Source organism: Chlorocebus sabaeus, chromosome 7, assembly GCF_047675955.1.
Source record: "Chlorocebus sabaeus isolate Y175 chromosome 7, mChlSab1.0.hap1, whole genome shotgun sequence".
In the NCBI taxonomy this organism is placed as follows: Eukaryota; Metazoa; Chordata; class Mammalia; order Primates; family Cercopithecidae; genus Chlorocebus; species Chlorocebus sabaeus.
This window is the reverse complement of record NC_132910.1, coordinates 25,256,213-25,328,301: the sequence shown is the minus strand read 5'-3', so window position 1 is coordinate 25,328,301 and position 72,089 is coordinate 25,256,213. Positions and strand designations below refer to the sequence as shown.

Sequence of the window (72,089 nt, the reverse complement as noted above, 5' to 3'; positions counted from 1 at the left end):
AACTATGAGTTGGTGTTTTGAGAAGGTAAACTAAATTGACAAATTTTTAGCTAGACTAAAAATGAGAGAGGACTCAAATAAACAAAATTATAGAGACATTACAACTGATATCACAAAAAATATACAGAATCATAACGGACTACTATGAACAATTATACACCAAAAATTGAATAACCTAGAAAAAAAATGGATGAATTCTAAGAAACATACAAACTATAAAGACTAAATTATAAGGAAATAGAGAATCTGAATAGATCAATAACAAGTAAAATGTTTGAATCACTAATCATAAATCTCTCAACAAAGAGAAGCCCCTGAACCAGATGCCTTCACTGGTGAATTCTACCAAAGTTTAAAAAAGGGTAATACCAATCCTTCTCAAAACTCTGCAAAAAAATTAAAGAGGATAACATAATTCCCAACTCATTTTATGAGGTCAGCATTAGTCGGATACCAAAGCAAAAAAGAACACTATAAGAAAAAAAAAAATTCAGGCCAATATTTCTAATAAACATAAATGCAAAAAATCTCAAGAAAATATTAGCAAACTCAACTCAACAACACAGTAAAATAATCATATATTATAATCAAGTGGGATTTTCCCCTAAAATACAAGCATAGTTTTACACATGAAAATCAGTAAATGCGATTCTCCACATTAATAGAAGGAAAGATGAAAATTATATGACCATCTTAATGGATGCAGAAAAATCATTTTGGAAAATTCAATATTCTTTCATTACAAAAACTCTCAAATTTGCCAGGTGCGATGGCTCATGCGTGTAATCCCAGCACTTTGGGACGCCGAGGTGGGCAGATCACAAGGTCAGGAGTTCGAGATCAGCCTGACCAATATCGTGAAACCGTGTCTCTATTAAAGAAAAATTAGCTAGGTGTGGTGGCACACGCCTGTAATCCCAGCTACTCAGGAGACTTAGGGAGGAGAATTGCTTGAACCCGGGAGGTGGAGGCTGCAGTGAGCCGAGATCAAGCCACTGCACTCCAGCCTGGGTGACAGAGTGAGACTCTAAACAAACATTTGTTTGTCTAAAACAAACAAACAAACAAAAATTTTCAAATTATGTATAGAAGAAATGCTCCACAACATAAAAGCTAGGTATGACAAGCCCACAGGCAACATATTCCCAGTCGTAAAAAGCTGAAAGCTTTTGCTCTAACGTGAGGAAGAAAACAAGAATGCCCACTCTTGCTACTACTGTTCAACATAGTTACTTAAAACCCTGGTCAGAGCAAGTAGACAAGAAAAGGAAATAAAATGCATCTAAATCAGAAAAAATGTTATTTATCTCTGTTTGCAGATTCTGTGATCTTATGTACAGACACCCCTAAATACTCCACCAAAAACTGTTAGAACTAGTAAATGAATTTAATGTAGTTGCAAGTTACAAAATCAATATGCAAAAGCAGTTGCATTTCAATACACTAACAACAAAATATGGAAAGAATAGTGTCAAAAATAATAATATACTTAGTAATAAACCCATGGAGGTGAAAGATCTGTACCATAAATATTATAAAACAATGATAAAAGAAATTGAAGAAGACATTAATAAATGAAAATGTATCTCCATAGATTAGAAGAATTAATGTTAAAATATCTATACCACTTAAAATGATCTACAGACTCAATGAAATCTCTACCAAAATTCCAACAGCATTTGTCAAAGAAGTGGGAAAAACAATCCTAAAATTCATGTATCACAGTCAATTTGAGCTGTTTTAACAAACCATAAGATGGACAGCTTATAAACAATAGAAGTCTATTTCTCACAGTTCTGGAGGCTGGGAAGTCCATGATCAATGCACTGATAGATTCAGTGGCTTCTGAGGGTGGGCTCTGTGGCTTAGATGGTGTCTTTTCACTGAGTTCTCACATGGAGGATGGGGCAAGGCAGCTTTCTAGGGGCTCTTTTATGAGAACATTAATCCAATTCATGAGGGCTCCAACACTTACTACCTAATCACATTACAAAGGCCCTATTTCCCAAAACCATGACACTGGTGATTAGGGTTCAATATTTAGGGAGAAACAAATATTCAACTTATAGCAATATGAAACCACGAAAGACCTCAAATAGCCAAAACAGTCTTGAACAGGAACAAAACTGGAGGCATCACACTTCCTGATTTGAAACTACACTACAAAGTTATAGTAACTAAAACAATATGATACTGACATTAAAATAGAGACAGAGATTAATGGAACAGAATAAAGAGCCCAGAAATAAAGTCAAACATATAAAGTTAACTAATTTTTGACCAGGGGGCCATGAACACAAAATAGGGAATGAATGACCTCTTCAATAGATTGTATTGGAAAAACTGGATATCCAAATGCAAAAGAAGGAAATAAGACACTTCTCTTACACCATATACGAAAATCAACTCAAAATGGATTAAAGGCTTAAATGTAAGACCATAAAGTCAAAAAAACCCTAAAAGAAACCAGGGACAAAGTTATTTTCATTGGCCTTGATAACAAATTTTTGGATATATCAAAAGACATACAAATGACCACAAGGTATATGGAAAGTTCAACATCACTAATCACCAGGGAAATGAAAATCAAAACCACAATGGGAGACCAGCTCACGCCTGTTAGGATGGCTACAATTTAAAATATGAAAGAAAATAAGTGTTGGTGAGGATTTGGAGAAAAGAGAACCCTGGCAAATAGTTGAAATGAATGAAAATCGGTACAGCCATTATGGAAAACAGTATAGAGTTTCCTCAAAATACTAAAAATTGAACTACCGTATGACTTATTCCAGGAAATTTAAAATTGCATCCTGAAGAAATATTTGCACTCCTATGTTCATCACAGCATTATTCACAATAGCCAAGATATTGAAACAACCTAAATATTCATCAATAGATCAATAAAGAAAACATGCAATATGTATATACACACCCTTACCCCCTACACATACATATATATACATATCTATATACATATCTATATGCATATCTATATATACATATCTCTATACATATCTGTATATATACATGTCTATATAAAATTGAACGTTATTCAGCCCTTAAAAAAGAGGAAATCCTGCTATTTGTGACAATGTAGACAGACATACAGGATATCATATAAATGAAGTAAGTCATACACAGAAAGACAAATCTTGTATGGTCACACTTACATGTGGAACCCAAAATAGTCAAAATCTAGAAGCAGAGAGTAGAATTTTGGTTGCCAGGTCCTTGGAGGACAGGTAAAGGAGGAGATGATCAAAGCATACAAAGTTTTAAGTTCTGGAGATCTACTATGTAACCTAGTGCCTCTGGCTAATAATACTGTGTTTCATGCTTAAAATTTCCTAAGAGCATAGATCTTACGTTAAGTAATGTTACTCCCACCCTCTACCCCCCTCCCTCAAAATGAAAACAATAAAAAGGGGCTGGAGGAAACTTTGGGAGATGATGATGATGTTCATGGTCCTGGTGGTATGTTGGTTTTACATATCTATACTTATCCCCAAACTCGCTGAGTTGTATACCTAAATATGTATAGCTGTTTGCATGTCAATAATATCTCAGTAAAGAGGTTTAAATAAAAAAAAATTGGTCACAAAGTGATGCAATATAATTTTATTAATAATAACAATAATACTGATATATCTGAGAACAAGGCTGAAAAATGGTTAAGACACAAGGCAGTGCAATTTAAGTTTCAAAACACTCTACACCAGCAGCCTAGGGACGCTCATAGCATAGGCAATGTTAATTTTCTATTAGCAAATTGATGCAAATTCAGATCTTTTCGCCCTGACATTCCTCATTTAAGGAATGAGGAATCTCATTGTGCCTAAAATTCTTCTGTGGAGATAACTATCCTTGATTCTTTATTACACGCTTGGATTAAAATGCTAAATACAGTGGCTCGACCACCCAGACAGACAAGAATTTTGCAGTAAGGTATTCATGACTGAGGTCAGGTCTTTTTCTGAGAAAAAATAAAATTTGGTATGAGGAAATGCTAGAAGGAAAATGGAGACATTTGGAAAAGTTAGGTGGGTGAAGAGGAAAAGGCCCCTCGACACAGATTAATCATGGACCAGCCCTGCCTATTGACTTCTGGGGCCACTGCTCTTGGTTTCACTATAATACCCAGGGTTTCACCCCAAAAAGCACATGGCCAGTTAGCTATGACCTATCCAGTATTGGAATAAAAATGATCAGCATTTCAAAGGCAAACAGACTTCACACATTTCTTGGCCTGGGTGGAGCAAGAAATTAGGTAGGTAGAATAAACAGGTGTGGCTTTGCATTAGGTTTTATATTAACTGAACCTACAGGAAATAAATACCTTAAGGAATAATGCCTTTCTTTACAGTAATTCTCAGAATAGTGTTCTGGAAAATATTACTCCTGGAGAAGCTATTTCATTTTCTCTTTATGAGCTCAATAGAAGTATACAATTATTATTTCTAAGAGTTCATCTCTGGTGCTTTTGACTATTTCACCTCTTCCACACATTCACCTGCCATTAAAACAGATAATTTTGTGCTTATAGGAACATCGAAAGAAGAGGAGATCTGGGGTAATCCCTAGAAAATTTTATGTACTGTTTATTCATCTGTGCTTTTAAAGGGAACACCCAACAGTATATTTTCTTTCAGGTTAATACTGTGTTGTTACATGAATAAGATGGCAAAATGATCATGAGAAACCAAGGTAAATCACAAGGAGTGAGACGGATAATGTGAAAAGATCTTCATGTTCCGGGATGTCAGACTTTCTGTAGAAATTCCCATTTTTGTGTGTTCCCTCACTTATTTTTCACTTTATAACACTCTATTGCTTAAAAACACAGGATTTAGTTTTTTTAATTTTACTTCAATTTCCAGGATATATATGTAGAATGTGTAGGTTTTTTACATAGGTATACATGTACCATGGTGATTTGCTGCACCTATCAACTCGCCATCTAGGTTTTAAGCCCCGCATGCATTATGTATTTGTCCTGATGTTCTTCCTCCCCTTGCCCCCGACCCTCTGACAGGCCCCAGTGTATGTCGTTCCCCTCCCCAAACACAGAGTTTTTAAACAAAATTAACAAAAATCATATATTTCCGCAATTTGAGAGCCAAATTTATTTCTGTGAAGACTATTAATATTGATAAACAGAAGGGCCAGCTGTGCATTTACCATATTTTCAAAGAGACAGTGAACATCATTCTTAGAATTTCCCCACCCAAAGTCAATTTAATCTAACATCAGATATGGCTGTGGCCCTCATAGATCTTTTAAGCCTTTAAGAATGTATTGTGGCTGGGCACGGTGGCTCACGTCTGTAATACCAGCACTTTGGGAGGCCGAGACAGGTGGATCATAAGGTCCAGAGTTTGAGACCATCCTGGCCAACATAGTGAAACCCCATCTCTTCTAAAAAAATAAAAAAATAAAAAAATAAAAAAATAAAAATTAGCTGGGCATGGTGGCACGTGGCTGTAATCAAAGCTACTCAGGAGGCTGAGTCAGGAAAATCACTTGAACCAAGGAGTTGGAAGTTGCAGTGAGCCGAGATTGTGCCACTGCACTCTAGCCTGGCCACAGAGCGAGACTATCTCAAAAAAAAAAAAAAAAAAAAAAAAAAAAAAATGTATTGTGAGGATGGATGTGTGAAAGTAATTTTTCAACGGAAGTGTGCTGATGGTTATCATAACTGCCAGCCATAACACAAAGAGTTAGGTATCTGCTCTTGAATCCTTAGAAGTCCTGGGGGAAATTCCCAGCCTCACAAGGAAGTTAGCCAAGGCTTCAACAGGAATGGAAAACGTAGAAAGTACCAAGACAAGATACGGATACCGCCACACATAGCGTGAGAACATAACTCCTTTTTCAACTAGAAGGAAACAGGTGTCGGTTTCTAGGCTATTAAATTATGACACACAAGGAATAGATTGATGTTATCTCTGGATACAATAATAGGTGTCCTGGTCACAGAACTTAAAAATTACTGGGACTTCCATCTCTCTCCCTGGCCTTGAATATTTTCTTCCATTCACCTATGATTAGTTCATCCCACTTTTATTTTGGAAGCCCCTGGGAAGTAGATGGCAAAGATGACAAAGTAAGGGGTATATGTCATGAACATAAACTTGAAGCCTTTGCAAGCACCTCCACCCTGGCTCCCAGTAATAGGCCAGCTCAAGTGGCTAGGCATACAGTTTTGGAGTCAACCTCCTAAGAGGACTCTGCTCCCAGTCCTCCAGCAGCTTGCCCATTGCTAAGTTGTATTTTCAATTCGGTTAGGTCAAATACATGGTCATTGAGAACTGATTACTTCCTCCTCAACTTACCCTGCCCTGTGGCACACAAGTGTCTTCATTCCTGGAATATTTCTACTGTGCTGAAATAGTCCTTCCTTATCTTCCTTATTTCGACAAGGCATTTAGATGTCATTGTTAATTTACAGTGTTAGAAAAAGAATTCTTAAATTTGGAAATAAGCTACTGCATAACTTTTTAGAGCCATACTAAAGTGTTATCTAACATGACAACATAAATTGAATCTCTCTCTCTAGGGGATACACTTCTGTTTGATTTTCTATTTATTGGTGATCATGTTCGGCGTCTGTAAAGTTAGATGTTAAGTTATAGAGAACAGATAATTACAAACTGTTTTTATCCACTAGTGGTTCAAATTACTTCTGTGCCATAGAAACGATAACTTCAACTGTTACAATTTTATTATCCCGTAGGATGTGACTCAGTTTTTAGGTAGCTTTGCAATTTTCTTCCAGTATTCTTTTATCCACTGATTATTATCTCTATATATCTTATATCTACATGCTCACACATACACACAGACACATCTCCTCTCTTCCTTTGAACCAATTTTCATCATTCTTCTAGTCTCCTCATTAGTGGGTTGATTAAATCTTTGACACTTTCTCACTATATATCAGAATCATGATTTTAACTTTAAAAAAACAGTATATTTGATAATAACAAGAATCTATAACTTAAGTTACTTATCCTTTCTGGGGATTTAACATCTCTCTCCTCTTCTATTCTTAGGACTTTCTCTGTACTCTCTGAGACTAAATTCCATCCCTTTTCCCAGAAATAGCATTTGATTCCATGTTCAAGGCAACTACATTTTATTTATAATGAAATCTAAAATAGTATACAATTCCCAAGAAAACAGGTATAAGTTAGGGACTGAATGAGAGATCCTGCTTTAATACTGAAGAAATCAATATCTCATCACAGTTAAAAGTATCACCCAATATATAGCCTAATGTCCACTTACAAAGAAATTATACTATACTTGGAGTATCAAGATACACACAAAACTTTCAGTAAAATTAGATAATAAAAATATAGAATGTGAAGCAGCATTTACACAGCTAAAGCAATATCCTAAATGGATGCAGAAGCATAATTTAAGACACATAACATAAGAGAAGGTACCGTTACTATTGTCTTTGATACACTTTCCTTCTGGTGGACATACCTTGATATCCCTCTGAGGAACTACCTTGTCTTCCACTCTCAGTCTACGTGCTTTCAGAAACGTTGAATTTACTCCAGGCACGTGACTTGGGTCTAGCCAATCAGGCAATCACATTCCCCTGGTCACAGTGATTGACTCAGGGACAGATTGGGAGCTTACTGGAAAAAAAGAAGCATTTTACCAGTAAATTCACTAGAGTAAATTCAAGACAATATGGGACCTGAGGTCACATCCTGCAGCTACATGGAACCTGAGAATGGAGCCAGCACTAGAGGTAGAACCAAGAAAACAGTGTTTGGTGACTGACAATGCTTGGGTCCTTGTTAAATAGTTAATAAGCTAATAATAAGCTAATTAGCTATTTAACTGACTTTTAGGGTTTTATAATTTGTCTTAGTTTCATATGAGACAAATTGTAAAACTGAAATAGTCAATTAAATAGCTAATTAATTACCTTTTCTCATGAGACAAGTATTAGGTTAGGGTTCTGACCCTTGAAACAGAAAACTAATAACTGATGGAGTGAAAAAGGCTGGAAACAGTGATTAAAAGAGCTTCACAGGGGAAAAATGTATCCTGAAGCAGAGATAAGATGCCAATCTGTTAGTTCTGACTTCATTTCTAAATTCCCCATACATTTTCAGAAGAAAAAATAATAAGGTTCTTTCTACCATGGTTCTCAGGAAGGCTTGGACTTCTAAAGCTCTTTTCAAAAAGTAATGCAATTTATAATAATATCAGATGTCCTGAGCTTAGCATTTCACTTAAAACTTATAAACAAAAGCATTAGTTTATTTAAAAGAATTATTAAAAGTAAATAAACGTCGTGGAAAACCTCACTGTGTTGAACTATAATGTTGGCAAGTCTACAGAATTTGCATGGGCCCAGTTAGGTGCGGTCATGCTACAAAATGTAACAGTGCAAAATTTCCATGCTCCAAATGTTAATTCCCATACCTGTCTTCTTTCTTCCCTCCTTTCCTCAAAAAATGCTTTGAGTGCTTAAATGAGAGTCAGCAATTTAATGAGAAATTATGGATTAAATGAAAAGCAAGCAGACACACTCCTTTGACCTCATGGGGCTTCCAGTCTAATGAGAGAGTCAGAAAATAATAATCTCTCTCTCTCTGTCTCTCTCTCTGTCTCTCTCTCTCTCTCTCTCTCTCTGTCTCTCTCATATCTCCCATCTCTCTGTAAAAGTATTACAAGTTGGGTATGTTGTCCTGCTAGCACACAGAGAAACAATAATTAATGAGATAATAGTTATCCTTCATAGCTGTAACCCACTCACACTTTCTAGATCATAACTCTCTAAATCTATTTCATAATCTACTTCCATGGTGGTATTTGACTTACTCAGAAAAGTCAGAGAAGACTTCTCTAAAGAAGTGATGATTGAGTTGAGGTAAAAAAATGAGTAGGAGTTAATTAAGTGAAAGAAGGAACAGCTAAACAGGATATAGCAAGTGTAAAACTTGGGCACAGGAGGAAGTAGATGTGTACTTGAGACTGAAGAAAGGCCAGTTTGTGGCAGCAGTGCAGACAGCAAAGAGGAGCCTAGAGCCTAATGAGAATGAGGGACAGGATGGCCAAAGCCAGACAGGGTCTGGCAAGACATGTTAAGAATAGTTGTCTGAAAACAATGAGATAATATTGAAGATTACATGTGTTAATTGTGCCAAAAAATAGGTGTAAAAATAGTAGCAGACAGAAAAGTTAGAGGGCTACCGAATTAATCCAGGAAAGGATTAATTCAATCGTCAATCGTCAGCCCCAATAAAATAATTACTCTAGAGAAAATCTTTGATTGGCTTATTGCTATATCTTCAGTGCCATCATCATTGCTTGGTATTAGTAGAAACTCAAAAAAAAAAAAATTTGAGGAATGAATGAATGGTATATAGAGAAAGGAGATGGTGGAAGAGCTTGGCACAGAGAACCAGGTGGGTGGCAGGATGGTGTAAAGTGCACAATGATTTCTCTGACGTGACCACTTGCCATTGGAAAAAGATCAAATTCCCATCCCTCTTCCTGGTAGGTGAAGCTGTGGACATACAAAGTAGACCTTAGGAGAAGCAATGAAGAATAGCAGGCAGTGATTACCTATGTGGGCTCTGCTGTCAGATGGCCTGGTTTTGAACTCCAGCTCCATCAATTTCCTGTGTGACTTCAGCCAAGTCACTCAAACTCTCTTAAACTCTGTAATCTTAGGCAGAAAAATTGGCAAAAATAGTTGTTGGGAGGATTAGATAGAGATAATTCATAAAACACACTTGGAACAAAGTAGTTCTCATGAAATATTAGTTGTTGTTTATTATATATGATAAGGTGTAGCAGGCGAGTGTGGGATTATGAAAGAAAAAGAAAAAAAAAAAAAGAGATTTAGAAATCCCAAGACATTGAACTTATTCTGCCACAAATGTTTAGAGAAGGAAGTTCTTTCTTGTCTGTTAAAATACTTATTTAGAGTAAGGGGTAAGTAGAATAATAATCAGAATCTTTCTAGTGTTGACCTAGCTAGACCTTTATATTACATGAACAGAGGTAAGATTAATCAGATGAAATGCCAAATGAAAAGAGGAAGACAGTTGAGTAAAACAAAAAGCGTGATTTAGCAGAGGATTTAGTGCGTCAAGTTATACCACATCCTGTTAGTCTTTTATGCCATTATCCAGTGTCGTGCGTCCCAGCAGCATAACAATGGTTCAGAACAAGTTTACTCCACATCAGCAATGATTGCCAGAGGGAAGCAACTCACTTTAGTCAACATGACCATCAAATGATGAAGAAAGGCACAAGTGAGAAATCTCTTTACAACCCTGGCATTTGGTGAGACACAACAGATGAATTATAGCATTTTGTAGATATCAAATGATATTTTTACATTCACTCACAATACTTGGAGTGAAGAGATCAAAAACTCTGTTGGAACAAATTGTAATGCATTTTCTATCTTGTTTCTATTTTTTCCCCACCTCTCTAATGTACTTACATACTTTTAATAGGTTGATAAGTCTCCTAAATATTACCTCACATCCAATCATACTATTTAGAGAGCTTCTATGATTCATAAACATGCCTGAATGGATTTGGAGCCAATTCACAATTTCAGTATTTACCCAAACGTTAAATACTACGATTTGTATCATAGGTATCAACAGAGCTAAAGTCGCCAGATTAGTAAAACTTCTTTGAGAAATGGCCGATCCCAGTCCTGGAAATGCGTAATTGGGCATTAATATTGTTTTTATTGGAGATCTCTTATTTGGCACTCTAACACCTCATACTGCTAAATCAACAGGCAGCTCATTTTTATCTCTGTCATTAAGTATCAGGGCTTTTCCATGAGCCTCAATGTTAGATGCATTGACCAGTAACAAATGAATCTTTAAGTCAGACACTGAAGCAGATCAGTGTCTTGGTTAAACATGAAGCAAACATTTCACTGTAAAATTCAAGGTTTACATCATATCTGATATGGGACTCTAGGGAAAGATTCTGCTCAGAAAGAGAAAAGAAGGGTGGAGCAAATATCTTGGAAAGGCTCCCTCTATGTTCATCCACAGAGAAAAAGGCCTAACCCAACTTCCTGTTATGGATGGCAACTGTGGTCAACACAAGGCAGTGTTGACCTAGACACTGAAGTAAGGAATGGTGATGAAAGGGCAATACAGATGCAAGGACAGAACGCACTACTGCAGCGGGTGATCTCCAGGTTGTGCGGTCCCATGTTCTGATGAGTCAGACATAACTGGGGTAACTTGCTTTCAACCACCAGGAAACTAAGGCATTAGGAAGCGGTGAGAATATAAATTCACATGTCATTTCTAGGAAATAACTGACTTTTTAACTTAATAACATCTTGCATACCAAAAGTCCACCTAGCTTCTTATAGTCTTAAAAATATGCTAGGTTTAAGATTTTGTGTATTTTGGGCTCATATGATGTTTTAGGCATAGAGGAGGAGAGAAGAGCCAAACATATCCCAATCTCAGACGTCACTGTTCCTAGATAGAATCAGTGGTAGCAATCCTTCCCATGACTGTCAAACTGTGAACTAAGGGGTTTTACAAACTAAGAAGACTAAAGGGTCCATATTGGTCCCTCCTGCATCAACTTGCCTTGACAATAGCTCTTAGAGATTGGAACAACTGTTACGCCACCTTTCTTCCTGCACAGAGCACTCAGATGAATACTTACTTTTTGAAAGACAGTGAGGCCTAGAAGGTTTTGTGAGAACTGTCCAAGGTGGCAAAGGAGGAAGATACCTTGAAATTAATCTGCAAGACAGCACCTACTGTCACCAATTTTAAAAACAAACCAAAAAGAGGAACTTTTATCTAAAAAGTTCTAGCCTCTTCTTAGCATTCCAGGAAGACTTCTCTGAAGGTTGGCCTGTAGCTGTGGAACTGGTGATTGGATAGGTCTCAATGTTCACGATAAAATCCTCGATGTATGAAAAACCAAGCTGTCAGTGAAGGACTACATCCTTCTGGGAGGAGGATAAATCATCCTGGAGAAACGGAGCAGAAATGGTTGAAAGAAAAGGAGATTGATGAAAATCTGTTGATGAAATCTTACTAGGTCATTCACTGCTGTGTAAAGCCTTTTATTTGGCCTTGGTTAGCTCTTTCTTCTGTTCCCTCCAGCAATAACTTGAACCTTTCCTAGTATGATCTCTTCTGGTATTGCCTTTTCCCATCCCTCTCCCTCTCTTTCTCTATCTCCATTTTTCTCTCTCTTTCTCTCTCTCTGGTAGAAACTTTCTCAATTCATGTTTTCCTGTCTTCAGATTCTTCATTTGCACCTGGCTTTCTCTATTTTCATTTTATTCATTCAAATACTCAATTACTGTTTACTGAGTATCTTCATTGTGCTAAATGATCAAGACACATGATGAACAGGGCAGTATAAGACCTTCTCCTCCTGTGAGTCTCCTCATATTTCAGTGAGAGAGGTAAAAATAAGAGAAGCAAAGATATAACGGATATTTCTCCCCTGCCACTTTGGTGGAGACTCTAGTAGATGCTAAGAAAGAGGCAGAGTAGGCCGAGCACGGTGGCTCATGCCTATAACCCCAGGACTTTTGGAGGCTGAGGTGGGCAGATGACGAAGTCAGGATATTGAGTCCATCCTGGCTAACACGGTGAAACCCTGTCTCTACTAAAAATCAAAACAATTAACCTGGTATGGTGGCAGGCACCAGTAGTCCCAGTTCCTCAGGAGGCTGAGGCAGGGGAATGGCGTGAACCCGGGAGGCGGAGCTTGCAGTGAGCCGAGATTGCACCACTGCACTCCAGCCTGGGTGACAGAGCCAGACTCTGTCTCAAGAAAAAAAAGAAAGAAAGAAAGAGGCAGAGTAACTTCATGACTTGGTCAAAACAGAACTTGGTTGGGAATGCTTACCTTAGAACAATGGTCACTGAGAAGGTGACATTGTCAGCTGACACTGGAAGGATAAAAATGACACAAGCCTGAAGAGACTAGAGAGGTGGGTTCCAGGCAGAACACACAGGAGGGTAAAGTCAGAAGCAGGAAAGAGTGTGCTGTGTTTTCATAACTAAGAGTAGCTGCTGATGGCTGGATCTTAGAAAAGGGAATATGGCATGAGTGAGGTCAGAGAGGTTGGTAGACACCAGGTCATACAGAAATTTCTGGGCCAACAAGAAGTATTTATGACTTATTGGTTTTCAATAGAAAGCCATTTTAATCATTCCCCAAACTCACACCTGTTAGCAGTCACTCCCTATTTTTCTCTTGCCAAGGTCCTGGAAACAACTAATGTTTCAGTCCTATTGCTTGCCTATTGTGAATATTTTATATAAAAGAAATCATTCAAGGCATAGTTTTTTTTTTTTTACTTAGCATAATGTCTAGCTTCTTTTACTTAGCATAATGTTTTCCCTATGCATAAGAAAATTAGTATAGGCTCATCCATGTTGTAGCATAAACCAGTACTTTTTATGCTAGATAATATTCCATTACATGAATAAAACACAGTTTGTTTACCCATTCATCAGTTGATGAACATTTGGGTTGTTTCTACTTTTGGGTTATTACAAATAATGCTACTATGAGCATTCGTTAACAAGTTTTTGTGTGGGCATGTATTTGCAGTTCTCTTGGTTATATATCAAAGAGTGAGATTGTGGGATCATATAGAAACTCTACGTTTAACATTTTAAAGGACTGTTAACTGTTTTCCAAAACTATTGCATTATTTATATTTTCACCAGCAATGTATGAGGGTTCCAATTTCTCCACATCCTTGAAACACTTCATTTTATCTGGCCTTTTGATTATAGCCATCCTTGTAGGTATATATTTCACTGTGGTTTTGATTTGGATTTGCCTAAGCACAATCAATAATACATTAGTTAATATTGATGTAACAAATTCATAATCCAGGAAGGGAATTTAAAACTAGTATGAGCCCAAGTTTGATTGACTGGTTGATTCATTGATATGCCCCAAAGAGCAGAAGACAGCAAATGCGAATGTTAGATTGCCCATTGAATATAAAAAGAAAATATTTAATCACAACTGTAAAATATGTTGTTAACACTGAAATCAAAGTTGATGGATGCTTAGAGTCAGCTATTATAATTTGGGGGCAGACTTATGTAACAGGATAATATTTTGTAATACTAGCTAATGTGTTTTCCTCCTGGGCATCCACAGCACCAGAGTCAGCATATTCTACTCAACTCGTCACTCCTGCACTGCCACATGGCACCTCACCTAAAACGTATTAATCATCCTTATTCATTTAAATGAGCTCTATGTGTCACCTTTGCTGAGAAATTATATGCTTTCTTCTTGTTGTCACCATTAATGATTATTTTTATAATTATTTTTATAATTTCCTATGCCTGTCTTTACTTTAATCTCTTATCCCGTCATCTTCTTCATAAGCTGAGGATGATGATCAGGACCCTGTGATAATTGTGTTAACTTCACAAATCGTTTGTAGAGCATGTGTGTTTGAACAATATGAAATCTGGGCACCTTGAAAAAAGAACAGGATTACAGCAATCCTCAGGGAACAAGGGAGATAAGACTTGGAGCCTGAATGCGCTGGTAAGCCAGGTGGAACAGAGCCATATTTCTCTTCTTTCAATTGCCAATAGGAGAAATATTACTGAATTCTTTTTCTCATCAAGGAACATCCCTGAGAAAGAGAATGTGCCCTGAGGATAGGTCTATGAATGGCTCCCTGAGGGTGGCCGCGTTTTATGGTGGATGCCCAAGGGATGATATAAGCCCTGGTCTCCTGTAGTACTCCCAGGCTTCTTAGGATGAGGAAATTCCCACCCAATAAATATTGGTCAGACAGGTTGTCTGCTCTCAAACCCTGTCTCCTGATAAGATGTTATCAATGACAATGCGTGCCCGAAACTTCATTAGCAATTTTAATTTCACCCCATCCTGTGGTCCTGTGATCTTGCCCTGCCTCCACTTGCTTTGTGATATTTTATTACCTTGTAAAGTATGTGATCTCTGTGACCCACAGGCTATTACTGCACTCCCTCCCCTTTTGAAAATCGCTAATAAAAACTTGCTGGTTTTATGGCTCGGAGAACATCAAGGATCCTGCCAACATGTGATGTTTCCCCCGGACATCCAGCTTTAAATTTCTCTCTCTTGTACTCTTTCCCTTTATTTCTCAAACCAGCTGAGAAACCTGGGAAATAGAAAAGAACTCATGTAACCATCGGGAGTGGGTTCTCTTGGTATGCCACAAACTTTCCATGAGTACAAAATGCAATGTCTGTGGAGTGTAATAAGGCTAAGCACAATAAAACAAGGTGTGCCTGTACAATTTCCTCAATATAAAAAGTATAATCTTAAGGGGACAATAGTAGTTATAAAAGGAAATGCTGAACATGTGGTGGTACTAAACAGAAACTAACTGGAGTTCTCCCTGACCATTTTAAACTACAAGAGTGGTAACACCTCATTTCTACAAGCACATATACGTTAATCTATTACACTTGCAATACCTGTAATAATGCTATAATGCTGTGATTGGCTTGGCTTTGATATTTCCTTTTTTTTTTTTTTTTAAAGATTTGTTTAGGGGCTATGGCTGCCTACAGACATATGCTTCAAAACAGAGATTCTAGATGCTCCATTCAATATGATATGATGTTAAAGGAAGGAAGCCATTTTAAAAGCTAAAGATAGAAAGAAAGCATTCAGACTGACCAATGCTACAGCCGTTAGCTGATGCACCATCTGATTTCAAGACTTACTAAAAGCTAGATTAATAAGGATATTTGGCATAAGAAGGGACAAATAGACCAACAAAATCATATAAAGTCTAGAAATAGACACACATGTATGCCATCATTGAATTTTGGTAATGGTTCTGACTAAATTTAAGGAGAAAAGTTTTCAAAAATCTTGTTATAATAATTGGGTAGTTATACTATAAAGTGAAACAATGTATCACAATTAATATTTTGGACCATTCATAAAACATGACTTCAATATGGCCTATATATATATGAATATAAAAGCTAAACAAAAACTTTAAAAAAACTTATAAGAGAATGTTTTTCAACCTTGGAGGTAGACAATCATTTATCAGAGAGGACAAACATAAAATATGATGAATCATTTAAAAAACTGGTAAGTTTGACTTCATCAGAATTCAAACTTTCTCCTCCTCAAAGACATTCTTAAGAAAATAAAAAGTCAAGCTATAGACTAAAAAAATCACAAGGGCTGGGGGCGGTGCCTCACACCTGTAATCCCAGAACTCTGAGATGCCTACGCAGAGGGATCACGAGGTCAGGAGATTGAGACCATCCTGGCTAACACGGTGAAACCCCGTCTCTACTAAAAATACGAAAAATTAGCTGGGCGTGCTCGCGGATACCTGTAGTTCCAGTTACTCAGGAGGCTGAGGCAGGAGAATGGTGTGAATCCAGGAGGCGAAGCTTGCAGTGAGCCAAGATTGCTCCACTGCACTCCAGCCTGGGCGACAGAGCAATACTCCATCTCAAAAAAAAAAAAAAAAAAAAAAGGAAAAAGAAAAAGAATCACAATCCATTTATCTATCAATGAAAGGACTTGTATCTATAATATACAACGAACTCCGACAAACAAATGTAACATGGCAAAATCTCATTTTACAACAAGATAGACAAAAGATTTTTAAATAGATTTCAGAAAGGAAGATTTACAAATGATAATTAAACACATCGAAAAGTTATCAACATTATTAGTAATCATGAAATAATCATTAAAAATCCAATGGGATAGCATGCGTAACTGCCAGTAGCTAAGAATTTAAAGAGTTATGACGAAGATATGGAGCGACCAGAGCACTGCTACTTTGTTAGTGGGAGTATGAAAAGGTAAAACTACCTTTGGTAATAATTTGGTAATTTTCTGTAAAGATTAATATACACATATTGTATGGTCCAGAAGTTCTACTCCTAATACTTATCCACAAGAAGTGAAAATAAATAATTTGATTGTTCTTGTGTAAAAAATGATCTCAAAACTTAGTGGGTTAAAACAATAGCTATTTATTGCCTCAGGATTATCTGGGTTGATAGGGGACTGGATTCATCTCTCTGGATCTTTTGCTCCATGTGGCTGGAGTTGCAGACATCTGAAATGTGACTGAGTTGGAAAGTACAAGAGGATAGCTTACACGGTTGCAGGTTGGTGCTGGCTGTCAGCTGGGAGCCCAGTGAGGCCTATCAGCCGGAGTGCCTTGGTTCTCTTCCGTGTGGCCTCTACACATAGCTCAGGCTTCTCAAAGCATAGACGTTGGGTTCCAAGAAGAATCATTCCAAAAGACCAAGGTGGAAGCTGTAGATCTCTTTTCACAAGTTACACAGCATCAGTTCTGCCAAATTCTATCAATCAAAACCAGCCACAGGGCCAGTTCACATTCAAGGGTATGAAACAAAGATGCCACATCTCAATAAGAAGAGTGACAATAATTTTATGGCAATCTTTTCCCTATAACATGCAAAAAGATTTCTAAAACAATGTTTACAGCCACTTCATGATAGCCAAACTATTGACAATGACTTGACTGTCCATCCACAGATGAATGAATAAAGAAACCTGGGTATACTTCTACAATTGAATACTTCATTTGAATTATTCAATGAATATTTAATTGAATACAAAGAAGTATACTACTAATATTCACAATAACATGTGTGAATCTCACAGACATTAAGTTGAACAAAAAAAAGCCAGGCATAAAAGAGTACACATTGGATGATTCCATTTTTAAAAAGTTCAAGAGTAGGCAAGACTAAAAATCAGAACAGCAATTTCCTCTGGAGAAGAGAATGAATGGAAAAGAGCATGGATTTTCTGAAAAAAAAATGAAAATGTTCTCTTGATTAGCTATTTACATTTTCAAAACTCACTGAACTGTACACTTAAGATGTGTACATGTCACTATGTAAATTTTACATCAATGTAAAACATAAAAAAAGAAAAAATATTTTTTACAGTTTCCACAGCTATCCTTTTTGTTCTTCTGAATAGCTTTATGGGGAAAAAAGCTGACATTAGTATTTTCATTTAAATAAATAGCAAATTGTTTACGATCCTACAGAAAGTTTGTGGCAGCAGAATGACTTAAATTCCGATAAAAGAAGTATCCATGGATGACTGAAGGAACCATTTTTTTCTAAGTATTGCTTCAATTAAAGTAATGATTTTAATTTCAAACCATCACAGAAAGCTGACTAGATATAGTTTAATATGAAACTTTCACAACTTTCATTTATTACAGAGAACTATCTTTTATATAGCAACATTGTGACAGATACTAGCTTGTGGTCTATTTCTAATATGTGAGTCATTACTATATTTCTCTGTTCTAATCCCTGGTCAGAGCATTCATATCCCTGGTCATAGCATTCATCAGTCTGGCCTCAAATTTAAATTAGAGAAAAATCCCAAAACTCTTTCCAAGGGACATTCTGTTCCAAATGAAATGACTCCCAGTCTGACTTACTAATGCTGAGTGTTTTGGAAACTGAAATGATTCAAAATAAAAGATTTTGTTAAAGCAATTTGTTCAATTTACCCTTCAGAGGAAATCATGCTTTAAAATCCAAGGTGACTAGTAAGAAACTCATGGTCGAACATTAGCCAGAATTTCTAGGATTTTGCGACTTTTGGCTTGGCATTGCAACATCTTTTTTGTCAGTGTGAGCAATTCCTTAATTCCCAATTCTTACAAAAAGAACATTTTAAATGTGCATGAAAGCACTTATTCACTGGGAATTCATCATCAGACTTAATGAAAATTTGATGGCAAAATATCAACTATAAGACACGTTCTATTCTCAATTTTTATTAATCTTTGTTTTGTTGATGTGGTGATGGGGCTTGTGGTGGTGCTGGTGTGCCTGTGTGTTTGTCCTTTAAGTTCATGAATATTGTTTTGCATCCTTATCAAATGTTAGGTCTTTGCTAGTTTTTCTTTCTTTCTTCCTTTTTCTTTTTTTTTTTTTTACTTATGAATCCTGGTTTATTCATGTGACAGGTGGTAAGAAGATGCCACACATAACTTTGACTTCACATTCCTGTTGATCGAAGTCTCTCACACCCTTTTTAAACAAAGCTGGCAGTAAAATTCAACATATTGCATAACTAACCAATGTTACATATTGCTCAGAAAACTCTACACTCTCAACAGGAAATTCCAGGAATGAAAGGATTTCTGTTTCATGATCAGAAAGGTGCCCTTTTCTAGTAACTACAATAGGTATGGTAAATTATTCCTAGATTGTTAATTTATCTGAAAGTGACTTAAGAACAAACTTAAAACTTCTGAGGTAGGTCTAACATCATGAATTCTCTTTCATCTGAAATAATACTTTTAAATGTGCATCAGAAACTCTTCAAAGGTTTTTCAAGCAGTGACAAGGAAGGAAAACAGATGGTTTTGACTGTCCAGGAAGTACATAAATCACACATATACAAATACATTACAATTATTACAATTGAAACAGCAATGATGAGGTTCTACTATATAGTAAATAATAATTGAATATATTGTGAAGTTATGCAAAAGTTAATACTCTGCTAAAACAAATACAAGTTGTGACATTAATAGTGATCAGAAGCAATATTTCAATATTTCAAATGAGCATTCTTAAGGACAATATTAGAAATCCAGTTTACATAAAGGACTTTTGTAGTATCATAGAAATACCTTCTCCAAGTTATTTAAAATATTTGATGTTAAAAAGTGTTTTGCTCACTTAGCCCAGAACAAATTTCTGAAGAAAACAATGAAGACTTCCTGTTTCTGATAAACTCAAGGCTTTCAGAAACATTTAAAAGTTACATTCTCATCTTTTTTTCCCCATGTATCAACTTTTTTTGTCAACAAAAACTTTTCTGAAGTCTGCACAGTTGTACAATAGATAACTAGCCGCCCCATCCACACAAAAGGTGGGAAAGAAAAACCCAGCTATGATTATTTGGAATTTAGCTCGGTATAGACCCAGTCAGGGTTCACTGATTTGCTCCTCCAACAGATATTACCTGAAAGGGGCAGCAAGGAAAATTAGATAGTTGGCCAAAGGAAAGAAAACATTCCTGACATTTTATAACAAAAGTGAAGTGACTTTGAAGCAAAGTTATTCCCTGGATGCTGCTGCTGCTTCATTGGACTGCCAGCCCCCTTTAGAAGGAGACAGACAAACTGCATTTACATTGCAACTTAAACGGGAGAGTTACTACCTTGTTTCTTTTCTTTTGCATACAAGTAACTCTATCCTCCACTTAAACTCTTATTGCCTTCCTTATAGTGATACCCTCCATATGCTTAACCTGATAACAATGTGCTCACATCCTTAGTTACTGCAATTGTATAGCATTTCTTAAAGGTAATATAAAGAATAGTGGATATTTAAAAAATATAGAACCTTAGAATAACATTTGAAAAGGCCTATGTCAAATACTAAATCACATAATTAAATTTTTCTCTGGTTTGTTGGAAAAGATCAATTTAGAATGACATGCACACAGTGTTAACATTCATCACAGTATAACATAATCAGAATTTCCCCTTGTCATTTACATCCTACAATCTCAAAGTCATAGAAACTATGTTATTTGGTCAATACTTTAGTTGTATAATTGTATTTCTTTTAATATAAAATGTCTTTCTGGGTTCTGAACATTCTTCTGAAAGTTTGGATTCCAAAGAAGGAAAATATTAATATCATTCCAACTTTCTCTAAGAATAACCAGGAAATAATTTTCCATGTAGGAGACAACCAATTCAACATTGTAAAGTTTAGAAAAACAGAGGAGTTAACAACAGTAAACAGCCCCATCCTTTCCTCTTTAAGACCTACTTGTAAGGTAAAGAACACTGTAAAATTAAAAACAAAAAAAAGTATTATCAACATTCATCAGCAAGTATTCACAGAATGCTCGCTGCAACACTAAGAAATTATGGGAGATTATGTGAGAAATGCAGGACATCATCACTGACTTTAAGGATTTTATAGTTGACTTGAGGAAGACAAAGGCAAAAATAAGGAAGAATTAAACTCTGCCTTATGAGATAGTTATTACAAGTACACTAGATGTTCAAAGAGCAAAGGTGGAATGAATACCCTACAAATGACCTTGTCAGAATAAGCCTTTTCAGAGAAGAGAGACTTTGAATCTACCTGGAAGACAGTGAGGGATTTAGAAAGCAAAGCATGGTTTCAGTTGGGATAACGTGGAAGCCTCTAGGACCCTTGATATTACTGCAATCTCAAAGACAGGAGTGGAAGGATTGAGGATCTCAACAGCTTACAATATGGTTGTTGGGAAACACAATAAAATGGTTAGCCAGATTGTGGAGAGCCGCTGGGGGTTATTTGCCAGCAACTGTGAAGAAAGTGATTTGTAATCTGGAAACCATTAAAAATTACTGGGGCAGATTCTCTGGTGCTTGACTGTCATTGTTGGATTTTCTACTACTTAAGTCATGCTCTACTTACTTTGCCTAGCTGCAAAACGGGAAGAAAATTTCTTTTCTCTAAGAATCAATGTGAGGCTCAAGCAATAATGAACATGAAAGTGTTTCGGAAGGCAAAAATCATTTATACTGTGTTAGTTTATATTACATTATACCGTGGTAGAACGACTAAAATAGGATTGCTTTAGACAGACAGTTAAGCTTTCAGGCTATCAGGATGCTGATATCATTGGATGAATTATTTTATTTTAGTCGGGAACGAAAATAACAGAGTTTTTCTCTGCCAGCTGGATACAGTGCAGGTAAGACAAATGGCTTTTGTTTAAACTGATGATAAAGAAGCAACTACTGTTAAAGTGCTGAGTCTTCAGTGGTTCTTGGTGCTGTCATACTCGACCTCAGAGGACCTTTGGACCATTCACGTTTGTACAAAACCAACATCCAAGATGCCTATATAGGAGCCAGACAAGGGCAGTGGGCCAGAGTGATTTCCAAGGGAAGCCAGTTTAAGTGACATATTGCTGGCTGATTAGGTTGGGCAAACCAACAGCCCACTTCTAGTAGGAACTATCTATCACCAGCTTCTCAGCTAAAGAAGTATTGTTTTTCTTCTTGTGTTCCATAAACAAGCTACAGTGAATTGATTCAGAGTGCAAACCAGGTGAGATATATACATTTACAAGACCGTCAGGAGGAACTGGCAATCTTGTCTCATGATCCATCTCAGATTTCACCATTTGGTGCCAAAAACAAATTCATATGTTCACTTATGTTTAAAATAGCTTATTTAGAACTAACCTAAACACACACACACACACACAGTTTAAAAGTCAATAACCTATGTAATCAAACTGTTTTTTTTTTTAAGCAAAGTCTTATCCTATGGTTTATTCCCTGTGGTTAAGTTGAATTTAATTGCCCAAGATTTTTTGAAGTCTTATCACTTCACCAAGGCTTAACTTTTGTCTTTAGATACACTCTAATCTCTAAAATGTCAATAGACTAAATCTGCAAGCTGTTTTCTACAGATCACCACTCCCCAGAAAAATGAAGAATTCCATTTGCCAAGTCAGGTATGATGCTGATGATGTCAGGAAGATGTGAGGACTTCTCATTTAGTTTCCCACAGAGTAAGGCCCATACCACCCAACCTTACTCAGCCAGTGAATTTCTGAAGTTTCCTTCCAGAATAAAAGTTGTAAAGGTCTATGACACCTCTTTCTTGCTCACCAGTGGAGGTGACGGATGGAGGAGTTAATAAAATTCCCAGAATCATAGGAGACAAGGGAAAGAGTTGTGTTTCATGACAGGTTTCTCATTGCCATCACGTTTACTGATTACCTTTGCTCTGCCATGAGGGCAAGGGTCTTGAGAACCAGCCACAAGAGGATCGAGTTCTATTTCCATGAAGCAAGCCGAGTCATTCCAATACCATAGCCATTCCTGCATGGAACAAGACAGTGGAAGACCCTTAAACCTTCAGTGCTTTAACCCCTCCTCAGACAATAGAAGGAGAGAGGGAGAGGAAGCTGGAAGCTACTTCACCCTTCAATTTCAGGCAACACTGCAGGGCTCACTGGGGACTAGAGTAGGCCTGTGGGAACAGCCTTGACCACCAGTAATCATGAAACTAGAGAGTTTTAGAAGCCTGTGGGGAGCATTACCCTCCCCCCACTCCCATGAAGTTGTTTGAGGGAAAACACACCAGGTGCTGTTGTGCTGCCAAATTGATACAAACCCTTACAAGAAGCTTTCACATGAGCCCCTCAAAATCATCAGCCTCCCACAGCATCTCCAAATGGTGTCAAATACACACCTGGGGGTGGGTCCAGAGCTGGGGCAGGCCTGGGATCCCTACCAAGCTTTAGCCTGTGCTCACCATACAACACCTCAGCCCCAAGAATACCAAAACCGCTTCCAATTCAATAGTATAGCAACTGCCAAAAGCAAGGTATCTTCCGTGGCAATTTGCTGGGTGATATTGGAAGATTTTTGTTTAACCACCTGGACACACATGTACTTGGTATACTACAAGTACAGAATTCTCAGTAAGCAGACTTACTCACTAAAGAAGGTGATCTGTTGGGGGGGTCAACAAAATTCAGTGGTGGTCCTTTCAGGCCACTGACTTCAAGTGGCAAGAGACAAGGGTCTCTTGTTATCATGCTATCTTGGCTTCCAAACCTGGCTGAAGTCCAGAGAATCATAAAGTCATTCAAGAAAGCTAGAATAACCTGCTTGCAAGGAAGACAGGAAGGACGTTCAATTTAGAGCAATTCAAAAACGCATAACATTTCCTGGATTAATAGTAATAATAATTAGAAAGAATTGACTTTGAGAAATTTTTCTCAAATCAAGGCTCCTGCTACTTTGGTTCCACCTTTTCTCTCTAGAAGGAGAGGAGCAGCATCTCCCAGAGGGCTGCCTGCCTCAGAAAGGCCGGCATCCCCAGCCCCCTCAGGCCCAGGGCTTGAGGCCCTGCTGAATCACTGCTCCCTTCTGGCTGGAGCCACAGCTCCCTCCACCGCGGAGTAGGTGGAGAATGTCCCTCTAGGTAGGGGTGCCCGCAGCTCCTCCAGGCCACCCTCCCCACTGTCTGCCCCCCCCCCCCCCCCGCTTCTTTCCACACTGCCCCCTGAATTCACGGAATTTCCCCAGCATCCCAAAGCTTGAGTTTCCTGTCAGTGGGGAGAGATGAATGTAGATAAAAGGAGTGCAAAAGACACTAGGAAACCTCAGTGCTCCGGATCCTGCAATCTCCACTCCTCCACTCAGTTCAGGAACCCGCGACTGCTCCCAGCGCTCTCTTGACCACTATGAGCCTCCTGCACAGCAGCGCGACCCGTGTCCCGGGTGCTTCGGGCTCCTTGTGCGCGCTGCTGGCGCTGCTGCTGCTGCTGACGCCGCCAGGGCCCCGCAGCCCAGGTGAGAGCGCCTGGCACGCTGGGCGCACTGGGGCACAGCAGTGCAACCCAGCCTCTGCCGGGGCAGCTGCCTTCCAGAGAACTCACCAAGCAACCTGCCCTATAAAGGTGTCTCTCTTTCTTCCCCAGCTGGTCCTGTCGCTGCTGCGTTGAGAGAGCTGCGTTGCAGTTGTTTACAGACCACGCAGGGAGTTCAACCCGAAAAGATCAGTAATCTGCAGGTGTTCGCCATAGGCCCGCAGTGCTCTGAGGTGGAAGTGGTGTAAGTTCTGTGCTGCTCTGTCCACTGTGACCTTAACAAGAGGGAAGTCCTGCAGCCTGGGTCTTCAACCTTTCTATCTCATGACTGTATCTTCCTTTTCTTTCCTTCAGAGCCTCCCTGAAGAACGGGACGGAAGTTTGTCTCGATCCACAAGCCCCTTTTCTAAAGAAGGTTATCCAGAAAATTTTGAACGGGTACTCTTCATTTTGATCTTTGTGGTTTTTAAATGTCATCTAGGGAGACCATAGACTTCACAAGGTCTTTACTCTCTGTACTATTTAAGTAACACTTTTCACGCTTAGAATTAAAAGGTTGTTAAATTGGGAACATCTTTCTGGATTGTCCTGGGAAAAACTTTTTTTACCAATCTTACATGTAATTACTTGAGCAATTACACACAGCTTGTCGCTAGTTATGTTTTGTGTTTCCTCATTGCTTGTATTGATTTTTGTATACTCCTTTTTTACCAAGCATTATAAACGCTGAGTGTTGACACCAGGGTGGAGTAGAAAGGAGTGCGAAAAATGGTTAAACTAATATAACCTTTTTCTCAACAGTGAAAACAAGGACAACTGATGAAGAGAAATGAGTAGGCATGGAAGCGTTTCCCAGTCTTCAGCAGAGCAGTTTTCTGGAGGTCTCTGGACCCAAGGAAGACAAGAAGGAAGGATTTTGATTTGTTTGTTTGCTTGTTTATTTTTTTTCCAGTAGTTAGCTTTCTTCCTGGATTCCTCACTTTGAAGAGTGTGAGGAAAACCTATGTTTGCCCCTTAAGCTTTCAGCTCATCTAATGAAGTGTTTAGCACAGTACCTCTGCTACTTGCTGTTATTTTATCTGCTATGCTATTGTCGTTTTTAGCAATTGGCTGTACTGTGAGCCAGGAATCACTGGTTGTTAATCTTTCAATGTGTCTTGAATTGAAGGTGACTATTATATCTCCAAGAAATATTCCTTAAGGTATTAACTGAGAAGGCTGTGGATTTAATGTGGAAATGATGTTTCATAAGAATTCTGTCGATGGAGATACACTGTTATCTTCACCTTTTTAAGAAATAGGAAATATTTTAACCTTTCTTGGGGAATATGTCAGAGAATTTCCTTACTCTTGATCATGGGATACTATTTAATTATTTTGCTTTAGAAAGCTGAGTGTATCGCACCTTATCTATGTAGAATATATTTCCTTATTCAGAATTTCTAAAAGTTTAAGTTCTATGGGGGCAAATATCTTCCTATAATTTTAGACATTCTTTATCTTCTTAGTATAGCAAATTGCCATCATTTACTTTTAAACTTTGATTTTACCTGCTATTTCTTAACGATTTTATTAGGAGTACTCTAATTCTGGTAACTAACTATATATTTTAGATAGACGAAGAAGCGAGAAAACAGGCACATTCCTGACTGCTACTTTACATTGAAATGTAGTCTTTCAGTTTTTAAAGTAAAGGCAAACTTAACAATGACTTGTACTCTGAAAGTTTTGGAAACGTATCCAAACAATTTGAACATAAATTTATCATTTAGTTTTTAAAATACATAGCAACATCCTCGAGGTCCTAGCATTTCTCCTTGGACAGGGGACCAGAGAGGGCTTGGAATGTTGGGAAAAGAAGCAAGGAGAAGTCGTCCAAGGGATGTCCATTTTTCATCCCTCTGCATGGGCTAGATTTTCCAAAATCATAATTTGCAGAAGGCCAGCATTTATGGTGGAATACAAAATTATACATAAGGTGGCCATACTGGGGTACAGTCCATACCCACTCACAGCTTTGGCCCCTTTCACAGAGAAGAACCCGGGTTAGAGGATTGCAGAAGACCAGCGGGGAGGGCAGGGAAGATGCCGGTCGGGTTTTTAGCACAGTTCATTTCACTGGGATTTTGAAGCATTTCTCTCTGAATGCAAAGCCTGCTCTAGTCCTGGTGGGACATACTGAGGGTGGGGGTGGGGGAAGATGCAGTAATGAAACCAGTTAGTCAATGTAGTCTTAATATCCTTGACAATGCTGTAAAGTTTCTTTTTATAAATATTTCTGTTTAAGCTATTTCATCTTTGTTTGGAAATCTTTCCCTTTTAAGGAGAAAATGTGACCCTTGTGAAAAGGCTTGTAGGAAAATTCCTCCCTTTTTTTCTTTAAACCTTTAAATGACAAATCTAGGTAATTAATGGTTGTGAATTTCTATTTTTGCTTTGTTTTTAATGAACATTTGTCTTTCGGAATAGCGTTGTGTGATAACACTTAAATGGCAAAAACAAAACATAATTTTGTGCAATTAACAAAGTTACTGCAAGAAAAATAAAACATTTCTTGGTAAAAAGCATTTGTATTTATATATTATATACTCATATATAATATATACTTATTATATATTTAGCATTGCTAATATTTTTAGATGTCTGTTGTGTATCTTTTAAAGGTTTTGACCATTTTTTTATGATGAATTACATATGTATTACATTCACTATATTAAAATTGTACTTTTTTATTATGTGTCTCATTGGTTCATAGTCTTTATTTTGTCCTTTGAATAAGCATTAAAACATTTCTAAACTTCACTTATATTGTTTCTACTTCCTATACTGTTACAATACATTTTACTTATCTTTAGTTCTATATAATTTAAAACACTAACTCTGCTCCTCTGTGCCTGGCAGAGAAGGCCGTCGTTCCCCAACACCATTGCTTTGGTTCAACCTTTCTCCAAGCTCAGTTCCCTTCCCGTTATTCCTTCAGAGCCCCTATGGCCTCTGGGGTCTTTGGAAAACACAAAGATTTCCTTCTCCAAATTCTTCCCCATCTAAATTGTTTCCTAGAAATAAAATAGAGGTTTCTAAGTATGACAGATGATGTTCTTTCTGTCTCATCCCACTCTTGATCAGCACTTCAACTTCCCTTGTCCCTCAAATTCACTACAGTCAGGTGTTCAGTTCCCTAACTGGGCATGCTCTTTCCTAGGCCCATGACTTTGTATTTGCTAGGGCCACTACCTGCATATAAGAGGAGGCTTACTCATCCTTAAGAACTCAGTTCAAGTAATACCTCCTTTGTGTTTTCCGTGGCAGAGCTCATGGCTTCCAACTTGATGTTCCCATAACATCTCATTATCTGAATTACAACAAAAATACTGCATTGCTCTTACTTATTTATAGGTTTCTTCATCCACTCGAGCTCTCCCAGAGCATTAACCATATTATATCTACCTCTGCATCCCCAATGTAGCATTAATGCAGGACTTAATGAATTAACAAGTTATCCCGATCTTCAGGCTGTCAGATACTGTTCTAAATTCAATAATCTGGCTCATAATAGGTGTTTTTGTTGCTGTTGTTTGTTTGTTTTTTGGTGTTTTTTTTTTTTTTTTTTTTTTTTTTTTTTTTCCGAGACTGAGTCTTGCTCTGCTGCCCAGGCTGGAGGTCAATGGCGTGATCTCGGCTCACTGCAACTTCCACCTCCCAGGTTCAAGTGACTCTCCCACCTCAGCCTCCTGAGTATGTGGGAGCACAGGCACCTACCAGCATGCCCAGCTAATTTTTTTATTTTTGTAGACAGGATTTCACCATGTTGGCCAGGGTGATCTTGAAATCCTGACCTCAGGTCATCGGCCCACCTCAGCCTCCAAAGTGCTGGGATCACAGACAAGAGTCACCGTGCTTGGTTTTAATTAAATTATAACTTGTTTACCCTCTTTTCTCCTTGTCTAGGAGTAGTCCAACAAGGGATTTGGCATGTACAGTCCTCTCAATCTATAATACCTCCCCTCACTTTTACCAGGGTAACTACCATCCTTCCTTCTGGAATAGCTTGCCTCTTACTTCCTTGAGGAAATCTCTCCAACCCTTACTCCTACCTTTGAGGAGTCCCCTTTTATACCCTCTCCTAGCACTCTGTACTTTAACTTCATAAAGTTTTCTCACCAAAGTTACTGTAGAGTTTATTGAGTCTATATGTTTATTGTCATCTGTTTAGGGTCTCTCTATTCTAGCTTCATGTAAGCTTCATGAGAGCAGGCACAATGCTTATCAACTTCATCTCAGTTCCTAGGACAGTGCCTAGCACATACAAGGTATTCAAAAAGCAAGTGATCTAGGCTAAACAAGTCCCCTTGTCACTCTGAAATTAAAAGACCAATTTCATTTAAATACATATTCTTAGGTGTTTTAACTTAACATTTCCCTATCTAAATGACAAATGAGGCTGTCCCATCCCAACCCTGATCAGTACTTCAACTTCCCTTGTCCCTCAAATTTACTATATAAATACCTAACAATAGGTATTTATATGAAATTGCTCTTTTATGAAACACAAGAAAAGGATAGAAAGAAGATTAATCATATTAGTATGTATGTACATACTTTCACACTGCAGTTGGATTATATTATAAATGTTTATACTGGCACGTACTTGTATAAATTTGAATATGCTATGAGTCTTTTTTTCTTTTGTTTTTTCTTTTTTTCTGAGACAGAGTCTTGCTCCGTTGCCTAGACTGGAGTGCAGTGGCACGATCTCGGCTCACTGCAACTTCCGCTTCCCGGATTCAAGCAATTCTCTTGCCTCAGCCTCCAGAGTAGCAGGGACTACTGGCATAAGCCACCACACACAGCTAATTTTTTTGTATTTTTAGTAGAGACACTGTTTCACCATGTTGGCCAGGATGGTCTTGATCTCTTGACCTCATTATCCGCCCGCCTTGGCTTCCCAAAGATCTATTAGCTATTAATGGTTGAATTCTTCTTTGTGCCTTTGGATTTAAGAGGTATTGTCTCTTCCAGGGGTACAGGACATCAAGTTTAAGTTGGATACAGATGGGGGGAACATTTAACACTTTGCCTTTGATCTCAGTGTCCCATACTATAGGATTGACTTGGGAAGTAGATAAGTTTCCCATTGTCTTTCCTCCCTTATCACAGGAAAGCAGAAGGAGCAAACCCTCATCTGCCTTGTGATTTCCAAGAGATACCACTGTTTGCAGCTGAGCCATCAAATTCCTTCCCAGCAAGGGAGTGGGGCATTCAGGCATGAAACGAAAGGTACGTGAGGACACTAAAGTCTCTGAAGAGCAGCTTATAAGTAGGTAAAGTGGCATGTATGAACTTGTTTATCTACCCCTGTGACCATACAGTTTTGGGGTGATGGAAGCCCATTGCAATGGGTCAAAACCAAGTAAGCAACTCCATGTCCAAACGGAAGTTAATATTCTTTTCCATTTTTCTTTTCTTCTTCTTCTTTTTTTTTCTTTCTTTCTTTTTTTTTTTTTTTTTCTTTTTTTGAGACCGAGTCTCACTCTGTCCCCCAGGCTAGAGTGCAGTGGTGCAATCTTGGCTCACTGAAACCTCCGCCTTCCACGTTCAAGTGATTCTCCTGCCTCACCTCCTGAATAGCTGGAATTATAGGCACCTGCCACCATACCCGGCTAATTTTTGTGCTTTTAGTAGTTTCACCATGTTGGCCAGGCTGGTCTTGAACTCCTGACCTCAGGTGACCCACCCACCTCGGCCTCCCAATGGGCGGGAATTACAGGCATGAGCCACCTTACCCAACCCAACAGTTAATATTCTTACCGGCCACTTCAAAGGTTACCTATGGCTCCTCTGGAGTTATGTTCCATTGTCCAATGGGAGATGTGGCAGAAGTTCTGGTGGGCTTGCTTGGCTATTTCAGCCATCATTGGTTCAGGTGCCAATGGCTCCCTTTGGAGTGCTGGACATTTCCTCTTCCAATATCCAGTTGTTTTTTTTTTTTTACAAAGTACACACTGATTTATGCCCAAGGCATGGTGACTTGGATGCCCAGTTTTATGTTTTCCACTTTTTCGCTTCCCTTGTTTAGGCTAAGAACCAGGAGGGCAATCCCATGTGGGAGGTGAGCTTAAGGCTGCAACCAAGAGCTGCACCTTTTGGGAGGTCCTTTTTGCTCTTTCTGCTTCGTATGTTCTGCCCCTGTTATTAGAAGCTAAAAATGCCATATTCAAAAGCCTGGGGAGAGACTTCTTCAGCACCACAAGCAAGGAGGGATATGATAGGCTGCCAGTGGATATAACTCCTTTAGAAGAAAGGAAATTAACTTTTGATACCCATACATTGGTTCAGGACTTGGAAACTCATGGATTTGACAAAACGCAAGCAGAAACAACAGTATCAGCACTAACTACTCTATCAAATGTCAGCCTGGATACTACCAATAAATGGATGGTCACTCAAGCTCCACAGAAAATAACAGTACGAGAGCCAATGGCTCATTTGGGCTCTATCAGGAAAGAAATGGTCATCCTAGAGAAAAGTGAATTCACAAATCTGAGAGCAGAGAATGAGAAAATGAAAACTGAATTAGACCAAATTAAGCAACAACTAATACATGAAACCAGTTGACTCAGAGCAGATAATAAACTGGATATCAACCTAGAAAGGAGCAGAGTAACAGATATGTTTACAGATTAAGAAAAGCAACTTAAGGAAGCAACTACAGAATTTATAAAAATGCATACCCAAACCAAAAGCATGATTTCAGAGACCAGTAATAAAACTGATGCAGAAATTGCTTCCTTAAAAACACTGATGGAGTCTAACAAACTTGAGACGATTCGTTATCTTGCAGTCTCAATATTTAATTGCCTGGCAGTGGCATTGGGATTTTAGAGATTCTGGAAGTAGTATTAATACTCTTACTGCTGTGGCTATTGGCTTCTTAGAACACCAAACCAGGAGAGATTGATTTGGAACATTGTCTGTTGCAGCAAAAATTTACTATATAAGATTATTCAAAGTATATAAGGACTAAAAGAGGAAATGTTTCAGAATGAGAAGAGACATTTTGTCTTTATTGTGTGTGTGTGAGTGTGTGTGTGTGTCTTTTTTATATTGAAAAGCTATCATTCAAACCTGGTTTATTTGAGATAGAAGAGCATTTTGTCCTTTTGATAGTTCATAGAAATTGAACCAGAGTTTTCTTGTGTTTGCTTGATCAATTTTGTAAATCATACAGGATCTTGTAGGTATTGGCTGAATATTGGAAAACTATTCCCTAGCCTACATACTTATTACTGAATTAACTTCCCTGATAACCATTGTATAATTACATTTTTCTATAAAATAAAAAGTTATTACAAACACAACAATAACAACAGCAACAACAACAAAAGCTGATCCATAGGATTCTGGGGACCCATAGCTGCTTTTTGTAGTTTCATACGCATATCAGGGTCAAATTGGGTTATAAAATGTACTCCCAAAGGGGTTTGTCCTTTTTTTGAGTCAGAATTTGTGTTCGTACATTTCCTAATTGCCTCAACTAAACTTCCGTGAAGCAAAACGGGATTCTTACCTTTACCCGTAGAAACTTCCTTAATCTTTTCATAGTTAGTAGGCTTTTCATGCACTTCTTCATCCCTTCTAACAAACAAGGAACCATATGAGCGCCCTCCCCAAATCCTCACTGCCCCTTTGATGATAGTTGCATTCCAGATCTTGATCTGGAAATTCTGTATCTCCTGCCTGATATATTTTATGGTTAGGGCTATGAGCCAATATCTCATCTGTGTGGGTCCCACTGTCCCCAAAATGCAGTTTCTCTCCCACGGTACAACACAGAGACAACCAACATGCAGATTCTGCCAAGTCAAACTATAGGTCACAGTTAATTTCTCAAATTCATCTATGAATTTTCCTGGATCTTCAGAGAAATGACCAAACTTTTCTTTACATAGAGCAAAATCAGACATAGAAAAAGGGGACATGTACTCTTACAGTGCCTTCTTCCCCATTTGCCACCTCTCTTAGTGGACAAACATTTCCCTTTGGAGGTTGATAAGAGGCTCCACTACAAGTAGTACCCACAGGGCTAGATTCCTCACGGAGTGCTGGGAATAGAGTGGGACTAGATGGGTAAGGAGGAAGGGACTAAGGGGTCTCAGCAGAACTTTCAGGTGGACAGAGGAGAGAATGGGCTGACATACCTGAACCTTCCTAGCTGAGAGAAGGAGGTTCTGCTCCACCCAAAAGTGTCTGCTGGACTGTGGGGGCTTGCATCAAGGGATTGTCTAGTGTATCTAGTTCTTTTTCTTCCTTTCCTTTCATCAAACATGCACGTGCCTGTTGCAGGGTTTTATCTTGACTGAGCAGCAAAAATGCTTAACACGTGGTATTTCATCCCATGTTTCATCCCACTTACAAAACAAACCAAGTGGAAGTGTAATCGAATATTACATTATATTATTATATATATAATATATTATAATATTAAGTACTATATATTTAATTATATACTATAATATTAAAGGCTGTACTTCCAATAGGAGACAATTTCTTTTGTTTTTCCAAATAATACTGAGGCCAAACAGTATTATACATAAACACCAATTTCACCAATTTTCTCCATTATTCCCATTTATTTTAAGCTGATCTCAGTGTGGAAGGATACATCCTAGTGATAAGTCCTTTGGGATCAATGTTGTGGTTCCCATGAAGGAGGCAGGCGATGTTGAAAGAAAAGTTCCAAACTGGTGAGATTGTATTGCCACTGGCCAAGTTCCACTAAAAAGAAAAGGAGACGTTTTTAAGGCCAGCTGCATTCATGAGGAGATCACAGCTGAAAATGGAATTCTCTTATCCACACTAGCCAAATAATAAACATGAGCTGAGCCATGACTCTTAGATAAACCACAACATAGAATCCAATGAAAGAAATGTCAAATAAGGTAAAGGAAATGAAGGGGAGTTAGATGGAAATGGCCAGAGCAAGCAGGCTCTGGGCAATAGTTGCACTGTGGATTGGACAAGCAAAGCTGATTTGCCCGAATTTTGACAAGATAAGAAATGTTTTTAGTGTATAAACCAAACAAAACAGCAAGGAGAAAGGTCCCCTGATTTCTATCCTAGTGCTTCTCAATCACGCCTAGTGATTGCAACAAAACATAACCACACCTATGTAATCTTATTGCTTAAATACCAAATCTTCATCAGCAATTTTAGAGAAAGTTAAAATCTCTAAGATCAGTTAAATGAACTCTCCTGAAAATGACAGTGAAACAGAGACAGTGCCCCAAAAATGGATTCATGAAGCAAAGAGGACAAGGCAGATAAATACAGACACCATAGCAGTTAACATCCCCAGAGGCCAAACCTATTCTTAGCCAAGAGGAACTTTACTGAGAGGGTCCTCTAACCCCACAAATCTTAAGAAGGGCTCTAATCTCCTACGTTGGGCCAGGAACCCAGGTTCGGTCAAGGGTCCTTGCCTTTTATTAAGAGGAACCTTTAATCCTCTCTGTCAGGAGAGACTCTAACTCCCCTAAGTTGGGCCTCTAACCCAATCCCATCCTTTACCCTGGAACCCCAATGCATATCCAGAATCAGCTAATTGGTATTGCAGTCTATATCCTTTGGGTCGAGGGTCTCCTCAGTATTGTCCCTTCATGGTCACCAGAAAGATGTTACCAGAAAGCGGTCCCAATCCAGACCCCAAGAGAGGATTCTTGAATCTCGGGCAGAAAGAATTCAGGATGAGCCCACAGAACAAAGTGAAAGCAAGTTTTGTAAGAAAGTGGTGTAAGAACAGCTACTCCAAGGCAGAGTTAGGTGTTCCCAAAAGAAAGAGGAGGCCCGTGTTCACCCTAGGTACAATGCTTGTTTATGTATAGAAGAAAACATGATCATGGGGAAAAACGTGTTCTGCTACAAGAGTTTGGGATGAATAATTAATTTTATTAAATACTATATTTTGCCAGAATTGATATTGGTATCTTTAAAGCAAAATTAGGAATGCGTCTGTTCTCAGGATAATGGGATATCAGGAAACTCCTAATTCCAATCTGTTTAGTAAATGTGATCAATCTGTTCTCTTAACTCTAAACATCTAGAGGCTAGGAATCCCTAACTTTCTGGAAATGCAGCCCAGTAGGTCCCAGCCTTATTTTTCCTAGCCCTCATTTAAGACAGAGTCACTTTGGTTCGAATGCCTCTGACTATGTTACTGTGGCAGCTAGGGAAGGAGAGGAGGAGACGTGTCTAACACTAATTCTGTCATCGTGAGTCCTTCTTTGTGAGTCCTCCTGAGACACCTTCTCAGGTGTTCCAGAAGTAACTGAAGAGACACTGAGGGATGCTGGAGGTGTTAGACCCGCAATAGCACAGTGGGGGCAATCCAGAAAAACAGAGCACACTGTTTGTCTTTCCTGGCTACCCATACAAATAATAAAGAAAATGACCTGTCCTGTGTTCGCCAGTGATGCTCCACTGCATATCTCCTCCACTCACCAATGAGTTCAATGGGTGCAACGGACAACAGCTTTGCAATTTTAGCTGCCTGTTACAATTCCTCTCTTCCCGAGGGCTTTCTCCAACTGGCGATGGGAAAGCAGGCTTGGCAGACAGAGCTCACAGGCAGGATGGCCTGTGATTTCAAACCCTTAGAGGATGGGCAGAAGTTAATTGATGAATATTCAATTTCTCAGTCTCTTGGTTAGATAATTCTAGAAGTTTCTTTCTCTTTTTCTCTCTTCCTACATTTCTGTATATATTTTAAATATTTTATATTAGAATAAAAGAGTATGAAAATAGAATAAAATAAATATATAAATATATAAAATGTTCCACTTCTCTCTTCATTATGATTATACCTTCTTTTAAGCCACTGAGCATATTTGTAATAATTATTTTAAAATTCTTGTCCACTAGTTTAACATTTTATCATGCCTGATTTTATACTGACTTGATTTTGTTTTACTTATTATGGCTTATGCTGATCTCTGCAGGAAATTGTGAATTTTATGTTGCTGAGTGTCAATATTTGTTTTCCTTCTTTAGAGTCTTGGGCTTTGTTCTGTCAAGTAGTTAAGTCACTAGGGCGTCACCTTTATCTGTTTGAGGTAGTTGTTGAGCTTCGTTAGGGTGGTCTAGAAATGTTCTTCACTCTAGGGTTTGTTTAGCTGTAGTACTAAGTCATGGCCTTCCCGTGTCTTTAGTGTTGCCCTGAGTGCTCATGAGTTCTCTTCTCTCTGATAGGCCAGACCTCAAATATCTCCCCACTCCCTGTTATGTCTGAGATTTGCTCAGCTGACAATTTTCTGGTTACACTTTGCTTAATTTACGGAGTTTCATCCTATGCATGCATGACTTAATATTGATCAAACAGACCCAATGGGAACTCTATGCAGATTTCTGGAGCTCGGGTTTCCTGCACAGATCTCTCCTTCCTCCAACTCTTTTCCTAAACTTCTAGTCACTCCAGTTATCCTCTATTCAAATCTGTGCTCCCTCAACTCAGCAAGACTACCATGGTCTACTTTGGATCTCTCCTCCTGCATAGTGGTCCAGAATTGCACCAACAAAATATCCAGGGTGTTCATCGATATCATCTTGTTTATTTCCTTTACCCAGGGATACTAGTATTCCCCTGCTTGTTGGCTTGTTGTCTAATGTGTAAAAGGAGTCGCTTCGTATATTCTTTGGATTTTCTAGTTCTTTAAGACAGGAAGTTAAAACTTCTGTTTTACTTCAATACAACTCAAAATTGAAGTCTTAGTGGGACAATTCTGAGGAATACTTCACAAGGTTTGTGTAAGACTCCAGGCCAGGTTGAGCTCTGATTGCCCACAGTGATATCTCATTCATTACATACCCTTTATTAGATTTTTTCCCTTGCCTATTTCACATTCCCCCACTTTCTCATTCCTTTCTATAATCATCTCTCAGGCAAACTGCACTTAAGTCTGTGTCAGACTCCATTTTAGGGGAGCCTGAACATAGACAATTGGGCCCCCTAGAAATTATACCTCGCAGCAAACACTTATGACTACTATTTTATTATTTATTTATTTACATTTTTATTACATTTTAAGTTCTGGGATACATGTGCAGAACGTGCAGATTTGTTACATAGGTATACATGTGCCATGGTGGTTTGCTGTACCCATCAACCCATCACCTACATTAGGTACTTCTCCTAATGCTACCCCTCCCCCAGCCAACCCCCAACAGGCCCCAGTGTGTGACGCCCCCCCACCCCCATGTCCATGTGTCCTCATTTTTCAACTCCCACTTATGAATGAGAACATGTGGTGTGTGGTTTTCTGTTCTTGTGTTAGTTTACTAAGAATGATGGTTTCCAGCTTCATCCATGTCCCTGCAAAGGATATGAACTCATCCTTTTTTATGGTGCATAGTATTCCATGGTTTATATGTGCCGCATTTTCTTTATCCAGTCTATCACTAATGGGCATTTGGGGTGGTTTCAAGTCTTTGCTATTGTGAAGAGTGCCGCAATAAACATACTTATGCTTGTGTCTTTATAGTAGAATCATTTAAAATCCTTTGGGTATATACTCAGTAATGGGGTTGTTGGGCCAAATGCGACTACTATTTTACTAAGGAGAACCAGGAGGAAAGAAAATGGGAAATGAGGCAGAAAAAAGTGAAAGCTCGTAATAGGACAGAGCATAACCACACTGGCTATTGCTGCAGACAACTGAGTTCTTGACCTCACAAAGGGGCGGTTGTGAGTGTGAATTCTGCTGCAGAAACTGTGTAACCAACTCAAACGATGGAATTGTAGTTCTGTGTTTACAGGAGAGTCATAAATCACCCTACTAGCAGGGCATCAGCCTCTGATTTGTATTCCTTGGCTATACTTAATATTAAAACCTGGAATCTCAATTCGTAAGGCCCTCAAGTTGGGGGAAGAGAGTTTACCGAACTACATCCCGGACCTCATGTTGACCTGAGAAGAGGTTAGTACTCCTATCGTCATTTTTTGTCCTCCGCATTAGAAGTGGTAAATCTTTTATTTTATAGGTGTAGTTTAGTTATAATTTTTCCTGCTGCTTTCAACAATCCCCAAAAAGGAAGCCGGATTGAATGGGAGATGAACAAACCAATCAAAGATTAAGGCCAGACACCGATCCCTTGATAGCCAGACAGGAATTTGGTTCAAAACATGAGATCACATAAATAAAAAGCCAGTCTTCTTATTTTATAAATGGAATTGTGAAGTCGCAGAGACCTGCAAGGAGTTACCAAATGTCACAGAACTATTTTATTACAATATTGGGCTAGATTTCAGTTTTCTGATGTTTAACACAGGGAGATTTTCATTAAAAGTACATTATTTTCATGACTGCTAAAGATTGTTAGCTTGAATGCTGGTTTTAGGATTGGCTTTCTAAAATTTGTAGAACCAATGTCAGGGTTCTAAGTAATAGCTAATAGCCATTTATACCATGAGCTACTTTAGGACAATCTAAAGAAAGCAATGCACATTGTAGTCAAGCAATTCAAGGATAAAATGGGTTAGGCCACTTGATATGGTTTGGCTCTGTGTTCTCTCCCAAATCTCACATCGAGTTGTAATCCTCAGTGTTGGAAGAGGGTCCCCATGGGACGTGTTTGGATCATGGAGGAGAGTTCCCCCTTTCTGTCCTCATGATAATGAGTGAGTTCTCATGAGATCTGGTGGTTTAAAAGGGTGGTCCCTTCTCCCTTCACTCTCTCACTTCCTCCTGCTGTCACCATGTAAGATATGCTTGCTTCCCCTTTGTCTTTTGCCATGATTGTAACTTTACTGAGGCCTCCCCAACCATGCCTCCTGTACAGCCTGTGGAACTGTGAGTCAATTAAACCTCTTTTCTTCATAAATTATCTAGTCCCAGGTAGTTCGTTATAGCAGTGCTAGAACAGAGTAATACACCACTTTATTTGACTTGCTACTTTATCAGTGATCTATTGTCTCTCCAAAATGCAGTGCATTAAAACAATCACCATTTTATTCTGACTCATGACTCTGAAGGTCATCAGTTTGGGTGAGGTGAAAAAAACTTTGGGATCAGCTGGGTGGTTCTTCTGATGGTGTCTCCTGGGGTCACTCATGGGGCTGTAGGTAGTTTCTTGGTTACTTGCTTGGGGCTGCCTCACTCACGTGTCTGGTTGTTGGTATTACCCATTTCCTGGTTCTAATGTCTCTAGCTGATGAGCTTGGCAGCAGCATTCTAAGAGGGCAGGGGAGAAGCTCCTAGGCTTCTTGCCGTGTTCACCTTCAACATCTACAACATCACTTTTAAAATATCCTAGTGCCAGAGCAAGTCATAAAGTCAGCACAGAATCAAGGGGGTTGGAAAACAGATTCTCCCTCTTAAAGTGAGGAGCTGCTAAGAATGCATGGCTATTTTTAATCTTTCACCTTTCTCATATTTTATTGTCTTGTTTCTAAGTTAGAAATACCCCTTGCAAAATTTCCAGACTCACAAAAAGTAGTAGAGCAATGTTAGCACAAAGGAGAGTACCATAAAAATTTTGTTGTTATGATTGGGTCTCAGTACGGATAAATATTTTAAAGAATACAACATCTAAATGTACTTTTTATTATCATGGTAGTACATGTACACAATGTTAGCACAAAATTCTGTTATGTTCACTTTGTACAGAAGGAAAATGGATTCAATGGAAACAGGGCTTTTTCTGAGTAATACTTCTAGCTTATGTTCTACTTCTTGATTTGTACAAAGGCCAAGATCTGATCAGTCAATTGAATGTTGTCAAGTTATTACATCTCCTTTACAGATTGAAATAGACTGTTTTCCATTCTTAACATGTCTGGATCTTCTTTGTGCCACTTTATACATTTCTCTATCCCAAATTCATATCAGCCTTTTAACTAAAAGTAATAATGAATTTCTTGTTGTCTTTTCACAAGTTCAACATTACCTCTCCTGTAAAGTCTTCCCTGACTCCCGTGGGGAAGTTCTCCCTCCTCCTTCCCTCCACAGTGTCGCAGATATACACCTATTATAATACAGATCACCTCTAGATTAATCTGTTGACCTGTCTGTCTCTCCATACAGTCAACAGGAGAAATTCAACTTTTGTTATCTTCAAATAGCATGAAGCAAAAGTTCTGGCAAGAAATAAATGCACAATGAGAATTAGCATAAAAGAAAAGAGAAGTTACTATTTAGGCTAGTTTTACCTTTAGACTGTATCAACCCTCTAGTTATCACCAGTTCTTCAGTTAAATGCTGTTATGGGCTGAATTATGTCCCACTCAAATTTATATGCCAAGATCCTAACACCCAGTACTTCTGAATGTGACCTTATATGGAAGGAGTGTCCTTACAGAGGTAATCCAGTTAAATTGAGGTTATTAGGGTAAACTGCTAATTCAATATGATGGGTGCTCCTATTAAAAGAGGAAATTTGGAGACAGACAAGCATACAAGAAGAATATCATGTAAACATAAAGATGACCATCTACTAAGCAAGCAGAGTGCCTGGATCAACTCCTTCTCTCACAGTCCTGAGAAATAAACAACCTGTCAAATCTTGATTTTGAAATTCTGGCTTCCAGACCTGTAAGATAAAAAGTTCTGTTATTTATGCCACTCACTCTGTGGTATTTTGTTAGGCTAGCACTAGAAAACGAGTTCAAATATTTCACTGTTTGAGTTGTTAATGCCAAAAAAATACAAAGACAAAAACAAAAAACTGTACTCAGTATAGAATAATTAAGGTCACTTATGACACTATTTAAAAAATAAAAGGAAAGCTCATAGTTCACTGTTAGTTAATTAATCTTGAAGCACATGGAAACTGCTATCTTCAAACAATAAGTAAATTGTAGTTTTCAATTCTTGAGAGGGAAAAAGTTGTATTCTGAACTAAATTTTTTTCTGCAGTATATCTAGACTGTGCAAGTAGACTTAGTATGGAAAACTATATTGAGATTTTAAATAGGATTCCGCAAATAGGTACAAAATTCAAAAGCAAATACTTGCTAAGGAAAAGCATCTTAATTCCCTGTTTTGTACAAACATGTCCTTGGTAAACATGCAAAGACATTCTCAAGACTGCATTCTGTAAGTCGCCATTAACTGCAACTAACATTGACCCTTTCACAACTATGCAGTTTCACCCCAGGAAATAATAGATACATTTTTCTGTTTAACAAGTTCATCTCATCATGCTCTAAATGCCCCAATTAAAACAAAGTTTGAAAAACAAACTCAGCTTCCTTATTGGCTTGTGAGTGACAAGTATGGCACTTGATAAACTTCACCTTTTATTCTTTAGTGAAGAGAGCGAGTACAAGGAGAGCAATACAAAGTTCTCAGGGTTACAGAGAGCACATGCAAGTGGACTGCAGTATTGATTCCGCCATCCAGACCAGGATCAAGATCAAAGACAGACATGGGTACTCAGAACTCACCAGCACTCCTCCTGCTGGCTTTCCTTGTCCTGTGTATGTTTGGTAAGCCAGCTATGGCTTTTATCTTTTCCTTCTAGGGACTGCACAAACTCAGAAAAGATTCCAGATGTAATGATATTGTATTGGAATTAATCAAAATGTATATATTGTGAAATTAAAATGTAAGTAGACGTATATAGTATTTAGATTGTGGAGTGTCAAATAACTTTCTGTTGAATCAAATGAAAATATCTGTTTAACTTCCTAGAAGTATCTGGCTCTAAGACTCTGTGCTTTCCTTATTAGAGGTGATGGAGAGAACATTACTAAAAATAAGTTTCATATAAAATATCAAATCTTAGGAAAAGTAAGAAAAGGAAAGAAAGACTAATCCTATTAGTATGTATACACCTACACTCAAAATGCAGTTGGATTAATTTGTTATGTATGTTTATACTAGTATGGATTTTCATAGGTTAGTATAAGCTGTGAGTCTTTGTAACAAAGCACTGTTAAGTGTATATTCTGTATATGTTTTCTGTCAATTACATAGGTATTACCAAAATGTATGATGTATTTTCCTTCATGTAAACATTCATCAATCAAATATTAATTTATTGATATTAATTAAAAATCTCATTACAAACCTGACCCTGTGCAGAATCCTTATCATCTAGAAATTGCAAAGGTAAACAGCTTTAGGTCAAAGTTAGGATCTTTTTGCAGAAAATATACTCCATTTTCCCACAGAAATTAAAGATTTTTCAGTAAGGGAAAGGGATCAAAAATGGGGAGGAGAGGTGAGAAGGGCTAGAAGACAGAAGAGAGGAGAGAAGGAAGAGAGGAGGAGGGAGTTGAAGGGTCTTATGTTGTGTTTTTGTTTTCTTTCTAATTTGTTACTTCTTTCCTTTTCCCTCTTCTTTTCCCTCCCCTTCTATTATCTCTTCTCCTTCCCTCCCACCATGCCTTGTTTCTGTTTATTCATGGAAGTAAAATAATTATACTTAAAAAAGAGGAGGAGAAGGACCCAACCACCCCAGGAGAAATCAGAGCCAGCAGCCAGCACCAATCACCTTCCATGTAAATGAGGCCATTTCTTATTTTTAGCCATTTCAGTGGCTTCTGACTGCACTCACTTAAGTGAGCTTAACAGAAGAACCTCACATTAACAGCAGATATATCAGAAATAATAAATTTATTTTAAGCCACTGATAATAAGGTTGACTTTTTACACAACAAAAGAGGATTAATGGTACTGGTAACTATTTAATGTGTTTGCAGGCTTAGAACAACATTATGCTAGAATTTCCTCAAATGAATGAGTATGTAGAGAAACTGTATAACTTTCATACACTTGAGATTCAACAAACGGCATTTATCAACATAATCTAAAGTATAAATTCTGAGGCCTGCAAAACTTTGAAGTACTTGTGTGTAATAGCACCCAGGGAGATACTTCCCTCTCAACTCTTTCACCCTCCCCACTCTCCTCCCACTTTCAGCCCATGCTTCACCTCTGGGCAGTAGACAATAAAACCTCAATTAACTTGAGTGTCAGAGTAATTGACATCTGGACAATTCTTATCAACTAACAGTTACACAGAAAGCACATTTGGTTTCAGCACTTATAGAAAATCTTTTGCTGTCTAATATTTTAATTTATTGATTAAGATACTTTAACAAACTTATACACAATTGTAGTATCCCTAAGCATTTTCTGAAGCAATTGTTTTTATGATTGATTTGCAAGTGTCAGTCTAGTTCCTTCATACTTGAAAGAAGGATTTGGGAAAAGTGTGTTAAGAATGTTCTGTGTGAGGCAGAAAAGAAGTAGTCTATGTCTTAATTTTATAAATAGTGGTCCTGCATTGTCTCTAGATCATTTGTTTTAAAATAGCTAACATAAGATGTGCTTTAGGTCTTAGATAACTTACGTGTTTCCTGAATGACTCTGCATTTATAAGACGACTTAAAAGGAAAAGTGATAAAATAACTTACTTCTTGCAATACACACACATACACAAAGTCAAAGTGACAATGCAAGATTTATAAACAGGTTGTGAAGTTATTTTAAAACCAAAAACCTGACATTTTTCCACTTCTGGCATTTATTTAAATCACAATTTTGCACAAGCTAATTGCTTTCATCTGAATTACTGACTTAAAAAATATCTTTTAACCATTTTCGTACAGTTTATCACTGGGAGTATAGTGTTTCTCATCTTGGAAATCGAAGGGAATGATGCAAATGACAGTAATAGCGGTTAACAGTGGCAGTCGTCGTCACTGTCATAATAGTAGAGTATTACTCATAGCCCATTACTTTGCACAAAGTTTTTAGGCCTCACTTTTTAAGAAGAAATAGTTAGAATGACTAAGTCATGCAAAGAACGAACTTTGTAAAGCCTGGCACATAATTGAGGCTTAATCAATATTTTTTGAGTAAATGAAAATTAGCAAAAAGTTGTTTTATATTCAAGGCTGACTAATAGGCTTATACAATTTTGAGGACTCAAGAAATTTGGTACTACTTCCTCATGACACTTGCTGACCATGTGTCTGTTGTGACCAGCCACATTTGCTGATTAAGGCAATGACTCAAATATACTGTGCTCCACGCCTACCTCTTTCCTACTGTCAACTCACTCAAAAACATCATCACTTCAAGAGACTTTTCCTGTAGTTTCCTCAAAAGGATTAGGAACTTCTTGGAAATCCTGCTGATGAACGAGGAAAGATATCTGGATAGGGTTAGTATGAAAATACAAAAAGTGTCCAGTGAAGCCAATAAATATTCTCAGATATGTGTTTAGGGAGTTGAATAGAAAATGAAAGATACTATGTTAAAATGAAACATAAGTGAAACAGAAAATGAAAGATACTAGTGTTAAAAACCTTTATCTCCGGCTCTGGAAATGGCTTTGATCTTATGATTGAATGAAAATGTATCTCACTTGAGAATTCACAATATCTCAATCTCAATAACAAGAAAAGGTTATAAAGTCATCCTGCCGAAGGAACTAGAAAGAAATCTGCTCTCCTCATTCTGTGTCCTGCTGAACTTCTCTCTGCAATTGACTCCACATCTCAGCTCTCAGAAGAATCTAAACTCTCAGCTTGTGCCCTTCTTTTAAGCTTGTTTAACACTAGACATTTCTGTGTTGAGATGGGAGGAAAAATTATTTCAGTTACTATTTTCTACTGCTGAACTCTAATTTATATGAAAAAATTAAGTAGGGTGGAAAAAAATAAGAAATACTTTTATCTACTGAAATGATTTCTGTTGAGGCACAAATAATTTTAGAAAAGTTTATTGAAAGCCAAATGGGAAGACAGACCTGGAAAGACACATCAACAAAGTTGGGGGTGTTCTAGAGTCTTTCACAAGCTCAAAGGGCCTTATGGGACAGTTTAGAAGAAGAGAGGAAGACTCCTCATACCAGAGTTGTCCTCTTTTTCACTAGAGGATCAAATAAAGGAATTACAACTGTTAGATTACTACATACAGGCTAAATGTCTACCTGTAAAACAATCAGTAAAATTTCTTGTTTCATCACAACTTAGAAATAAATCATTGTGCTATTCAGTGTCATAAAGTTCTACATAATTCAGTACATCAGCAAGTTGAGGAACTCATAATAAAATGCCTTACTCAGAGATAGAATGTCAACATCAAGTCACCAAACCTTTCCAAGGTGGGTGAATTTGGAAGTCTGCTTACTTCTAATGTAAACTGTAAAATGTGACCTGGAGTTTATCACACTTAATAACACTACCCAAGAACTCCAGTAGGCATAGTGAATAATTGTTAAGCAATAGGAAAAATTGGTTTGAAAACTCAAAAAAAAAAAAAAGAGAATTAGTTTTGTTTGTAGTTTCTTGATAAAATTATAAAATTTATTTCTAAGGCAGAAAGAATTCAGTAAGCTAAAATCCAAAGTAAGCCTTTGATGGTAATTGGCTCTTATTTTATCCATATAGTCCCAAAGAACATCTGCTGTCTTTGGCACTAGAAATGAAAGAGAATGATCTCTTTCAAGGGCCATACATGTGTGGTTTCAGGTGCCCCTAAAGTGTGTATAGGAGCCTATAAACAAAGCCTGTAAACTGCATTGTAGGACTGGCAGCACATATTGTTACAGACTCATACAAAGAAAATCCATGTGGTATTTCAGCGTAGTTCTTACCTTCCTAAGTAGAGTTCTTACATATGTGTAAGGAAGATAGGTACTGAGAGAGAGTGGGAATGTGAAGTGATGCATAACATGAAACTTAGTAGGAATTTTGACCTGTCTGTGTTGGGCACAGCTTGACACGCTTGTGTGTGTGTATCACCACATACCCTCACATCCCCCTTCCCTACCTCTTTCTCCTTACTGACTTCAAGGGAGAGCATACAAATGACATCTATGCGGTATGAAAAGCCACTTAACTGCATTCTCGTATGCAGCTACTCACCCTCAAGTGGAAACATCTTTAACTCTAGAAACATCTTTAACTTCGGCTTCTGCACCATAAGCCTTGACTCAATCCCACCCTGTGGCAGTGCCAGATCATTTCGTGCCTTGCAGGTGCTGCTGTTGACTGTTCTGGGTTCCTTCACCAATGGACAAACTAAGAGAAGCATAGGGAAAGGGAAATGTAGAGACCTGTTCTGTACACCTGCTGTTGCTTCTGCTATACCTGTATCTGGGAGAAAGACTGGCTCTCTGCTCCTGGGACTGGAGAGTGCCATTATAACAACAACTCCAAGTGGAGGAGTCACAGAGAGGGGGCACTTCACATATGCTGGGCATTCTGCTGGCACTTTACTGAAACTTTACAGATCATATTCATAATAGCTTTATGAGATAGGTACAATTACCTTCAATTTACAATTAAGAGAACTGAGAAAAATATTCACGATCACTAATAGATCACTTTTTACCCCAGCTGTAAATGTAGACAGTGACTTGTACACTGAACTGCGCTGTGTGTGTGTGAAGTCAGCCTTTGCACTTCATCCCAGAAACATCCACAATTTGGAGTTGGTCTCAGCAGGACCCCACTGCAGCAAAGACAAAGTAATGTAAGCCATTGCTTCTGTGCTATTGCCTCATCAGGGAAGTCCTCGACCTCCATCCCCATCTGCATTCATTTCCTCCAGTCTCACAGATCCTTTCTGATATTCAGACGAGGACACCCACAGACAATTCTATTCTGTCTTGCAGAACCACTCTGAAGGATGGGAGGAAAAATCTGCCTGGACCCAGATGCTCCCATAATCCATAAAATTGTACAGAAAATGTTGAAAGGTGATGAATTCATCTGGTTAATTTGTTAACTTTCTGCTAAATCTTTTCACTGGAAGGGGAGAATTTTGAAGCCTTGACTTTCTTGAATTCTTATTTATCCAGGATACTTCTTCTTACTGTATTAAAATTTTGATCTAATTTCTCTTCTGTTTCAAAAATCACATTTTATTCTGAGAATGCTGGATAAAAGATAACAGAAAGAAGATGAAAATAAGCAAGCCATGCTTCAACATATAATATATGTTTTACCCCCAATCCTTGGTTAAACATTGTAGTGTACTTTCCTTTTATTTATTTGAAAATTTCTATAGAAACACATCTTTATTGATTTTTTCAACCCAACTCTACTGTTAGACTAGACCTGCTGATGGTAATAAACAGATTTAATAATGATTAGTGATATTAGGAATCACACAGAGCCAAGCATAAAATATTTGCTCAATAAAATTTTGTTAGTATGTTCAGGAAGTTAATAGGGTCTTTTAGTGTCTTAGTGCTAGTATGTCTTGCTTAAAACATCTTCTGAAAGTTTATTCTGATGTTTGCTTTAGCCTTCAAACCCTAAAAATAATAAAGTTGTAGAATGTAAGTCTTGTAAAGTCTACTTTTTTACTTTGAAGTATATATATTTACCCCTGGTAGAATGAAAAATAGATGATGGAAATGAATTAATGTATCCTATTAAGCAACCTATGATATTTTTTGAAACAAGAAAGAAAGAAAGGAAAAAAAATTCTTGAGGTTAAATGTTTTACCCTGACATGTTTGTATATATTAGCATTTAGTTAACATCTACATGGTTACAATTCTAGCATTAGTACTGACCTTGTATATAAGTACAATGTAGAACTTAACCTTTACTAGACTAGTAATTCTTTTTTTAATCAACAAAATTTCCATTCATTTCTTAAGTCCTAAAATTTATACCTACAAAATTTTCATTAACAAAATTAATTTTGTTACTACAAATGTATTAAAACAAGAATAAAAATTTCTGTTGATTTGTTAGTATATATTATTAATTTGAATATAATTGCTATGGATAAAAGGTTTCCTTCTTCCCTTCTTGTTTTGTTTCACACTTTGGTATTTCACAATATGGCCAACAAAATTCACTAAGTTATGATTTGTATCATTCTTTATACAGTATGATAATAGTTCAAATTTATTAATCACTTTTAATATGCCCAACATACAAAGTGTTGAGCATGCCGGAGAAAGCAATATTTATGAGATACTTATGATCTGGCTAAAAGCACATCCTCTGGAGTCAGAATAATGGGCTAACCTGGCTCCACCACTTGCAAGTTCCACAACAGTTATTGGGTTGGATGCTCGATGTTCAAAAATGCAGTACTTAATAATAGGAGTACCTTCTGAGGAATGCCTCATTAGGTGATTTTGTCATTGTTTGAACATCATAGTATGTACTTACATAAACCTAGGTGGTATAGCCTATTGTACACCTACTGTAGTGTAGGGGACATCACAGATACAACTAATGATGTTTACAGCCAAATAAATCACACAGACTGTGGTACTCCATGCACCCAGAATCAAAACCAAAGTACTTGACTCACCAAACACCATAAATACATCTTCAGAAAAAAGTTCTCCCCTACTAAAGAAAATTCCAAAATAGGTAAATGTACCTTTTATACCACATACCTAGAAATCAATATAAGGATACAGGAAACATAAAAAGCAAGAAAAGGTCGGGCGCGGTGGCTCACGCCTGTAATCCCAGCACTTTGGGAGGCCGACGTGGGCGTTTCACGAGGTCAGGAGATCGAGACCATCCTGGCTAACACGGTGAAACGCCGTCTTTACTAAAAATACAAAAAATTAGCCGGGCGTGGTGGCGGATGCCTGTAGTCCCAGTTACTCAGGGGGCTGAGGCAGGAGAATGGCGTGAACCCAAGAGGCAGAGCTTGCAGTGAGCCAAGATCATGCCACTGCACTCCAGCCTGGGCGACACAGCAAGACTCCGTCTCAAAAAAAAATAAAATAAAATAAAAATTAAAAAAAAAAAAAACAAGAAAATATAACACCTCAAAAGGAAAACATTAATTCTCCACCATGCATCTTAATCAAAAAGAAATTTTCAAAGTTCCAAATAAGAAATTCAAAATATTGATTTTTAAGGATATTTTAGAGAATTCTGAAAGACAATAGAAATAAGTTTTTAAAAATCAGAATATAAACAATAAGTTTACCAAAAAGATAGATATTTTTAATACTAACCAAATAAAAAGTTTGGAACTTAAGAATTCGTCAAAGCAAATATACAATACATTTAAAACAGTCAAAAATAGGCTAGCTCAAGCAAAAGAAAAATCTTAAAATTTGAAGGCAGGCATTTTGAAATAATTCAGTTTGATAAAAATACAGAAAACATAATAAAAAAAGAAAGAACAAAGGCTTTGTGACATTTGAAACAACATAAAATGAACAAACATACAAATTATCGGTACCCCTGAGGGTGAAGAAACAAAGAAAAGATTAGAAAATCTATTCAATGCAAAAATAGATGAAAATTTCCAAATCTAGCAGAAGATTTAGACATTCAGATTCAGGTGGCTCAATGTGCCCAGACAGATACAATGCAAAAAGGTTTTCCCTATGGGTGTCTAAAGTCAAAATTAAAAACAAATTCTAGAAACAGCAAGAGAAAAGTGTTTAGTTACCTATAAAGGAAACCCCATCAGACTAACAGTGGATTTCTCAACATAATACTTCCACATCAGAAGAGAATGGGAAGATATATTCAAAATGTTGAAAGGAAAAATCTTCCATCCAGGAATACTCCATCAAGCAAAATTACACTTTATAGATGAAGGTGAGATAAAGTTATTCACAGATAAACAAATGCTGAAGGATTCATTACCACTAGACTAGCTCTGAAAGAAATACTCAAAGGAATTCTAAACCTAGAAGTGAAAGGATGCCATTTACCATCATGAAAACACACTAAAGTATAAAACTCACTGGTGAAGCAATCATACACAAGAGGAAAGGAAAGCATGCAAATGACAGTACTACAGAAATCCACCAATCCACAAGAGAAAACGATAAGACAAAAAGAACGGAACAAGGAAGATATAAAACAACCAAAAATAATTAACAATAAATCAGGGACATAACGTCGTATATCCATAACAACCTTGAACATAAATGGATTAAATTCTGCTCTTAAAATTATAGAATGTCAGAATAAATTTAAAAAACATGATTCAGCTATATACTGTTTGCAAGAAACTCATCTTGCCAGTAAAGCCACATACAGACTGAAAGTAAAGAGATAGAAAAGCATATTACACGCAAGTGAAAACCAAAATCAAGCAGGAGTAGCTATATTTATATAACAGAGACTTTAAATGAAGAATAGTGAAAAAGGCAAAGAAGACTATTATTATTATTATTTTAAAATTCTGTTTATTTGTACAAACATAATGTAGTATTTATCTATATAAAGGTGTTCCTTTTTTATTATAGTCTCTGAGGGTCCTAAAGAACAAACATTTTAAAAATGTTTGCACAGTTTGTTATCTATAGTCATCTCAATTCAAATGTAAATAATTTCCATTTGTTTAGGTTCTTAAATAGCACTTGTTTATGATTATTAATGAATAAATCAATACTTGGTTAATTGTATATCCACTGGAAATTTGGAACTTTCATTGGTGTGTGTTTCTTTTATTATTATTATTATTATACTCTAAGTTCCAGAGTACATGTGCACAACGTGCAGGTTTGTTATATATGTATATATGTGCTGCGTTGGTTTGCTGCATGAGTAATGAGTAAATCATTAACTCATCATTTACATTAGGTATTTCTCCTAAAGCTATCATTCCCCGTGCCCTCCACCCCACAACAGGTCCGGGTGTGTGATGTTCCCCACCCTGTGTTCAAGTGTTCCCACTGTTCAATTCCCACCTATGAGTGAGAACATGTGGTGTTTGATTTTCTCTCCTTGCGATAGTTTACTCAGAATGATGGTTTCCAGCTTTATCCACGTCGCTACAAAGGACATGAACTCACCCTTTTTATGGCTGCATAGTATTCCATGGTGTATATGTGCCACATTTTCTTAATTCAGTCAATCATTGGTGGACACTTAGGTTGGTTCCATGTCTGCTATTGTGAATAATGCTGCAATATGCATGTGTCTTATAGTAGCATGATTTATAATCCTTTGGGTATATACCCAGTAATGGGATCTCTGGGTCATATGGTATTTCTAGTTCTAGATCCTTAAGAAATTGCCACACTGTCTTCCACAATGGTTAAATTAGTTTACACTCCCAGCAACAGCGTAAAAGCATTCCTATTTCTCCACATCCTCTCCAACACCTGTTGTTTCCTGACTTTTTAATGATCCCCATTCTAACTAGTGTGAGATGGTATTGCATTTTGGTTTTGATTTGCATTTCTCTGATGACCAGTGATGATGAGCATTTTTTCATGTGTCTGTAGGCTGCATAAATGTCTTCTTTTGAGAAGTGTCTCTTCATATCATTTGCCCACTTTTTGATGGGGTTGTTTGATTTTTTCTTGTAAATTTGTTTGAGCTCTTTGTAGATTCTGGATATTAGTCCTTTGTCAGATGTGTAGATTGCAAAAATTTTGTCCCATACTGTAGGTTGCTTGTTCACTCTGATGGTAGTTTTGACAAAGAAGATTATTACACAATGATAGGGATCAATCCAGCAAGAGAATGTAACAATTCTTACTATATATGCATCCAGTACTGAAGCACCCAGATATATAAAGCAAATATTACTAGATCAAAACAAAGAAAGACTGCAATACAATAAAGTGGGGGATATCTATACCCTTTCCCAGCATTAAATAGATCACCTTGATGAAAATAAACAAGGAAACATTGGGTTTACACTGGACTTTAGACCAAATAGACCTAAGAGACTTTAATGGAACATTTTATCCAATAACAGCAGAATATACCTTCTTTCTATAAGCACATGGACTACTACCAGAATAGAACATATGTTACTCCACAAAACAAGTTTTAACAAATTTTTAAAAATCAAAATTATATTAAGGATGTTCTCAAATCAAAATGAAATAAAATGAAAAATCAATACCAACAGAAACACTGGAAAAATAGAAAATCATGGAAATTAAAGAACATGCTCTTGAATGATGATTGGGAGAAGAAAGGAATTAAAATGGAAATTTAAAAATTCCTTAAAAAAAAGAAAATGGAAATATAACATACCAAAATGTGTGGGATATAGCAAAAACAGTGCTAAGAGGGAGGATTACAGCAATAAATGCCTACATTAATAGGAGAATAATCACAAACTCACAATCTAGCAATAAACCTGTAGGAACCAGAAAGCAAGAATAAACCAAAGCCAAATATAATAGAGGAAAACAAATAAAGATCAGAGCAGAACTAAATGTAATAGGGACAAAAAACCACAAAGGATCAACAAAAGAGTTGGTTATTCAAAAGGATAAACAAAATTGAAAATCCCTAACTAGATTAACCAAGAAGAGAGAAGAGAAAATCAGAATAAACAAAATTAGAAATGAAAAAGGAGATATTACAACTCATACCATAGAAATACAAAAGATAATCACAGAGTATTATAAATAACTATAGACTGACCATCAGGGAAACCTATAGGAAATGAATAAATTATTGGAAACATACAACCCACCAAGACTAAATCAGGAAGGAACACAAAATACAAACACACCAAAAACGAGTAGCTAGATTGAATCAGGAATAAAAAGTATCCCCAAAAAGGAAAACCCAGAACCAGATAGATAAACAGTCAAATTCTACCAAATGTACAAAGGAGAACTAATACCAATCTGCTTGAGACTATTCAAAATACTTGAGGAGGAAATTCCCCCTATTCTATGAAGCCAGCATTATTCTGACAATAAAACCAGACAAGGACAAAACATAAAAAGAAAGATACAAGCCAATATCCCTGATGAACAGAGATGTCAAATCCTCAACAAAACACTAGCAAACTGAATAAAACAGTACATCAAAAAGATAATACACTATAATCAGGGGAGTTTCATACCAGGGATGCAAAAACGGTTGAATATATGCAAATTGACAAATGTGATATATTACTTCAACAGAATGAACTATAAAAACCATGTGACAATCTCAATGAGTGCAGAAAAATCTTTTGATAAAATGCAGTATCTTATCATGATAAAAACTGTTTACAAATGTTCATAGAAGAAACATATCTTACAATAACAAAAGCCATATATGACAAACTGAGAGCCAACATAATGCTGAATGGAGAAAAGCAGAAAGCCTTTTCTCTAAGATCTAAAACAAGACAAAGTAAATAAATCTTGGATGTCAATGTGCTAAATATTTATTTCTTCACTGAGTCAGACACAACATGGGGATTATATCATTATCCTGCATCCATAATGAGAGGCAATAAAATCTGAAGGCAGAGCAGACAACAAGCAGAGTTGGAAAAAAATCAGTTTTACTTATCAGCTGTGTTGGAAAATCAGTATTTTTTTCTATTTAGAGATGACTACAGAAACTATTAGGAAACAAGACATAAAGAAATTTGTACTCACTTCCAGCAGAATACCTATTAAGTTGCACTGTGATTACTCATTTATCTGACTGTTTTTCCACTTCAAAATGGAGAATAAGTGTCAAGCCTTTTGCATCTCTTCATTCTGGATCTCAGAAAAATGCCAGGTAGAGTAGGTGCTAAATAAATGTTTGTCGAATGTTTATTACATCAGGAGGAATAATACTGCAGTTAGGGCTGTAATGTAACGGTGCAGGTGGGTACTGAGGATAAGGCACCCGGCTAACAGAAAGTTGGTTGAACATTGAAGACAGCATCTTCCCAACTCCTGATCTTGTTAGGCTCACAGGTCTCAACAAGTTAGTCATAGACATTCCAACAGCCTTATGCTATTTTTCCTGTCAGTGACTTGTTTGATATTTTAATTAGACTCACATTTGAAGCTGCTGGGGATTCTGTTAAGAGTCTGTCCACCCACACCCACCAGTCATACACAGATGCTAATATGCGCACATTAAGCATTATTTGATTGAAGACATTTATTTCTATGTATAACATACAGATACTAAATGACACACAACCAAGCTCTTGTTTCCCCATTTTTACTATAATTTCCACCATGTCTAATTGGATCCCATATTTTTTGTGTCTTTAACTACTTCAAAAATGTCAATCAATGAACTAGCTCAGTAAAACTGCAGTAGAACAACTCTGAAATCAGTATTGTGTAGAAGTCTCTACTGAATATATGGACAGAACCCAACAAGGAAAAAATCAAAACAAAAATACTTCTGATCAAGAAATTGGACAATAATGAACATTGAAAAATACTATGGATTGGCCAAGCGCAGTGGCTCACTCCTGTATTCCCAGTACTTTGAGAAGCTGAGGCAGGTGGATCATGAGGTCAGGAGTTCGAGACCAGCCTGACCAGCATGGTGAAACCCCATTTCTACTAAAAATATAACAATTAGCTAGGCACGGTGGTGCGCACCTGTAATCCCAGCTACTCAGGAGGTTGAGGCAGGAGAATTGCTTGAATCTGGGAGCCGGAGTTTACAGTGAGTCAAGATTGCAGCACTGCACTCCAGCCTGGGCAACAGAGAGGACTCTGATTCATACACACACACACACACACACACACACACACACATGTGTGTGTGTATATATATATATGTATACACACACACACACACACACACACACTATGGATATCAAACTTAAGATCAAGGTTTTACGGTGATTCAAACTTTTCTTAGATGAAATCTGTGTTTCTATGCTATGCATGCTATTTTCACTTGTGGTTTATACATTCATCTTCTAACTTCCTAAATTTTGTTTCCAGAATACCAAAGTCATAGTGATGTTTTAATCTTCAAAATAAATTTATTAGGTAATAATTTCCAAGGGAAATTTTCTCATTTCCTTATTCTTTTGCAAGTTTGGCCATCCTACATTTTGGTTTTTTCATAATATATGATCATGATGTTATTTATTTAACGGATGCCACTTCCAGAAAGTTTAGGAACCAATCTTAAGAAAATGAAGAGGCCAAACAATTTATAAAAACACTTTTAAATATAAATAATTGCCCATTCTTCCACCCCCCAACCAAGAAAACAGACCAAAGCTAAAATATTGAATGATTCTCAGTGTTTCTTGAATGATTTTAAGTACTTGTATACTGATCATATCATGAGGTTATTATGCCAGGAATAGAAAAATAAATGATCTAGCATTGCAAAAGAAGGTAGACAGACTAAATGAAGAATTTTATGTTAGACGTTGGATTTGATCCAACTGTATCTCTTCTACTAAACCTATCTCTGTGCTTTATATGCATAGATTAATTTTAAATGTATCGGAAGAAAGAGAAGCTGCCAGACAAGCAGTCTCTGGGAGGCTAAATAGAGAGGCTGACCACGAATCCAGCACCCACCATGCCCAAGGACTTTGGAGGTGGACTGATTCAGGAATTTAATGTCATGTACACACACCTTCATTTTTCTCCCCTCAGAGCCGGAGTCATTACATTGGAAGAGATGAGTATAGGGAAATAGGCATGGCAGTTGTGAGGAAGAAGTTCCTAAGTCAGTTTGGGGCAGAGCAGGGTTACCCTCCTTATTTGAGCATGGCTATTTCTCATGATGGAGCAGTGCCTCAGTTTAGGCTTCTCCAAAATGCAGAGTTTAAGTCATGAGCCTGCCATGCAGGTAATTTATTTGGGGACATATTACCAATGCAGAGGACTTGAAAGCTGAGAAGAACAAAATAGGAAAAGAGGACGTGGGCAGCTGGAGGTCAATTCTACTGGGGACCCTCTGAGAAATGGTGTAGAATTTCTGACCAAAACATGCAAAATGGGGAAACATTTATCCATTGACTCCAGTTCCTCTTGTGAAAGGGATGATTCCTGGCAACAACAGAGAAACACTGGGCCAGAAAGTGAAAGACACCTGGTTCAGCTGAGGCAAGGAGTTTCCAGGTGACATCTGCAGGCAGCTCGTGCTGTAGCAGTGACTGGAGAACAGGTGGCCTAGGAGATGTGAGCACCAAGATTTGACTGTATGCCAGTTTTGTAAGGTTCCATAATAATTACAGGGTAAATGGAATTTAGCCACCAAAACTTTCATTTTTAAAGATTCTTCCATTTCTTTAAGAATTGTTGCTTGAATGAGTTTAAAGACTGCATAAAATCCTGGCATTCAACTCTTGAACAGAAATTATGCTTGGAGAAACACTTGTTCTAACGAGACAATTTATTTTTGTAGTCAACAGCATTACAAGCTTTGGCTTATGAAGATCTCATTGATACAAGTGGCATGTAGGGAAAAACACCACCACCACCACCAACAACAAATCCTCTCCTTTATACTTCATTTACAAAAACAAGTGATTTTGATGACATTTTCCTCAGGAGTCAAGTTCTGCATAACCTGCCAACGTCCACTGCATCTTGACATGTTTCATTTGCTTTATTCTCTTGGTGCTCTTCTTGTGTTGGGTCTGGAGACCATGATAGCAAACACTTTCTTATTTTCTTCAGTTATAAGAACTAGAGGGGAGATCTGGACGACATAATGCTGAAGGAAAAGTATTCAACTCTATGAATCATGATGAACTGTCCAAAGTGCGTTCCCAGATATTTTGAATTTTCATATTTGAACAAATATATACTAAATAAAAATTCAATTTCCTGTCTAGAAAGTTAGCAGGTAAAACTTGCACGTGAAGTAATTTCATTTTAGTGGTATTCTAAATGGATTTAGAAAAATAAACTTAGAAATAAATGAACTTATTTTGGAACAATTTTCAATTCACAAACATGGCAAAGATCATACAGTGTCTGTGTGTCCTTCATCCTGCTTCCTCGGCAGTGAACCATTTACAACACCACGGAATACCTGTCAAAGCTAAGAAACCACCAATGACACGTTACTTTTAACTAAACTCCAGACTAAGTTGCGTTTCACCAGTTTTTTCATTAACGTCTTCTTTCTGTCTCAGGATCCTGTCCAAACTACCACAGGACAATGAGTTGTCACGTCTCCGGTTTCCTCAAGGAATTTCAGTGGTCAGCAAGATGTGACAGAGGAAATCACTGAAAGAGAATGGAGCATATATATTACCTATAGTGTCTATTTTAAAGTAACAGGATGTTTTAGCACACCTTTCTGTCCTTTGTCCAAGATTATTGTAAGGACATCACAGATACCTGTGAGCACCAGTAACTACAAGACCATTTTGGAAACTGGGATTGTGGTGTTTATATGAACATTCTTCTTTCTAGGTTCGGCTTTGATTTCTTAAGGACTCACACTGCTTTATATCAGTTAGGGACAGTTAAGGACAGTTGGGTGGCAGTAAGGGATACAGAAAATTTTAAACGTGAAAAACACTGGGGAGTAAAACTTTCCATTAGATTCTTCTTTTTCCTTTGCAGAATTCATAGCAGGTTGAGTTTTAGTTTAGGAAATGTCAGGAAAGAAATAGTGTTTTGAAAATGAAAATAGTCCATTTCATTTATTTGACAACCATTAATAAGGCACTTAATCCATGATGTCCCTTACAAATGTTTACTCGTTTCTCATAACCACCTTGGGCTAGGCACAGAGAGGTTTAACAACTTGCAGGTGATACTCTGCAACTAAATACGGGCAGCAGAGTTGCATGCTCTGTGGTTAGGGACAAGGACTCTTACCCCTGGAGCTGGGCTGTGTAGAGCCCTGTGCTTCAAGCAGATGCCACTCCTGTCTCCTCTCCGCCATCCTACTCCACGTCTCAGAGAGGTCTGAGAGCAACTTGTAGAACCACACTTAAACCCTCTAAAACCTAATGACGATTCAAAATTAATTATCTAAAACTGTTGAAAAAGGGACAAAGGTGTCAGGTTAAAAGACTGAAATTCCAGACCAGAAAAAATGGAGCCATGTTAATGTTTCCAGAGAAAGAGGGCCCAACACTGAAGACCAGAAAGTTCTATAGCAATTGGAATGTGATTTTTTGTGTGATCTGGTGTTTAAATGTCATCAGCAGGCAGCTGTTTGCTTCTCCAGTGGGAATGGTGTTTTCACACCAGATACCAACTCTCCAGTGTCATTTGCAAAGACAGAACCAGAAACATTGAGCTCGTGAGCCTGCTGGACCCTGCCCCTCCACAGCTTCAGAGTGACAGCCAGTGTCACATTTCTATATCGAATCTGAATCCCTTCCACAGGGAGAAGATCTCCAAGGGATTTTGGAAGTTCCAACATTTCAGAGGGAGAAAGGAAGTTATGCAGGGTACTAAAGAAGAGGTCATGCTATACAGCCCTGGCTTCCACTGACGCTAATACTGGATTCCACTTTTGATACTGATAATCTGTTGCCACCAAATGGAGGACGTAAAGAAGATGTTCTAAGTGTGATTAGAGCATATGCAAAAAGGGAACAAGCAGAACATTCTTCTCTGGAATCTGAGATGATGGCTGTACTTTCACAGAGAGCACTGATGTTAGATGTACATGAAATACACTAAACCGAAAATGAGAGAGGCAGAGACAGGGAGGTTAACATAGAGGATACACTATACGGAGAGAGGATAGCTGAGGTAAAACTCGCCTATCTCCGGGTCCCCAGCAAATCTGATAACTGAGGAGACAAAGCTCTCTTCCTCTAAGGAAGTCGTGCCTTTCCTGTCCTGGTTCTCACGGGTCCCCCCAGCTCTTTCCTCCAACCCTACCCCGTACGTGGGAGTCATCAGAGATCTAAGGTCCCCCTCACAGGCTGTGTCTCTAGCGAGGTTTCCTCACTGCCCCTCCGGGAATTTGGGGCAGAAAGTGAATATCACAAAGTCCCAGAGTCCACGGGAGTTACTCTGGAGGGAGAGGTTCAGTCGTCACCAGTGGGCTCCCCCTACCGGTACCGCACTCTACCCCGGGGGCGGGGCCGTCGCCTTCCTTCAGGACTCGGGATGGATCTGGAGCTGTGGGAATTTCCCTGACCCGGCCGCTCCGGGCTTTCCAGCCTCAACCATGCATAAAAAGGGTTCGCCGATCTGGGGAAGTCACAGAGCCCGGGTCGCAGGCACCTCCCCGCCAGCTCTCCCGCTTCTCGCACAGCCTCCCGACCCGTCTGCTGAGCCCCATGGCCCGCGCCGCGCTCTCCGTAGCCCCCAGCAATCCCCGGCTCCTGCGGGTGGCGCTGCTGCTCCTGCTCCTGGTGGCCACCGGAAGGCGGGCAACAGGTGGGTCCCGTCCCGCTGGGGTCCCCAGGTCGGACGCTGCTGGGGTGGGCGCCCGGCGCCGACAGCCCCGCTCAATCAGCGAGTCTGTTCTTCCCTAGGAGCGCCTGTGGCCACTGAACTGCGCTGCCAGTGCTTGCAGACCCTGCAGGGAATTCACCCCAAGAACATCCAAAGTGTGATTGTGAAGGCCCCAGGACCCCACTGCGCCGAAACCGAAGTCATGTAAGTTCCTCCCCGCGCTGCCGCTGTCACCGCCGGGGTCCCCGACTCTCCCGCTGCCCCAAATCCTGTGCCCAGCCCGACCTCCTGCCTCATGGAATTGCCTTCTCTCTGCAGAGCCACACTCAAGAATGGGCAGAAAGCTTGTCTCAACCCCGCATCCCCCATGGTTCAGAAAATCATCGAAAAGATACTGAACAAGTGAGTTGTAATTTCCATGTACACAGGCGACAGGAGCCCTTGGTCAGAAATACTGGCATCTGTCCCCTAAAAATAAAATCGGGGCAACCCAGGAGTTAGCTGAAGGACTAGAAATTGTAATTATTATTTTCACAATTAAAGTTGCCATTAAGGTTACTAGTCTGCTCTGACCCACAGGATATTTCCGTATGTCAGTGCCCTCCATTCCCAGGCCTAACCCCTATTGAAATAAGTGAGGGTAAAGTGCCTTTCTAGAATACCAAATAGATTTGACTGACAATGCTAAAATGCCCCCTGCCTGTTTGGAGAGGATATTTACCTCAGTCCCTAAGGGGCTTCAGACCTAAAAATACAATGTCTGGTTTGGCCACTCCTGGCCTCTCAGTCTTCTTGGTGAAGAGCAGAAACTTTGCAGTGACCCCCCCGCCCACCTCCCAATGAGTTCAAGGCGAGGAGCCCTGTCAACCTTATTTAATCTCTTTGAGCTTTAGCAAAATAGGGTAGATAATGATAGTTATTTCATAGGGTTGTGTACAGCTTAAGGGAGATCATGAATGGAAATTTCTAACCCAACGTGACAGTGACCAATATGTTTTGGCTTTTCAAACCAAGAATCTAGTTGAGTCCACAGCCACCTCTTTCTTGAAAAAAAAAAAAAAGTAGCATTCAGGAGTGCAAGTTTTCTGCTATAGAGGGCAGTGGGTACAGGCAAACCTTCCCTGAGTGGAGGGCTGGGTGAGAGTCTGCATGGGGACATCCCTCCAAGCAACTTCAGCCACCAGAGTGACAGAAGAGCAGCCTTCCTTAGCACCTGCAACAGTAACCCTTTTCTCATCACAGGGGGAGCACCAACTGACAGGAGTGAAGTAAGAAGCTTATCAGCCTGACATTGATACTTCCTGCAGGATGGTCCCTGCCCTTAAGAGAGCTGAAAATGAAAAAGAGAACAGCTGCTTTCTAGGACACCTGGAAAGGACTTAATGTGTTTGACTATTTCTTATGAGGGTTCTACTTATTTATGTACTTATTTATTTATGAAAGCTTGTATTTTAATATTTTACATGTTGTTATTTAAAGATATGAGTGTGTTTCATCAAACATAGCTCAGTCCTGATTATTTAATTGGAATATGATGGGTTTTAAATGTGTCATTAAACTACTATTTAGTGGGAGACCATAATGTGTCAGGCACCTTGATAAATGATAGGGTGGGGAATTGGAGGGTGGGGGGGTTGGAATGTAAGCAATAAGTGGATCACTGTTAGGGTAAGGGAATGTATGTGCACATCTATATTTTTATACTTTTTTTAAAAAAGAATGTCAGTTGTTATGTATTGAATTTATCTCACATTATGTGTTCCACATTTTTATGCTGAAGTTTCCCTTGGACATTCTATGTCTCGCTTGTAAGGCATAATGCCTTGTTTAATGTCCATTCTGCAGAGTTTCTCTTTGCCTTGGAAAAGAGAAGTTACCATTACTGTTACATGTTTACAAATGACATGATAATAAAAGTTTTATGAAAAAAAGTGCTTATGTGGTTTTTCAAAAACTTCTTCTTGACCTTTAGTTCTTCCCAGGCGCCCAAGGTGTTACACAGTTAGACTGCAGGTTCTGTCTAAATCTGTGCCTGCTTCTAGTTGGTATTTCCCTTATATTTCTCTTACTCAAAACGGACTATCTGATGCTTTTAGAAAGTACACACTACCCCCCAACCACTTTGATAATTCTAATTTTGTATAACATGTAGATGTTTTTCACACTGACCAATTTGTTATTCAAAATTAGTTCTTTACAAACTTTTGAATGTTATTGATATTTTAACATGGGCCTCTGCTAAATCTGCTAGATGCTTTCGGAAGCGGTTTTTCAAACACTTACTCAATTCTTTTCCGTTTAATGAAGTTGGGAGCAAAAGGTAGAAAAATTGATTCTGCTTAGAACTAAAAAAAATTGTTATATTTAAAGAATAATAATGACCTATTGAGATATTGTAATGTAAAATATATGACAAAAATAGCACGAAAGACAGGTTGGGAGATAATTGGGTTTAGACTCTAACATGTCTTTTCAATTGTTAGAGAAAGTATTAAGCAAAAATTGTAGCAAGAACAAATATTGTAATTTGTAGGGCAACAACTCAAAGGAAAATGTATAATTTTGGACTTAATCTGAAAAGGACATAAAATAGTATAATAGAAAATACCCGACTAATACAAAAGAAGACAGAAATGCAGGAATAAGCCAACACATGGATCAAGGGCAGAAGAGACACAGCTTTACAGAAGAATTGCTGAAAATATGAGTATAGTCTCTTCCTTCCTGAAGGTGAAGCGTAATTCCCCTCTCCAAGTGCGTGTAGCTAGACTTAGTGACTGGATTCCAAATAAAAAATTAAGAAAAAGGGAAAGCAATTACAGTGGAGAAATTTGGCAGACAATCTTCACCAGGTGATCAAGGTTATTGTCACCAGTTATGGCATGTGAGTATCACTCATCCCCTGATATAATGTGATGGAAGGGCACTTCCACTCCGCTTAAGTGCTTCCAGAAAATGCATAACCTTTATATAATCATAACAAGGACATCATAAATATCTGAACTGAGGGATGTTTTACAAAGCTCCTCGTAAGTACTCTTCAACACTGCCAGGGTTGTGAAAAACAAGACAAAACCAATAACTTGTCACAGATTTGAGGAGACAAAAGTGATATGGGGACTAAATACAATGTGGTATGTTGAATTGGATCCTAGAAGAGAAAAAAGGACATTATTGGAAAATTGATGAAATGTGAATAAAGACAAGAGTTTAGTTAACAGCAATGTACCAATGTTAATTGATTAGTTTTGTCAAATGTACTACAATTATGTAAGATGTCAACATTAGGGGACACTGAGCTAAAGGTCAGATATAGAAACTCTCGGTGATCACTCAAATTTTTTGTGAATCTAAACTTATTCCAAATTTAAAAGTTTATTTTTCAAGAGATAGGACAAATACAATAGCAGATAGTAGACTTAGATACAACTATATTAAGAATTCTAGTAAATTTAAACAGAATAAACACTGCAATTAAAAGTCAAACATTATCAGACTACATAAATATGACATGTTTATGCTTCTTGAAAGAGACACACTTTGAATTATACCTGGATAGGAGGATAAAGTTCTAGTGTTTTATACCACTGTAGAATGACTATAGTTAAAAGTAATATATAGTTTCAAACAGCTAGAAGGATATCAAAAGTTCCCACACAAATAAAGGATAAATATTTGAAATGATGGATATGTTAATTACCCTGATCTGATCTGTATACATTATATTTAGAAACATTACTATGTACGCCATCAACATGTACAGTAATTATGTGTCAATTATAAAAAGACATTAAAAGTGAAAACAAATTGGGCACCAGGTTTCTAGAAATGAAAATAATTAATAGTGTTATATCATATAAAAATGGGCTGACATGGATATATTAATATATTGAAACCTGACCTGGATATATTAATATATTTATTACTTAAAAACTATTAATACACTATTCATATAAATAATAAGTATATTTATTGAAGATTGATATACTAATGAAGGCTTAATTAATATATTATGCCTTAAGGAAAGAAATAGTCTTGGAGATAAAAAAAGATGGTTTAAAATAAAAAGGGGTTAACTCAACAAGAGACAAACATTCCCAAGCTCTTATGAACTTAGAAAAACATTATCAAAATACATAAACTATTTGTGAGGCTGAAGTGGGATAATCAATTGAGCCCAGGAGTTGGAGATTGCAGTGAGCTATAATCGTGCCACCTCACTGTAGTCAGGGTGACAGAGCAAGGCCCTGTCTCTAAAAGAAAACAAAAATTTACACACACACATAAAGCAAAATGAAGAGATCATAAAAGAGCAATAGAAAGATGTATAATCATAGTTATGGATTCTAAGAAAATCTTTCAACACTTAATATGCAAAGCAGTACACATTCAGTAGCAGTATAGAAGAGTTAAGCAACATAATCAACCAACTTAGTTTGACTGACATCTATTGGGAATTTACCCAGCAATTGCATAAAACATATTTGTCTTTCCAAAGAGAACATAGATGAGTCACAAAGAATGTATAAAAACATTTCAAAATGTTAAAACATTACAGAAGTCATTTTCTGATCATCAAAGTTTTTTAGGATGATTTGTAACTGTCCTAGTTGAACTATGTATTCATACACTGTGTGTGATATGTTTGCTGTGGTTTATAACTCATCTCAACTTCCTACACTGTACTTCCATAATACTGGAGTCATCATAGTGGCCAGTATAATCATCTAGTATGATAAAAATGTTTCCATTGAGATGTTTGCTTATTTCCTGCACTTTTTCTGACACATTCTTTTGTAATTTTGGCATTCCTGTATTTCTTGGATTACATGATATGAGCATAATGTAATTTAATTACTCAATATTTTCCACAAAAGTATAAACAACAGTCTTAAGAAAAGGCAAACATAAAGCTTATACTAAAAGCTAATTTTTTAAAGTTTTGGAATGATGTTCATATCTATATATTAGATGGTGCTTGGTGTTATTTCCAATAAACTTAAATAGTTATAGATTGTTGAAATCATCAGGATGTCTTTACTGCAGAACTAGTAGACTAGCAATGTTGCAGAAGGAAGTGTCTGACTTAAGTATCAAAGAAGAATTTCATGTTTGAAGTTTTGTCTTTATCCACTATCTTTTACAAAACTGATCACAATCCCTTTTATATTGTATGCATCTTGTAAATGTCTTTTGAATTTAACATCCACCATCCCTTATTTTCTACACATGCCTTGAACCTGTAGGTTACTCTTGACTTCCCACTCTCCCTGTGGTAGATAGTCAATAAAGGAATCAATCCACAAGGGAGATGAAAACACCATGAAGCACACGTGAAAGCTTTGCAGTGATGGCAACATCCAAACTGACAGACAGGCAGGATCCTACAGGCACATGGCCTCCCATGTGGAATCCTGATCTCCCCTCCTGCCTCATTTGCTCTCCTCTCCCTGCCCAAAGGATGAACTGCATCTAACTGAGTCACTTGCTGCTTCTAGGACTTCCATGCACTTTCCAATTTTCATGCCTTTGATTGCTTGATTGTCTCCTACTGGACCATTTTCCATTCCTCAGTGTTGTCCCGCCTACTGGAAAACTCTCCAGGCTTTAAAACTCACATAAGTAAGCATCTCTTGTAGGAAAACCTCTGTAACACCTCTCACAAACCCACTCGTTAAGCTGTAAGAGCTGTACGAGATACTCATCCTTGCCTCTAATACTTTGTGCATAGTTTGTCATGGTATTCACCAGGCTCTTCTAAAATCTTCTATTTGTACATTCATCTCCTGTATGGTGTTGAGAGTTACAAGGTAGCAGATTCTGTATCAATTGTCTTTGTATCTATGGCACCTAATTTCATTCCTGTGTTACAATGCTGGGAAAATGATCAATAAAAATGTTGAATCGAATGAAGAGAGGAATTAAATTCAAGTTGAAAAGCCCTTCTGGTTAGAAAGACAACTCAAGCAGTCAGTACAGTCAGTTAAAAAAACAAAAAACAAAAACAAAAACAAAAAAAACTCAAACTGGCTAATTAAAATGGTAATTACTTCATTTCCTTATGAAATATATTGGTGTTTTATAAATATTGACACATTCATCATAACAACACTTTGAAATAGAGAGTAGCATTTACTTTGACTGATGTGTAGGTGAGATAAACCTGGATTCTAGAGTCCAAAAATTCTCTTCAATAACCAATCTCACTGCAGGTCTAGCTGCCTTTCTCTGTGCTGGCTTTCCTTTATGTCAAGCACTGGCAAAGCTCCAAGCTATAACCCAGCAGGAAGCAAGGGACGATTTTTCCAGCCATTTCCTACCAAAGTGGTCTCAGGGAATTTTTCTGACTTGGCCAGGCTTATTAGATCACTTGTCCACCTCTGAGCTATGAGGGTGGCCCAGGGTTGAAAGGAATGGCCATTATTACTTTGGGATGTCAGCTCACTCCCGGAGCTTTAGGGTAGAGTCAGCCTATCTGAACCACACAGACTGGAAGGAAGGGGAGATGGTTTCCGAAGGAAAGCCAGGATTCTGTTATCAGAAGGTAGAAGGGACTCAAACCAGGCAGAGAGGACAAATGTACTAAAGGCTAGGCCAAGTGGATGACATTTTCACTTGATGAAATGTTCTGGAATGACTAATGGATGCATCCAGAGATTTAATGACACCTTCAGACGTCTGCATCAATAGTAGTAGTAATGGCAACAAAATAGAATTGAGCACAGTTCCCCAAGGCAGAGTTCTCTGAGGCAAGTTCCCCAAGGCACATTCCCCAAGCACAGTTGTAAAGCACAGTTCCCCAAGGCAAGCATGGTTAGAGCAACACTATACTGCCTGCCCATTCCCACTGTTTCATTCGTAATTAGGATACAGAAGCAACTCTGGATTTTATACGAATATTAGATACTGCCAATCAAAGTTGCAGGATACAATAAATATGTTAGTTCAAAATGGAATTGAGAAACCAATATTTTTATTTAGCGATGACTCTATTCATTTAAAACTGGAGTTTCCATAAGTTTAATGTTTGGGCATATAGAGCTGCCATTCAGCTCATACAGTGTGTCTTTGGCTGGGGGAGGCACTCATTAAAACAAGAAAGAACCGGATTATGTTGGTAGAACATCATTGTTTCTTGGTGTTCTGAAAAATCAATATAGGGCTATTAGAAATTAAATTATGAGAACAGATATATTAAAGGTGGGAAAAATCTTTTTTTACACTTCATTACATAAGCAACTAACGTTTATTATGAAAGTCTTAGGCATAGCTATAGATCATTCTACAAAGTGGATTCTTGAAATATTTTATCCCTTTGGCTACCACTGTAAATTTTTTGATGGTCTATTTATCCTAAATATTTGCTTATGCCGATATTTTGATTTCATCTGGAAGTCATTACAGCAAATATTTTCTTTTTTTCTTAAGTTATAAGGAGAGTAAAGGCCTGGACAACTTCCTATTAATGCTGAAGGTAAAGTATTTTATTCATTAAAACATGATAAAGTGTCCAAACTGGGTCAGCAGAAAACTATAATCCTTATCTCAGCAACTAAGAGCCAACCAAGATGCCTACTTCCACTTACTGCAAACTCCTAAGGTCCAGAATGAATTTCCACTGACATGATTTTGAAGGTGAAATACATTGACTTGGAATAGGGGACAGATAGATAAAGAGATGTAGATTTCATTAACTTTAAATATATCATTTTAGAGGCACAACAGTTGTTTCCATTAGTGAAATAACTTGAGCAGTTTCCTATTTTTTAGGAAAGAAAGTTGAGCTATTTAACCATAAGAATAACAAACATTAAAAAAATTGCTCTCCTAAAGCTCTCAATCACCTATCTCAGAAAATTTTTTTTAACTGTGTAGTGGTTAAAGCCATACTGCATGGAGCTCAAATTCTGAAATATTAATTGTGAAACAGACGAATTGCATAAATTCCCTGCCCCTTCATTTCCTTGTAAATTGTAATACAGAGAAAAACCTGGTAACCACTTCCTTGGGTGTTTGAAAGGATTAAGTGCATTTTACATACACGTTAAGAACTTTGAACATTGCCTTTTGCATCACAGAGTTATTTATCATAACTATGTTCACTCAGCATCTTCTAAATAGGTAAAATGTTTCAGTTATACACTGAACAGAATGTTGAAGAAAGCAGCACATATCTGCTAAGGTATTTTCCTTGGACTAACCTTAAAATAACTTAAATAATCTCTTAATCTTTTCTGCACTTAGTAAATTTTCTCCATTAAGTGGGTATGCAGGTGTACATCCATAGTTAGAAAATTGAAGCCATATTTTTGATGTTAAAGGAATTGCTGTTATATTTCTGAGCCACTGATTATTTCAAGAAAACAAAGTATTTTCAACTAAGAATCTCAGAAAAAATAAATAACAAGTTCTCAATTACCAATGAGTTAGTCATATATTTTATAAATGGGATTATCTTTTATTTCCTACTTCCTTTTTAAAACAAATTGATTTTCCTTCAAATTTCTGTGTCTTTTTTTCCCCCCATAAGAATGTACTGATGATCACTAGGGGAGAAACAAAATGTAAATTCAGAAATTTGGTCACTTATAAATGTTTTGTCATAATCAAGATGAGACTTCTTTACTTTTATTCACATTTTGCAGTTAAAATCACAGAAATTGGAATCAGAAAATATCCAGTAATTATACAAGACACCAAAAATTCATTCTATTTCCTTCTAAGAAAAAAAATAAAGGTAAAACAAAAATTTTGTATTACAGGGTTTTGTTTAGCCAAAGTTCATTTCCATGTACAATAATTTTTTCCTCAGGTCAGTCAGTTTAGGTAATATGGAAAAAGTAAATTCTATCATATTTATAAAAATTGTGTGTGGTGTTTAATATGTATTGGTGTTTTACTTCTTTGGTACCGATAAAAATCAAAGGCGATAACATATTATATGTCATCTACCAGTAATTATTGAGGTGGAAATTCCGACCCTGGAGCGGAATATAGGCAGACCTTTTTTTGTTGTACTTTACTTAATTGGTTTGTAGACACTGTAATGTTTACAAATTGAGGATTTGTGGCAACCCAGTATTGAACAAGTCTATCGATGTCATATTTACCACAACATGTGTTCATTTTGTGTCCCAGTGTCACGTTTTGGTAACTTGCAACATTTAGAACTTTTTCATTATTATTATATCTGTTATGATAATCTGTGATCAGCAATCCTTGATGTTACTATTGTAATCATTTTAGGGCTTCACGAACTGCACCCAAATAAGACAGTTAATCGATAAATGTCATGGCTATTCAAACTGACCCTTCACCATCTATCTCTCCTTTGGCCTCCGTATTTCCTGAGACATGGTGATATTACAATTGGGCCAATTAATAACCCTATAAGGGCTTCCAAATGTTCAAGGAAAAGACACGGCTGTGTATCTCTCACCTTAAAACAAAAGGTAGAAATGATTAAACTTAATGATGAATGCATATCAAAAACCAGGATCGGCCAAAACCTATGCCCCTTGTGCTAGAATTAGGGAAACATAATAGCATCAAAAGAACAAAATAAAGAACAAGTAACTGGTTCTAAAATATGGAGATCTGTAAATTGTCTAACAAAGAATTCAAAATACCCATCTTATACTAGCTCAATGAGTTCCAATAAAACACAGAGAGACAACTAAAAATAATAAGGAAAGCAATATTTGAACAAAATTAGAAGCTCAACAAAGAGAAAGAACCCCCCATAAAGAGCCAAACAGAAACTCTGGAGCTGAAGTATGACTAAAGTGAAAAGTCTCCCAGAGAGTTTCAACAGCAGACTGCATAATGCAGAATATAGAATCGGTTAATTCAAAAACAGATCATTTGTAATTACACAGCCAGAAGAATAATAAACAAACAAACAAACAAACAATAAGAAAGACTATGGGACTTATGGTTGCTATCCAGCAGAGCAGAACATTATAAAACAGACACACAAAAAAAGTTTTAACAACTTTAAAAATATGGAAAGAACATTAAGTATATTTTCTGACCATAGTGGAATGAAATTAGAAATCAGTAACGCGAAGAAGATTTAAAAAATTCACAAGTACATAAAAATTAAGCAACAAAGCCTTGAACAACAAGTGAGTAAAAGAATGAACAAAAAGGAAAATAAAAATATCTTGAAGTAAATAAAAATGGAAACAGAACATGCCAAAACTTATAATATTCAGAAAAATCAAATCTAAGATGAAAGTTTATAGTATAAATACCTGCATTAAGAAAAAACAAAGATCTCAAAAAGCAATCTAAAGTTACACTTCAAGAAATTAGAAAAAGAAAACAATGCTAAAGTTAGATAAATGAAGTAGCAAAGATTAGAGCAGAAATGAAACGAAGACCTGAAAATAGTCTTGTAGACTTGTTAATAGAAAAGAGCAATAAAACTAAGAGTTGGTGTTTTGAGAAGGTAAACTAAATTGACAAATTTTTAGCTAGACTAAAAATGAGAGAGGACTCAAATAAACAAAATTGTTAATAGAGACATTACAACTGATATCACAAAAAATATACAGAACAATTATACACCAAAAATTGAATAACCTAGAAAAAAATGGATGAATTCCAAGAAACATACAAACTATAAAGACTAAATTATAAGGAAATAGGGAATCTGAATAGGTCAATAACAAGTAAAAAGTTTGAATCACTAATCATAAATCTCTCAACAAAGAGAAGCCCCAGAACCAGATGCCTTCACTGGTGAATTCTACCAAAGTTTAAAAAAGAGTAATACCAATCCTTCTCAAAACTCTGCAAAAAATTGAAGAGGATAAAATAATTCCCAATTCATTTTATGAGGTCAGCATTACTTGGATACCAAAGCAAAAAAGAACACTGTAAGAAAAAAAAAATTCAGGCCAATATTTCTAATAAACATAAATGCAAAAAATCTCAAGAAAATATTAGCAAACTGAACTCAACAACACAGCAAAATAATCATACATTATAATCAAATGGGATTTTTCCATAAAATGCAAGGATAGTTCTACACATGAAAATCAATAAATGTGAGTCTCCACATTAATAGAAGGAAAGATAAAAATTATGTGATCACCTTAATGGATGCAAAAAAATCATTTTGGAAAATTCAATATTCTTTCATTACAAAAACTCTCAAATTGGCCAGGTGCGATGGCTATTGCTTGTAATCCCAGCACTTTGGGAGGCTGAGGGGGTGGATCACAAGGTCAGGAGTTCAAGATCAGCCTGACCAACATAGTGAAACCCTGTCTCTATTAAAGAAAAGTTAGCTGGGCGTGGTGGCGTGCGCCTATAATCCCAGGGTGGAGCAAGAAATTAGGCAGGTAGAATAAACAGGTGTGGCTTTGCATTATGTTTTATATTAACTGAACCTACAGGAAATAACCTTTGCCTATTTCACCTCTTCCACACATTCAATTGCCATTAAAACAGATAATTTGGTTTTTATAGGAACATCGAAAGAAGAGGAGATCTGGGGTAATCCCCAGAAAATTTTATGTACTGTTTATTCATCTGATCTTTTAAAGGGAACACAAAACAGCATATTTTCTTTCAAGTTAATACTGTATTGTTACATGATTAAGAAGGCAAAATGATCATGAGAAACCAAGGTAAATCACAAGTAGTGAGATGGATAATAGGAAAAGATCTTCATGTTCCAGGATGTCAGACTTTCTGTAGAAATTCCCATTTTTGTGTGTTCCCTTACTTATTTTTCACTTTCCAATACTCTATTGCTTAAAAACACAGGATTTAATTTTTTTTTACTTTACTTTAATTTCTAGGATATATATGTAGAATGTGTAGAGTTTTTACATAGGTATACATGTGCCATGGTGGTTTGCTGCACCTATCAACTTGTCATCTGGATTTTAAGCTCCACATGCATTATGTATTTATCCTGATGTTCTTCCTCCCCTTGCCCCTGACCCTCTGACAGGCCCCAGTGTGTGTCGTTCCCCTCCCCAAACACAGAATTTTTAAACAAAATTAACAAAAATCATACATTTCCCCAATTTGAGAGCCAAATTTATTTCTGTGAAGACTATTAATATTGGTAAACAGAAGTGCCAGCTTTGCATTTACCATATTTTCAAAGAGGCAGTAAAGATCGTTCTTAGAATTTCCTCACCCAAAGTCAATTTAATCTAACATCAGATATGGCTGTGGCCCTCATAGATCTTTCAAGCCTTTAAGAATGTATTGTGGCAGGGCACGTTGGCTTGCGTCTGTAATACCAGCACTATGGGAGGCCAAGACAGGTGGATCATGAGATCAAGAGTTCGAGACCATCCTGGCCAATATAGTGGAACCCCGTCTCTTCTTAAAAAAAAAAAAAAAAAGAATACAAATTAGCTGGGCATGGTGGCGCATGCCTGTAATCCCAGCTACTCAGGAGGTTGAGGCAGGAAAATCACTTGAACCAAGGAGTCGGAAGTTGCAGTGAGCCGAGATTGTGCCACTGCACTCTAGCCTGGCGACATTGCAAGACTTCCGTCTCAAAAAATATATATATATATATGTATCGTGAGGAGGGACGTGTGAAAGTAATTTTTGCCACGGAAGTGTGGTGATTGTTATCGTAACTCCCAGCCATAACACAAAGTGTTAGGTATCTGCTCTTGAATCCTTAGAAGTCCTGGGGGAAATTCCCAGCCTCACAAGGACGTTAGCCAAGGCTTCAACAGGAATGGAAAACGTAGAAAGTACCAAGACAAGATACGGATACCGCCACACATAGCGTGAGAACATAACTCCTTTTTCAACTAGAAGGAAACAGGTGGCGGTTTCTAAGCTATTAAATTATGACACACAAGGAATAGATTGATGTTATCTCTGGATACAATAATAGGTGTCCTGGTCACGGAACTTAAAAATTACTGGGACTTCCATCTCTCTCCCTGGCCTTGAATATTTTCTTCCATTCACCTATGATTAGTTCATCCCACTTATTTTGGAAGCCCCTGGGAAATAGATGGCAAAGATGACAAATTAAGGGGTATATGTCATGAACGTAAACTTGAAGCCTTTGCAAGCACCTCCACCCTGGCCCCCAGTAATAGGCCAGCTCAAGTGGCTAGGCATACAGTTTTGGAGTCAACCTCCTAAGAGGACTCTGCTCCCAGTCCTCCAGCAGCTTGCCCATTGCTAAGTTGTATTTTCAATTCGATTAGGCCAAATACATGATCATTGAGAACTGATTACTTCCTCCTCAACTTACCCTGCCCTGTGACACACAAATGTCTTCATTCCGGGAATATTTCTACTGTGCTGAAATAGTCCTTCCTTATCTTCCTCATTTCAACAAGGCATTTAGATGTCATTGTTAATTTACAGTGTTAGAAAAAAAATTCTTAAATTTGGAAATAAGCTACTGCATAACTTTTTAGAGCCATACTAAAGTATTCTCTAACATAAATTGAATCTCCACGTAAATTGAATCTCTCTCCAGGGGGTATAATTCTGTTTGATTTTCTATTTATTACTGATCATGTTCAGCCTCTGTAAAGCTAGATGTTAAGTTATAGAGGACTGATCATTACAAACTGTTTTTATTCACTAGTGATTCAAGTTACTTCTATGCCATGGAAAAGATAACTTCAACTGTTACAATTTTATTGTCGTGTAGGATGTGAATCAGTTTTTAT

General features: G+C 37.5%; 2 protein-coding genes and 1 pseudogene across 2 annotated transcripts; all 3 read left to right on the top strand.

Moving 5' to 3' along the window:
• Window positions 1-24,282: 24,282 nt before the first annotated feature.
• On the top strand, window positions 24,283-24,862 carry LOC140712064 (C-X-C motif chemokine 5-like). The gene is made up of 3 exons (XM_073017802.1): window positions 24,283-24,391; window positions 24,520-24,652; window positions 24,763-24,862. The coding sequence occupies exons 1-3, from the start codon at window positions 24,283-24,285 to the stop codon at window positions 24,860-24,862; spliced, it is 342 nt and encodes a 113-aa protein (XP_072873903.1).
• A 5,981-nt stretch (window positions 24,863-30,843) lies between these two features.
• LOC140712072 (coiled-coil domain-containing protein 90B, mitochondrial pseudogene) lies at window positions 30,844-31,305 on the top strand (annotated as a pseudogene).
• Window positions 31,306-58,195: 26,890 nt separating this feature from the next.
• LOC140712071 (growth-regulated alpha protein-like) lies at window positions 58,196-60,344 on the top strand. The gene is made up of 4 exons (XM_073017814.1): window positions 58,196-58,395; window positions 58,494-58,617; window positions 58,732-58,815; window positions 59,656-60,344. Exons 1-4 carry the CDS (start codon window positions 58,296-58,298, stop codon window positions 59,669-59,671), a joined length of 324 nt encoding a protein of 107 aa, XP_072873915.1. The 5' UTR covers window positions 58,196-58,295; the 3' UTR covers window positions 59,672-60,344.
• The last annotated feature ends 11,745 nt before the right edge of the window (window positions 60,345-72,089 follow it).

Excerpts from the sequence above, each read along its gene's own strand:
- LOC140712064 (XM_073017802.1), top strand. The coding sequence starts at position 24,283 with ATGAGCCTCCTGCACAGCAGCGCGACCCGTGTCCCGGGTGCTTCGGGC. Across the intron at positions 24,392-24,519 it reads GCCAGGGCCCCGCAGCCCAG|CTGGTCCTGTCGCTGCTGCG; the intron begins GTGAGAGCGCCT and ends TTTCTTCCCCAG. Across the intron at positions 24,653-24,762 it reads TGCTCTGAGGTGGAAGTGGT|AGCCTCCCTGAAGAACGGGA; the intron begins GTAAGTTCTGTG and ends TCTTTCCTTCAG.
- LOC140712071 (XM_073017814.1), top strand. The coding sequence starts at position 58,296 with ATGGCCCGCGCCGCGCTCTCCGTAGCCCCCAGCAATCCCCGGCTCCTG. Across the intron at positions 58,396-58,493 it reads CACCGGAAGGCGGGCAACAG|GAGCGCCTGTGGCCACTGAA; the intron begins GTGGGTCCCGTC and ends GTTCTTCCCTAG. Across the intron at positions 58,618-58,731 it reads TGCGCCGAAACCGAAGTCAT|AGCCACACTCAAGAATGGGC; the intron begins GTAAGTTCCTCC and ends TTCTCTCTGCAG.